Below are 51394 nucleotides of genomic sequence, written 5' to 3' on the forward strand. Positions count from 1 at the left end.
GCTAAATTTATCAAATAGCCCACTCAAATACTAATAATAATTAAATTTGGAAGGATAACAATCAAATTTACAGTGTATTACTTATAAAATTAATATCTAACTAGGTGCTTGGTTGCGGCGTTGCCGCAACTGTTTTTGAGCAACGCAGCAATTGTCATTCACTGCATCTTGATGAATTTGTTGCGGCGTTGCCACAACTGTTTTTGAGTGCGTGTTTGTGTAAAGGGGGACAATGTATTCGCTGCTTTTGTTGTGATTATTGTAGCACATATTTTTTTTGTATTGGAATTGAAATTGGGCAAAACACTATTGTATATAATATCAAATCAGACAATTTATCTCATGGTACACTCCTCCATGAGATGAGCTTAACCTTAAGACCTAACAATATTGCTAAATGAAAACAAAAAACAATGCTTTACTTTGCAAAAGAATGATAAATTTTGATCATCAATTCCATGTCATTCTCGTAGATTGTGTTCACTTCGCCTAAGCAATCGATCTCGAATCTTGGATCTGAATTTTGAGGATTGTTGAAAGCAAATCAGTAGATCCTGCATTTATAGAAGAAAATAAAGCCCACCTAGAAAAAAAATTAAATAAACATAGAAGCACACAAATAGTAGATGAAATGATGGCCAAATCATCACCGGCACAAATCATAAAATTGAGTTCCAAATAACTTTCCTAGGCCAGCACTTGCAACCCAGTATTATGTAGTGGTTTATGATTCATAGCTAGTACTGCCAGTCGAAGATTTTAACCAATGAAGCAAGATATAAAAAATAAAATAAAATTGTACATTTGTTAACGTTTCACACCAAAAAGGAAAAGGATAAATCCAAAACTAAAAATTAAAAAGCGATTGAATTGAAGAAACATGCATCTATTTCCATCTCAAGAAGAATTTCCTCCAAATGGCAGCTGTCACAGCAACTGCCTCCTGAACACAATTAAAGGATATATGGGGCCATATATAATTAATTCAACACTATAGCATAAATGAAAGACTTTTCTACCATCAACAGGAAGAGATTAAAAGCCGGTACCGGTTTTCATAATATGTATATGTTTCTTAATTGAATATCAATTGGATTTTTTTTTAATTTAGATTCAATTAGACCGTAATTAGCTGAAAAATAAAAGTTCAACATCCTAATTGCCCAATATAATTGTTAGCTTCTGGTTAGGACAGCAAGCCCTCGACTCAGTATTGGGGACCATGTTTCAGTGTGAGTGGACATTGATTGTCACTGACACCATCCAAAGATAACCATGAATGTACCAAAGATAACCATGAATGTACAGTAAAATAATGATCTAAAATATATACCATAACCAGAAGAATATAAAACAAATGAAAAACAAACCAAGCAAGCTGACTAAATGGCGGTTGTCAGAGATGTCAGGTTTAGCTCTTTCCTTAGAGAGGCCAAGTAAAGACGAAATCAAATTTGAATCATTATTGTGACCTCTTACTTCATTTGCATTTGAGGCACCGCTTGAGACAGTAAGGTTCTTTCCCATTGTAAAATCAGCAAATATCTGCACATGCAGCACACGCGCATCCTTTAATCAACTATAGGTGATTGAAGGCATATGTAGTAGGTCACATGCTTAACCAAAAACAAAATTTTAAAAATTGTCAGTCTTCTCCCAGTCAATTTTATGTGCAAGGCAATGAAGCTTACAAATATGATAACTAAGATTACTAAATGAATTATAGAAGTAAACTAAAAAAATATTTAAACACAGTAAGAAATTACTAACTTTGCTTTCAGATTGCGCTTGCCTTTTACTGTTGACATTACCATTGAGAAGTTGAGAATATATAATATCAACAAATTACCCTCTGCAATTAAAGTATAATCCTATCATCTATATCTCTGCAAAAAGGATATAGTCATCTGTAAAATCTGAAGACATTAATTACTGTATGAAAGCTATGTGTATATATGTGCAGTTTGAATGAAAAACGTACATTGATTGCAAACTTAACTGACTGATGTATAGAGACCATTGTAGAAGATGTTAAGATCAAAGATGATAGATAATAGTGAATTTTCACATAAAGGTAATTATAGATTGGCATCCGTCAGAAGACAGTGAAGATTGCTTTCATTAAAACGCATTAATTATCTGATTTATAAATAAAAAGGACTAAAAGAATCTAAAAAAACAAAATCACAACCTCAGGCGGATTGAATGATGGGCCTAACAATTACGACATCATACTCTTGTAGCACGGCAAAAGTGGACCCCACAGATCCAGCACCCACGCACCTAGATTCTGAGATATCGCTACTGGAAATTGTGAGCCTGCTGAGATATCGCTGAATAACCTAAACCCTAAATCAGATGAGGAAAACAGGCAAAGCCTCCTACATGCACAGATGGCCAATTGGAATTTAGATTTTGAATAAATAATAAAAAAATTGTTAAAAATTGGGCATCAGATTTTTTTTCCCTTTTTTTGAAACATTGATGCCTGCAGGGCATTTATATCAATTCTAAACAACTTCTGTTCCGGTTACATGATTTCACCTACCAGTAATATGATTCTAAAATCTTTGTACCAGTAATATGATTTGTCCTTCCAGTAACATCAATTCCAAAATTACCCTCATATAAAGATTGAGATATCTCATGAGATTGAAAGAAGATCCATAAGTCAGAGCAATTCCATTTTTTTCTTCTATTATCAGACTTTATTGCTCTGACAAACAAAACAGGAAAAAGAAACATATGGTTCCAATTCTTTGGTTTGCTATCATATCATGACATTGCACCTCTGCAATTTAATTTTAGAGGTTCCAATCCCAATTTTTCTGACAAGATAAGACAAACCTAAACCCAAAATTGGTGAGTAATTAATTGCAAAATCAACAAAATCTCGCATGGACTTAAAGTGAAAGAGAGAGAGTTAGGAAAAAACCGCAAACGCTAAATTAGTAAAGCAATCAATTGCCGAATTAACAAAACCTCAATACCTTCGGTTTAGGGAGAGAGCGTGAACGATGCTGTTGCACGGTGTAGGAGGATTGAATGATTGTGTCGTTCGGTGTACAGAAGAAGAAATATGCGAACAGATGAGAGAGATGTGTTGGATGTCGGGGGTGAAGGATTTTTTACATTCCGGTAGCGAAAAGAGGAGGGGAGGAAAGTTCTAGAGATGGGATGGGAAGAAAGAAAATAGGACCTTTAAGATTTTGCAATGAGAAGTGGAAGCAGATAGCGATGGAGGAAGCGGAACAGCTTTACGTCGGAAGGAAATGGGTAGTCGGGGAGTTGTTTTGGAGCGAAGGGAAATGGGTTTCCGTCTGAAGAGGAGAAATTTTACAGGGTGAAGAGCATGATGAGGGGATGGATAGGTGGCGGGGTTGAGAGAAGACAGCAAATTTGTTTTTTTTTTTTTTGAGACTCATTGAGGCTGCATATCGGTTGAGACTTGAGAGAACGCCGAACCCTTGGTAAATCAGCAGGAGCCATTGATCGCGTATCGGAGGGTGATTAAGATGGGTGTTACTGTAGAATGAACAGTAACATCCCATCCAAAATTAATATATTGATAATTTAAAAATTAAATAGACGTCCATAAAATAATAAAAGAAAATTAATATTTATTTATTATCTTTTAAATTTTCATATTTATTTTGTATTCATTAATTTACCTTCAAAGAAAATATTGTATTTTGCTTAAGTGAAAATAAAATAAAATAAAACTTAATTTATAAAATAAATAAATAAAATTACTATTGTCAACAATTATATGCACCATTGCACCGTTTACTTTAATCAAATAAAAATAATAATAATAAAATAAATTTCTGTGTATTTAATAGAATAATCAATGTGGTATTAAATAAGACAGCATTTATTGCTCAATGCCTCGATACGACATTTTGACATTCAGCATCGGCTGATTCCGCTCCATTTTTATAATCGGACAGGACATGTTTCACTGTGAAATACATTATATTTTCAAAATAAAACAGTACAACATTCATACACCAAGTCTATATAATATATTTAAGGATTTAACCTATCTTCTTATTTGTTCTGAGACGCGATTTCCCCAAATCGTTTCTACTGTCATTGCAAAAAAAATCCAAAATTGGCCCGATTGAATCACCGAAACAATGTATTTTTTCTCTAAAAAGAAGAGAATGAGTGAAAATTTGATCAATTTTTTCGATTTCGCTTCAATTTTATCAATTTTCTGTATATAACATATATACCCGAGTTAACTCGGGAAAATTCGGATCGTCTCCGGCCGATTCCGTTCCAACTCGGAATCGGCCGATTTTCCAAACCATCTTACTATACTGGAGTACTGGGATCCTTACCTCAGAGGTATAATAATATTCTGTTAATTAAGAAAACATCATAGTAGTATAACAATATTGAAGTTGTAAATAACATAAGGTGATATCATTTTAAATATTCCAACTAAGTTATGGCCTCCTTGCAAAAATACAGGTAAGGAATTTTGTGGTGATTTATAAGTAAAGCAGGATAATTCTTTACAAACCCGTCATGATATTTTATTTCTATAGAAATTTCGATCAAGGGATGAGAGAAGGGTTGTACAGTTAATGTGGGGTTGTGGAAGTCGCTTTTGAAAACCGTGTTGAGATCTTTAAAAAGCTTGTGCTCTGGTGTGTCGTATCGTCCATCACACATGTCGAGACCTCCAATAAAAGCGGTTACTTTACGGTTGTTTCCACCAGCAGGTGTGTCGACAATCACACACTTCTGATGGTGTGTGAATAGAGTACCCACTACCTGAAACTAAAAAAAAAAAAATTTTACTTCCTAAATATGAATAATAATAAACAAAATTAATACTGAGGCTTTCTTTTCACGTTAATTCTTTGTCATTGGGGATTTCTCACTGCACCGTTGCTTTATTTAAGAATTTCACTTATATGATAACATAATGTTTCACATGTAGTTTATGATATAATTTAATAATTTAATTAGCACATCTCTCATGTAAGGATATGATCTGGGGGCTCACATGTTGTTTGAAAATGCTAAGTTTTGTGCTAGCATATCTTGGTGCCAACACACAATGCACACTTGAATGCTTGAAAAATTTCCTTGTTTCTTCATCAAGCGTATGCATTATGCCATTCTACATTGTTAAAAATTGTGGAAAGAAAATAAAATAAAACCAAAATTATTCGCGTATATCTCTTCAATTTTTCAAATTATCATATATATATATATAATATACTCAACATGCGTTGAAATTGAAGTATACTTTACAGTCAATAAAATAAGGATTTGATTCCCTAAAATGTTAAGAGGAACAAAGCCAAATCTGATATTCTTACATGAAGAAAAGATTAGCTAAGTGTACCGTTTTGAGATAAAATTTATCATGCGAGGTTTTATCATCCCAAATCAGCAACACCACTCTTACTCCCTCCTGTGTCTTAAATTTCAACATCTCTCCTAGAGTCAAGTCACCTCCATTCGGCAATGGGCGTCTCGTTTCACGCACTAATTTCACCGGGTGGTAAACAGACCACCCTACCACATATATCAAATGGTGTGCTTCTAGTATGGCATGGCAAATATCCTCCCAACATTTATTTTGAGCATATATTTTGCACCCATCTAACTCTATCTTAGGCAATGTGTCATCCATCACATGAGCATCTTGGTACAAGGTTACCTACAAATCAGAATCCACAAGTTTGATCAAGTATATGCTATATAATGTAACCTTCAATCTGGGTATATATGGCCTCATAATTATACAAGTATAATAAATATATTCTCAGGTTTACATGTTTTAATTGCCATTACCTTACCGCCTTTTCTTAACGGGAAGTATGCATTGGGCACACCCGAATAGTTTGGACCAGCTCCAACGCCGTTTCCGTACAAACAATTCATGTCTACCGACTTATATTGCAATGATATGTGCAGCTCTGGGCTACTTTGACCAGATTTGACCGGTTCACCCGACTGATTCACCAGGGGAAACCAACTTTTTATTACTTCTCCTGTCATGACCTTTTCAACTGGTACTGAGGCAATACCAATCAATTGCGCACCGAACAAGTCGTTATCTTTTACCTAACAATATGTAGAGAGAAATATGATTAACTAAGGATTACAGCTGGATTTGGAGTTAGTGTCAAGCAATAAATGAAAAAACAAGGAAATTTTATCTCACTGGTACAGTACCACTACCAGACAAGGTACCAATATCCATACTGATACTGGTGGAATATATATTGAACAGTGGTCAGCTTTCTATTTTGCTTTCGGTGGTTACTTTATCTTTCTGTAGTTGATTTTTATTTATTACAGGAACAACAAAAACCGACTGATTCTAGTTAATTTAATGCATGCAAATATTTGTACCAGTGCTTTAATTCTTTACCTGAAATTCAACCGTAGCAGTGGGATGCGCCACATTAACAACAAAATGCTCCTCCCATTTCGGGTTCTCGGAGTTGGGTATAACTCGGGTCTGTGCTACAGTTGCACCTGATAAGCAAACAGATACATATGCGTCACTGGTAATAATATTGTGGACCCCACCTCGCTTCTTTCATAGGTTTCATGCAAGGGGGCTTGCATCCGGAAAAGCACCGCCTCATCCTCTCTGACATTATATCCATGTTTGGTAGGGACCGTGCTTCATGAATCCATATGTCGAGGTCACCATGCAAGACCTTAATGTAAGTAACTGTACAAATTTTTGAGCTTGTACTGGCATCTGTAAAAGTTTCGGTACTGGGACATGGGGTGTGGTTGTCTGGGGTCTTGTCAGATTCTTGGATTTCATTCATTAAATCGGTCGACATGGTGTCAGAACTTTGTTGTTAAATTGTACGGAAGATACTAATGATAGAGATTTTTAATTGCAGCTTTTTATAATTTTTTTGCTGGTTATGGGGTTAGGGACTGAAGATTGCATTAACTCTGCATAGCCAGCAATGAAGATACCTGAAAGGAAGTTCAAAATGTGTTTACTCAATAACATGGCGTAATCATCCGATCAAATACATATGACCCGTCTGGTAAAAACATGATGTATTAGAGCAATTTTCTTTTCTTTTTTCAATAAAAGAAAGAGTAAATCATAATCTTTCATTTTAAAAAGGCATACTACTTAGGCTCACTTTTAATGAAAAAAAAAATCTTAATTAGAAATTAAAGTTTTTCATTTGCTGAATTGGATGAACGAAATCAAAGGAAAACAAAACTGATAGCTGAAATCAGAATACCAGATATAACAATCAAACTGGTTTCTTCATCACTCATTAGTTTCCGAACATATATAAGATTAAACAAGAAAAAAAATTCTGGAAAATAAGACCAATAATATAGAAGAAATTGGAAGTGCAAAAGGAAAATGGGTTTAAATCAATCACCTTCATTAAAGGAGTGCTGACTTGCAGAGAAAATTGAATAATTAAGTTGGGATGATATTTTTTTTTTTCTGTTCTTACTGTTATTTTCTTGAGGTTAAAAGACCATCCCTGCATAATCTGCCAGCATGAGTCGATGAACTTTTTGTTTGCGCCTGGAGCAATAAAAAATTATAGACCCCAAAAATGGAATATTTAAAAAAATTCTATAAAGGCATTTTTTAATCTTCTCTTTTTCTATTTTTACTTATCCAAGACATCAGACCTGAATTACAGGAAAGTTTAACTGTACATAGCCAGCAATGAAGATACCTAAAAGGAAGTTAAAAATGTGTTTACTCAAGAACATGGCGTAACCATCCGATCAAATATATATTACCTGTCCGGTAAGAACATTTTAATGAAAAACAATATCTTAATTAGAAATCAAAGTTCTTCATTTGCCGAATTGGACCAGAAGTTACAAAAATATTCTGGATGAGTCTCTTAATAATTAAATGAAAACTTATTTTTTTCCAAATAAAGTATTAGGACATTTGATCAATAATATCAAAGGAAAACAAAACTGATAGCTGAAATCAGAATACCAGATATAACAATCAAACAAGAAAACTGGTTTCTTCATTGCTCATCGGACATAATATTAAGCAAGAAAAAAAATCTACAAAATAAAAGATGAAATTGGAAAGTGTAAAAAGAAAATGGGTTTAAATCAATCACCTTCAATAAAGGAGTGCTGACTTGCAGAGAAAATTGAAAAATTAAGATGGGATGATAATTTTTTTTATTTATTTTCTGTTCTTACTGTTATTTTCTTGAGGTTAAAAGACCATCCCTGCATAATCTGCCAGCATGAGTCGATGAACTTTTTGTTTGCACCTGGAGCAATAAAAATTTATAGACTCCAAAAATGGAATATTTAAAAAATTATAAAAAGGCATTTTTTAATCTTCTCTTTTTCTATTTTTACTTATCCAAGACATCAGACCTGAATTACAGGAAAGTTTAACTGTAAAAACAATGCAATTATGTTTGTAATTTATTAATGACCAGTGTAATTTAATTTGTCAGGTACATTTTTAAATTGTGTATCCTCTATATATTTTGTCTTAGTTATGAAATCGCACATTAAATATTAGGAATATTTTTCTATTTCTTATTTATCTTATTCACCTTTCAGCTCTTGCAACTATTTCTTATTTATCCTTATGTAGTAAATTTCATATTAATTCTGGTTAAATTATTTAAAAAAATCTTATTTACCACTAATTAAGATTATCAAACTACAAAAATTTCTTTTCTAAAATTACCTCTTCTTTTCATCTAGCTAGCATAGAAAGTCAAAATTACATTTCTTTCATTATTTTATTTTTTCCCACCAACTTTAAATTGATCAAATCTACTCATCCTAAGTCGCTGTCTCAGCAATTTCAGAGACTCCCTCAATCTGGAATGAGTAACAATGCTCAGATTTTACACAATAATCCAAAACTAAGACCGGAATCTTGAAATGAGCAACAATGCTCAGATTGTTTAAGGAGTGAGTTTTTTGGGACAGTTATCAGAATAAAAAAAATGAAAAAGAAAAACTCAAAATGATGAAAAAGAAAAGGAAACATAAAATAAAGCAACTGACAAATGATGATGTAAGAAATAGAGCAACAAAACATCAGTTATAACACAAACACAATACCCACTCGCTACACGGAATTATACAACTGAAAATCATGTATGTTAATGATGAAAAGTACCAAATTATTGTTCTCATTTTTTCTTCAAATTTTTGTGGGAAACACAATAAACATCGATATTGCAAAAGTTTCTTCACAATTTCTTTGAATTTAATTTCAGCACTCAGCAAAGGAGCTCTAATTAGTATACCAAACTGACATATGAGGAGGGAAATATAACTGCTACAATTCTCATGAGTGAATAGTAACCGTACAATCCCTCCTTTTCCGAATCCAACGGTCTATTTTCTGGAGAACGAATCTCAAAGCAACTTTTTTCAGAACTTTTATGTGCACACATCTCGAAACAATTCAACGGTTAGATTCGCAAAAGAAGAGATTGTAGGGTTACTATTCACTCGTGAGGTATGAAATCGCAATTGTTGAAGCTTTTGGGACCGATAATAAAATCTGAGGTAGTCACTACCTCGTTTTCAAAAAAAAAAATCTGAGGGGAAAAATTGCAAAATTACCTATAAGTTTCTTGGGCACTTAGCAATGGTAGCATGCCTGCAGCTTCTGATTGGGTATGAAATATGAAATACCCACTTTCCTAGGGTTCTTTCTGGAATAATCTAAATGTTTGGTGTTCTTTTCCAGCACAACGTCTATCCTTGAGAACAAAAGAAAAAACAATAATTTGGTGTATGTTTACAGGTAACAAGGCATGAAATAAATTGTCCTCACATGTCCAAACAGAATATCAACAAGTAATTTCCCAAAAATTACTCAATCATATTAAGTATAGAATTACTGTGGTGGGCCCACCTAATTTTGCTTTTAAGACAAAATTTTTGAGATTTCCACATCCTGATGGGCATGGGCTCACCTAACTTTTATCACCTAATGAAATAGAAATAGAAAAAGAAAAAGAAAACATGAAGAAAAGAACCAACAATAATGCGGTTTGCTGCTGGTCGCACCTAATTTTTTTCACACAAAATCAAACTCAAAGAATACGTACGAAACACCAAATAGAGTAGTACAAATGATCCACCGATCAGAGATAAGCGCACTCATGGATAAAAAATTGACAATTGACAAATGATGAAAGAAATAGAACGAAACATCAGTTGTTATACAATCACAATACCCAACCCCCTATACAGAAAATAAACATTTCATCAATGAAATCAAAGGAAAAAGAAACTGAATACTGAAATCAGAATACCAAAGATAACAATCAAACAAGAAAACTGGTTTCTTCATTGCTCATCAGTTTTACATGAACCTCGTCTTGGATATCAGGTTTCTGTTTCTTTGCAACCGGGCCAGGCATGAAACCGTCCAAATCAGGCCCCAAAAGCCCAGTTCCATCTCTTCCTTCATTGGATAAGTGAACCGTAACTTAGGGGTGTAAACGGATCGGATAGTGCATGGTAAAACCATATCGGTATCCTCTTTTATTTTTTAGATACGGATACATATTGGATATTAGATGGATACAAATCGGAATTATATATTTTTTTTATAATGATAAATAACATAATTTTTGTCATAATATATACAATATTACATGATCTAATATGGAAAACATAAAGTTCCAAAAAAATTTTAAAAATGTAAAATTTGGTCTCCAAGCAAATCTGATATGAAGAACATGTTGAGCGCTTTAGATCGATTGTTTGGACTTTGAAAACATAAAAAATGACTTATAAGCATTCTTATGTAAGAAGAGTAGCCAAGCTTTATATATATAATACATAAATTTTTCTAAATAATTGATAGATTTAATTTTTTGGTTTGAATAATATTTAGAAATATATATACATTAAAGTTTGACGTACGATACAAACTTACAATTATCATTTTAATTTAATGAATATAAATTTTAAATCCAAACTTTAAAAAAAATATTAAACAAATTTCGACATATATAATAGCTGAAATTTGAAATTCTGATACTGAAAAATGGACGAGACTTCCATATAGCGGCCACTAATTTTTCTCCGAAATTTTTATTAATATCCAAAAAAAATAAAGAATTTAAAAAACTATCCCACTTTTCGAGTTATTTCGAAATCTACCCAAACCACAATTTTTTTTGTGGTTTTGGAATTCCAAACCGCAAAAAAATTTTGTATGTTTTTTCCAAAACTCACTTTCCGCAAAAATTATTTGCAGTTTTGTCTTTTTTTTCAAAACTTTTTTTCTGCAAAAATTATTCGCGGTTTTGTCTTCTTCTTTTTTAAATAGAAAATTTATAATTTATTTATTTTATATATTGAAATATTAAAAATATTAAATATATTTCTTTGAAAATAGATGGAATATTGTGTTATTAATATATTAAATATTGTGTTATATAATATTCCATCTATTTTCGAAGAAATATATTAAATATTTTTAATATTTCAATATAAAAAATAAATAAATTATAATTTTTTCTATTAAAAAAGAAGAAGATAAAATCGCAAATAATTTTTGTGGTAAGGGACTTTAAAAAAAAAACTGCAAATTTTTTATTGCAGAAAGTAGGCCTAATACGGCAAAAAGAATTTACAGTTTGGGTAGATTTCGAAATAAAAATTTGCAGTTTTTTAAATTCTTTATTTTGTTTGGATATTAATAAAATTTTTGGAAATTTTCTTTTCTTTTTCCCAACTAGAAGATTTTACGGCAGCATTTAAAATTGAGCACTCCTAAATTCCGGATTTTCCTCTAATATTAGTTTTTTTCTAGAAGTATAATTTTATATTTAATAGAATAAAAAATCTCGGCAGTTAGAAGCAAATCATTACAATTACCACCATGATACATATCTAGAATATGTTCAAATTAACACAACTAGTCTTTAATTTGTTTTCGTAATAGCTTTTTGTCTCTTGCCTTTGAAATACATATCTAGAACACAGTACCGAAAAAAAATCATTGGAAACATAAATCTTACATTTTGAAAGCATATTCAACAAGTCCAGAATAAAAGTAAACAACAAATACATTAAAAGGAAAATAAAATGATAGCAGTACGGAAAGAAAACCTCCAAAATAAATTAAATTAAATGATCAATTTGGAGGGAACATGTTTGCAGATATCGCGGATCTCATCTGCATGCTCTTTTAATTTCCTGCAGTCTATTACCTTGAGTTCTTTGAGGTTGGACAGGTACTGAAGCCCGAGAGGCATCTCCAGCTTGTCACACGAAGTTAGTGTCACTCCCTTAAGTAGGGGCATGGCACCTGACTTTATCTCCAATTCTTCTAGATTGCCTAGCCTGATAAACTCCAACTCATGTAGCTGTTTGAAGCCTCCAGCTGAACAGCTCATCTTTTGATTCTCTTGTCCGGCCAACCAGAGCCGCCTGAGGTTGCATAGCTTCTCTAGCACTGGTAGTGGATCAACATTGAACTGGAGACTGTTGAGTATAAGCTCTGTGATGTGGATGGGAAACATGCCAACCTGAAGCGACAGCTTGTTTTTAACGGATGGGGACATATCAAGTAGAAACAGAGATTGTAAATGTTGGTAAAATGGAAATCTTTGCATGTTGACTATTTCTAGTGGCACTTGATTGCCACGTAACTGAAGAGAGGTTAGATGCTTCAGTGTCTCAAGCAACTTGGCAAATAAATCCCACGAAAACGAGCTCTTCACTTCGATATCTAAACTGCGCAGATTTGGTAGTTTAGGTAACTGTGCATTCCATGACTCTCGGCTCTTCACACCCGAGAGTGTTTGCAGAGTTTTTAAGTCGGCAGAGGATGAGGGTCCTGAAGTATGCCTCGGTAGCTCCACATGCCGAAGTGTTTTCGCATTCCATATGCATTCAGGTAACTCGCCAACCTCAGTTAGACGTCCGAAATCAAGGGTCTCCACAAATTTCAGACCGTTGATGAACGACTGAAAAAATGTTGTGTGACTGAAACTTGTCCCAACAAGCTTGCAATACCTTAAATGAGTCAGTCCATGAAAACACTCAAAGTTAATTGGGTTATCAGAACGATACCCATGCATGTCACTCAACACCTTAAGCAGCCTTTGCTGAGAGCAATTTGGCAATGGCTTGTCAAAGCACAACAAAGAACGGAGATTTGGATTTGCATGTTTCATCAATTCATCGCAACCCGAGTAATGCACTGCCACACGGCGTGCCTTGGCGACGCTCATCCAATTGTCAGGAGGTTTCGAGCAAATTGTGACAAAGTTATCTTCCTTGGCCTTTTGGATGGCAACTTCACGAAGGAGATCATGTATACGACAACTTGTGATGGAACCAACGTGAGATCTCCTTGATACTTGAACCAAGCTTCTATTGAAAAGAAATTAAAAAATTAAACGAAGTTCTTTGGGTTATAGAAGGTCTATGTAGAACTATATATATATATTTCGCAAAACACTAAATGTGCATATCGTAAACTGAAAAGAAATGTTGAGAAACAAAAAGCAGTCATTGTTACTGTTGTACGGTAAATAAAAGGTATAAAAAAAAGACAATAATTAGCTTATTAAATCTAAGATTCAAGTTTTGTAAAACGTAGGATAATATGTAAAACTAGCTACTGAGTAACAAATGAGTACTCAAATGAGTAGGGGTTTCAATGTGTATGGTACACGTCAGTTGGACACATTTTTATACCCATGCCTATTTGAAATTTGTTTACTCATAAACCTTATCCATTAAATATTAGATGTGAAATAGCTCTTACCATACCCTTATCTAATAAGTTAACAAAAATTTTTTTTTACCCATATCCATATCCGATAAGCTAAGGAAAAAGAATCTTACTCATACCAACCTTATCGAATACGATATAGGTCAAGTAAACGAATAAAAGGGTATCATCGACACCCCAATGAGTGAGCTAACCAATCATATTAAGTACATTTACCAAAATGAGCAATCATGTACTGAAACAAGCAATCCAAACAAAGAAAATAATTGCCAATATTCATGTTGTCGAGACTAATTTTTTATTTTTTTATTTTTTAACAACTTATAGTTATTATAGAGATTATTTTTAATTAGCACAAAAGGATTACCTAATTAAGGGTGCAACGAGGCCTCCCAATAAATACCATTTTATTGCAACAAATATTGATGTAACCTACACCACTATTATTTTACTCCCTGTATTTTTCAAATTAAAACTAAGATGTATAAACCTATCCTTAAATACATAACACAACATTATGTTATCTGATAAATGCAACAAAGAAACATTTTAGGCATGTTTGTTTTAAACTAAATAGTATACTTAATCTATACGAAAAATGTTAGTCAAGAGTAGTGTATTAATTTTGCCTGCCTAGGGCTGCCCCTGCCCTGCCCGCCCGTGCCCTATGCCTGGGGTACCCGTGCCCGAGCCCGGATATAGGTCGAGTAAATGGGTACACGGGTACGGGCAAAAACCGGGCTGGTCAAGATTATTTTGGCAAATACTCGACCCTACCCGGACTGACCATACCCGTACCCGACCATACCTGTACCCGCGTACCCCTGTACCCGTACCCGTGCCCTGCCCCTATACCCGACCCACTTTAATTTAAAAATTAAAATTCAAAATTCCCCCTTCCCTCCACTTTAATTTAAAAATTAAAAAAATTAAAAAAAAATCAGAAAAAAAAACAGAAAAAAAAAACAGAAAAAAAAAACAGAAAAAAAATAGAAAAAAAAATAAACCGGACCGGACCGCCCTGCCCCTCAAAGGTACAACGGGCACGGGTATAGAAAGGGCAGGGCACGATTTTTGAAAAAAATACCCGAGATACCCGACCCGAGATGCCCGTCTACCCGTGATACCCGTGCCCGACCTCTACCTGTGCCCCTACCTGGGTATACCCGGCCCGCCCTACCCCTGCCCGAGTTTAAGCCTCTAGTCAATAGTATGAATTTATTGTGAAAGACCCAATTTAATTTTAAAAGTAAGATATCTTATCACACAAAAAATATAGATAAATAAAAAATAATCAACCGTATCTAGATGAATCTGTAAAAGAATGTTGAACTATGAAAGTATACCTTTGCACTAGATCCTCTAAGAAGATCTCAGCAGTATCCTCCAATGTTCTGGATTCTTCTACTGGTATGAGCCTTTCAGCAACCCACAATTGAAATAATATTTCAACATCGATTTCATGGTCTTCAGGGAAAACCGCTAGGTACATAAAACATGACTTCAAAACAAATGGCAAATCATTGTAGCTGGTGGCTATGATCTCAGTACATTCTCTCCCATCAGTTCCCCAGTTCATAGTGTGCAACATTTTACTCCAAGCAGCATAATTGGCAAGTCTTTTTAATAAAAAACCTCCCAAAACCACCAATGCAAGGGGTAATCCACCACATTTTTTCACAAATTGTTCTCCAAGCTCATACAGATCTTCAGGGTACTCTCTACTCAAATCTCGATTAGGCAGAGCCTTTTTCAGCAAAAGCTCTAAGCTTGCTTTCTCAGTTAAATAGGGAAGTTTATATGGTTCAGCATCACCGATAATGTTTTGGATTCTAGTAGTTATGATTACTCCACTTCCAATCTCATCAGGTAGCACCCCACCAATTTGAGTCCATAGATCACTTGTCCATATATCATCTAAGACAAGAAGGTACTTCTTACCATTAAGTTTTTGGTAAAGCTTTGTCGGTAAATGTTGTTCTCCCCCTTCTAGGTCGTTTGGAAGGAGAGGCTTGACTTGCTCTATTATCTTTCTCAAAATATCCATTAGATTGAACTCCTGAGAGATAGCTACCCATATGTGAACATCAAACAGTCTCTTAACATCATTGCTGTAGAAAAAGAAGTAGATGGTCATCAGTTTTTGAGAGATTGAAATAACATATGATTAATCAATTATTGACACAATTGCTTCATATAATCATATTTACCTATTGTAGACTTTCCGAGCGAGAGTGGTTTTTCCGAGCCCACCAGGTCCCACAATTGAGATGATAGCACGCCTTTTAGTGCTTGTGGAAAGTAACTGCTTTACAATGTCGTCCCTGTGAGGATCGAAGCCGACAACATAAGGATCATCAATGTCAGGTACTATAATTGGCCTGACCGGTATCTTTGGCCGCTCACCACTCCCTTCACCCGAAAAGGTTATTTCATAGTTCTCTCTACTTTGTATGATATCCTGAATTCGTGCCAGGATCTCATTCATCTCACTACCAAGGTTGTGCAAAGCTGGGAGCCTTTTGCGCTTGCCCCACATCCTTTTAGCTGCACCAACAATTCGAGAACTTCCTCTCGGGAGCTCTTTCGAAGGGTTTTCGGGAACCTTCAAGAAATGGGCATTGTCAATAACATCTTCTATGTCGTAAGCAACATCTCTAACTTCATTGACCCAATTTTTCTGCCTCTCATTTAAGGTCTGCATCATGTCGGCATCCTTGAGAAAAGATTTAATCCGACTAAGCTCACGACTCAATGTTTCCACTTGCTTGCCGACGCCTTGTATTTGTAGAACCTCTTTAACAACATCATCCGACAAGTTCTCCAAAACAAAAGTAACTATCCCTTCGGCCATCTTTCAAGTTGCTTCGTCTATTCTTGGCCGTGCAAACTAGGTGAACAATTGTACCAATAAATTCGAGTAAGAATAGTGTTTTGACAAATAAGAGGAAAAAAAACAACCATTAAATTCTTGGCCGTGTATTACTGGTAAGATTTGGAACTGTATATACTGGTTAACTTGTAAGGCTCCAACAATATGGTACTACCTCAACATCATACTAATTAACAGACAGCTAGAGAGAGCGAATGAGCTATTAATTAGTGGGTCTTTTGCTAACAGCGACACGCGCGTTTATAAGATTTCTCAAATATAAATAATTATTCTATCTCTTGTTAGGACTAAGGATTTATAGGATGAACACACATCTTGTTCGATATGAATTTTTGTTTATCCAATAATATAATACTTCGGTTAACAAACGGTGTGATTTGATGACCAAACTGATCGATTTTATCCGAAAATAAACAACTTTTTTATTATTACAATTATGCAATTAATGGACAATATGTACGTTTATCAATATCATTTTTTCTCAAAAAAAAAAATCACACCAGAATATGGTTGTGGAATAGGAATCGGAATCAGTCACTTGACTGTTGATTCGGAATCGGATAAATCGGCCGAAATTGGCTGAATCGGATCAAAAATTCGGATTTTTTTTAGCAAAAGCTTATTTTGTAATATAAAAATAGAAAAAAATGATAAAAAAGTAATTTGTCCAAAAAATTATGTTAAGATAAAATATTACACTCAAATAGTCCACTAATATAATATAATACAAGCATTATAACTAAATTTTTTTTTTTATATTGTCAAAAGCTCTACGACCTAGCTGAATCATCTCGTTTTTCTGTGTATTGAAATAAAAATAGGATATTATTGTACTGATTCAAATAATAAAGACATTAATATGATAACAATCAAATTTGTGCTGATATTACTTAAATAAATAAAACTTATTTTATCTTAAATAAAATAATAATAAACTAATTAATATTTACAGGAGAAATACTTCTTTTTAATTTCAACTTTTATATTTTCATAACAATCGAATTTTTAGGTTAATCCCATACTCCCATCCCTTAATTTAGTCAAAAAAAAAAAACAGTCGAGTGTCAACAACTGTACACAGACACCCTTGTCTCTATTCATTATAACATTACAAATTTACAACAATTCGTTTGAATCATTTATATATAAGAGATGATATGAACATAGTCTACTGTGAAACAATTATATTGTCAAAATATAACAGTACACCTCATGTACACCATGCCTATCTAACATTTTACAATCCTTTAAAGCTTCTTCTCTTCTCTGAGTCGCATCTATTTTCCCCCAATTCTCTTCGACATCCATGGAAAAATACATTGGTTCGATTTAACTATCAAAACAGTTTAATTTGACTCTAAACGAAAGAGAAATAGAGGAAATTTGGCCGATTGTTTCGATTCATCATCAATTTTATCGTTTTGTTTACACATAACTCGCACAATCAAGTCAACTCGGCAAAAATCGACTTAGTCTCCGGCCGATTCCGATCCGACTTGATCAAGTCACCTCGGAATCAGCTGATTTTCCAAACCATTCCAGATCATGGTCTAAGTACATGACTTATAAATAATAGACCTCAATTATCTGTCATCCAAATTTACAACTAATTTTAAAACATTTTTACAATGAAGTACATGCTCTGTAAATAATAGACCACAATTAAATATACAATTACCTAGGTATGGCAATTAATAGGTCGGTCAAATTAATTAAATGACTGAAAAATTTTGTGAGTAATAAATAGGAATCATATCTATGTAAGTTTATTTCTTCAAATGCTTTGACGTTTGATATTCGCTTAACTATTCACTTAATTATTCATTAAAACACGTAAATAAATTTCAAAAAATTTCAATAATAACGTCTATAAGTGTATAATGAATGTGTTTCAATATTTTATTTAGTAAATAATAAAAATAATTATTATATTAATATTATTTCGTTATTTACTTGCTATCATTTCATTATCTGATAACTATAACGTGTGTAAAGATAAAATACCGAATAAAATAATTTGTAACAAATAACTAGGTAAGTACAAGATACGGATCAAGAAATAATACCAATACGGAAATGCTTCCACCCAATGTTATCAGAACCGGACCGGACGTCGACCCGGTAAAGCTTCGGGTCAATGGTTCACTGGTCGGACCGGTGAGTCAATCGGTTCAACCGCTGGTTTCTTAAAACATATATAACTTATTATTCTAAAGTAGTTGTGGATTATCAGGTATCAATTATATTCCTGTACCTCAATACACTGGTTGGTACTTGGTACAGTGTCTGCCTGTATAGTTCTTGAAATCAGCTTGTACATCTATATATGTACTTAATTGGTCAGGGTTGAACTATGAGGGACCAATACCAGGGTATGAAAATCATTGTTATTCTTGAGAGTATTCCGTGCTTTTGGTGTTATTTATTTATAAGAAGATATTTTTCATTTGACAGCACACTAGGGAAACCAAATTTATATTTAAATTTGTCTAGCTATTCATCCGATGAATCGATGACCGATCACTACTCAATAGACTATCACATGACAGATTTTTTTTCCATGAAGTACTTATTTTTTATTTCTCATCCAAATTTACCAAACCAACACCTTCATTGCCCTTATCTCTATCCAATCTGCTATCAAGTTCTCAAATCAGTTTGGTACTTATTTTAGAACTTATATAACTTCAAAAACAGTTGAGTTTCTGGTTTTCTTTACCAGCAAGCTTTAGTAGGGAACTAGACCAAAATGCTCTTTGGTTTGAGCATTTCATCAAACACCTTATATGCATGGATCTATTCAATAAAATTAACTCAAAAATTTCATTAAGTTACTTATATTTCTTGATCCTAGTAGCTTCTTTTGTGATTCGGATTCAAAAGAGGTCTAGAAAAACGAGATTGAGCCACAACTGGTATCGTTTCAAGGATGCACTGTACCAAACGTTGTGGTACCCATCATCACTTGTAGAAGGAGATTTCATTTACCACCGATGAATAGGGAAGAAATTGCAATCGCAGGAGAAGAGATTTGAGAAAGGAGAAAATAAACAAACGATATCGGACGAGTAGAAGGAGATTTACAAGAATCTGTTTTGAACCGGGTTTTACGCTGGTTTAAATCAGCGATTGTTTACAAAAAATCGGGCGGTTTAACCATTTACAAGCGGTTCATTCTCTGAAGCGATCTAACTAAAGAACCGAACCGGACAGGTAACCGGGTCCAGTTTATTCCGGTTGAACCATCCGGTCCGGTCCGGTTCTGATAACACTGCTTCCACCTAAATATAAGGTCTCGTGCTTTGTGTGTATTACTGGAGAAAATTCTCTCCTCTTTCAATCAATCAATCATCAAATAAAAAAGCATCGCTTGGACTTGGAGACCCAACGAAATGTTATGTAAGTTTATTCAAATTTGGTCGGTGAGCTTTTCTCTCTCCTCTTTCTTTTTTATCTAGAACTTTTTGTCTCAATTCATTCTTTATTCCAGTTGGATCAAGAGTTTGAAAGTGCATACAGAATGATATATGTTGTTTGTATTATAATATTTAATTATTTGATAAGTAAAAAATATAATTGATATTACTCACACATTGAGATAATGTTTAATAAATGAAAAGTACATTTTTGTCAGACAAAATTTAAATATTTCGAAAACAAACATTGTTAAAAAATGAGTTAATAGCATCTAATTGTCAGCAACTTCATTGATCAAACCAGTGTTGTAAAAAATGTCCGTTTAAACTGATTAATCGGCTGATTAGTCGTTGGCAGTAACCAAACCGTCATAGATTTTTTCAATTAATTGGCCAATTATTTTTTATTATGACCAATTATTTCCAATTATTTCTGATTAATCACTTGACGGTATTTTGTTCGTCCAATATTTGCATACCGTTATTTACAACACTGGATCAAAGAAACATAAGAAAACAGGAAACTAATTAAACCAAAGCAATTTGCAAGGGATTGAAGTTTCACACGGATAAACCAGAAACGATTCCCTCTCACTCTTGATGTTAATAAATTTATCAATAAAATTTAAAGTCGCAAATACTTACGAGAACAAATCGATGCCTGCTCCTGTTATTTTTCTCACGACCCCTTTGTGCTCCCCCTTCTGTGTATTCTCTCTCTGATTCAGATCTCTCTCTCTCTCTCTTGATAATTGATAGTGGGTGCCAACTACAAGTAGATTAAATTAAACATAACATTGACTCGGCATAGACTTTTGTCTTTTCTTCACATTTCTAACCCATAACAGCACTGTGGACCACTACTTTAAGATGAGCCTTTGCTGACAGTGGGAAAGCCACGTGTACACATAGCGGACAATACCTTTAAAGCTGTACTTCTAAATAAAAGTTTTTAAAAAAATATATACTTAAGTTGAAAGGTAATAAAAAATTGTTACGCTTTATTTAAAAAGAAATTAAAAATCAATTAACAGAAACGCTGCATTTTACAATTAATTTTGTAAAATAATCCTCCGTAATCAACTATATTTCAGTAAATATAAAATATCAGAAATACTTACTTTGAAAAATATTTAAATAAATCATTATCTAATTAACCACTTCTTTAAATATTTTTTTAAAAGCTTCGCAAAAGCTACCAAGTCAAGTGCAGACTGTGCATTTGCCGAATTCATCATATCACTCTATAAGTAAAAAAATATATTTATGTTTAGATCTTGACTTTATGATCAAAACTCAAACGAATATTAAAACGATCTCATGTATTTTATTTCAGATTGGATTGGTCTGGATTATGATTAAATCGTCTGGATCTAAACATTATTGTAATTCTCCACTTCTCCATTTCTTATCCAAAAACATTTCAAAAATTTACTTTTATTTTATTTATTTTCAATTTTTTTATAAAAATATACGTAAGTTTAAGATAAATATTATAGCCTCCCGAGCCATCATACCCAAGTGCGTCATTCAACTAGTTTAAAGTTATATTTATAACATTTTACAATGCTATTTGCAAGCATTTAAACCTCTATCTGCAAATATTTAAATTCTAAATCTATGTAGTTTTAACTCCTAACTACTTTTATTTTCAAGCCAAAAATAAAATATATATTTTTTTTTTACCATACTTTTTTCTTATTTTTTCTGATCATTCTTGTTCTTTTTTTTTTTCTGAAGATCCGTCTTTAATTTTATAAATCTAAAAATACAAATGTTTTCTACTATATTTTCTTTTCAAATGAGATTCATGAAAAAATACTTTTGAGTCATTTTGATTTTTTTTTAAGTAAAGCCCCATGAACACTTTAAATTTTCAAATTTAAAAACTTCATTCTATAACCATTTAAATTTCTAATGTTACAATTGAAACTACTATGTTCAAACATTTAAACCTCTAATTAATGTTGATTATATAGTATCACGCATTTAAACTTCTGTATACAACCATTAAAAGTAGTTGTGTCAAACATTTGTATAGTTTCCATGGACTTTACTTTAAAAATAAAAATAAAAACAACAACTTGAAAAAAAAAATCCAAAGTATTTTTGCATTTAAAGTTGAGAAAGATACCAAAATAAATGGAGGGTGGGCCCAACTAATTTTCCACAAGATTTCAAAGATATCAGGCTCATAATACGGAACACCAAACAGAGCAATACAAAATTATTCGATAATAATTGGCAAACAAAATAACGTTACTATTTTCAAAAAAAAATTGTACGTACATATAGGTGAAAACAATGAATATGCAAACAACATAAGTAAAACTATCGAGGACGTCCTCCTTAGGGTTCCTTTAGCTTGAATCCCTCTTAATTCAGCCAAACAACCATTCCTTGGACCGTGTGAACAGTAAGAAATTTATTGGCGAATGGATTGAGGGCGATTGGTAGGTTTCTTATATTTTTTTTTTGTAATTCGATCAATTGGTAGCTAGGTTTCTTTTTAATTATATTTTTGTTACTCAATGAGGGAGTTTATGGAATTTAGATATGAACAGAAGGAACTAAGCTAGCTAGCAGTATGTAGTTCATTTATTTTGCTCCATTAGATAACTCACTACAGCAAAGTAGACACTTTTTGCGAGAGAAAAAGCGCATTTATGACGGTTGTCTATCGCAAAAAGAAAAAGCTGAATAATAAGAGTAGTCCGTTGCAAAAAAGTCACTTTTTTATCCTTGTGAAAAAAGTTTCATTCTTGTTGTGACTACAAAAGAAAATCTGAATTATTCAAAGATGAAAAGTGTTAGTATTATATAAATAATATCTACGTCCTATTCAACATGACTTAACTTAATTTGTCGAGTCTGTGTCTGATAGCAACTCATTGCCACAATTTTCTTACATTTCTCTATTCAAAATTTTATGACAGTCGACTATGATAGCACACCGTTTCCATGCCTTTACACCGTCTGTCTGATTTAATTTGCATTGTTTTAATAAAAAAAAACTATAGCACTTCACAAAAATACGTTTATTAATTTAATCAATGATAGCACACCTCTGTGAGTTTATTTCTTCATATGCTTTGAATTTTGAACATCTGTTTATTATTATTCTTGGGTAAAATGCTTTGATGTTGTACAAGCTCAGCCTTTAAATAAGATATATATTATTTTGCTCCATTAGATAACTACATAAGAAAATCTGAATTATTGAAAAATGAAATTAAAGTGTTAGTATTATCAATAATATCTACGTCCTATTCAGCATGACTAGACTTAATTTGCCGAGTCTATCTCTAATAGAAACTCATTGCCACAATTTTCTTACGTTTCTCTAGAGGTGCTACTTTTACCCGATTACCCGGATCCGATCCGGAACCGAACCGGATCCGACCCGGAACAGACCCGGATCCGATTAATTTGGATAGGGTATGGTTTAAAAAATATAACCGATTAAATTATGGGTATGGGTACAAAATTAATAATTTAATATCCGACCCGGATCCGAACCGGAACCGATACTGTAATGGGTAGGATATGGGTATCATTTAATTATCCGACCCATAACCGGACCCGACCCAATACCCGTATAAATACCCGATAAAATATATATTAATAACTCTGCAACAAGTTTTTGTGTTAGATAATATATTTCAGCTGAGCTATAATTTGATAAAACTTAACCAAATTTATGCTACTGTTTTACACTACCCTTTAATTACATCGTTAACTAGCCCTTTAATTACGCCCTTTAATTACGCCCTTTAATTTTTGTTCTATATTATACACATGTGACACATGACACATGATTGTCAAATTTATTCTTCCATAACCAGCTTATTTTATACCTTTTTTCTTCTATTACATTCAATTCATAGATTTTTTTGAATTATAGAAAAGAAAATCATTATCTCTAATATTTTACTTTCTAAAAATTATATCTCTTCCATCCTCCTGAATTCAAAAGCTATTAACAAAAAACTAAATTCAATATTTTTTGTTACACCATGAGTACTCCAAACAACCAACAACCAACAAATAATTTAGAGTTATTATTTTTATTTTGCTATGTAGCATAATATATTTTATTATTTATAAACATGATTAATAGTATAATTTTTATTTTGCAGTAGTTTTTAATTTATATTGTAATGATTTATTATATGAGATGTTTAAGAAATTATAATTATATTTAAATGTAAATAATTTCTCAAATACTTTGGAGTTGTGACCTATATCCGCTTTGGATCCGGAACCGCCCCGTATCCGAACCGGACCCGATAATCCACAAACAAGTTACGGGTATCTATCTACCCGGAACCGAAAGACTAGACCCGAAATATCTACGGGTAGATAGGTATCCGGATCTGGACCCGACCCGATTTGAAACAAATAAATATATGGATCGAAATTTGGACCCAAACATTTTTTGGATCCGGGTCCAAATATAATAGTACCCGGACCCGACCCGACCCGACCTGATAGCACCTCTACGTTTCTCTATTCAAAATATTATGACAGACTATGATAGCAAAAATAATGGAGGGTGGGCCTGGGCCCAACTAATTATTCTCCACAAGATATCAAAGATATCAGGCTCATAATACGAAACACCAAACAGAGCAATACAAAATTATTCGATAATAATTGGCAAACAAAATAACGTTACTAGCTATTTTCAATTTTTTTTTTTTTTGTACGTACGTAGGTTAAAAAAAAGAATACGCAAACAAAATAACTAAAACCGATCGAGGACATTCAATTGTATAATGTAGATCGAATCCATCATGCCAACTTTTATAATCAAAAGCGCAGTATAATCAATACCATATGCCAGATGCTGTATAGACAGTATAGTTGGTTCCAGCATTGAATACATTCACCAAAAATACAATTAAAGTAAGATAAAATTGAAAAGGAAGGTAATTACCAGCTTCTACTTTCAACGTCTGCTCCATTAAGTAACATTAAAAAAAAAACTTAATTCAGGAACAGTTCTCTACTCCATAATTCAGTTACATTCACCAAATAATCCTCCATTTTTATTTTTTAAATGCCTTGGCGGGTGCTCTTAGATACTCTTGTAGGTCCTGCTTGGAGGTCTTGGGATGAGTGGGAATTAAATAGGATTGGGTCCTTGACCTGTTCGGCAGGTCATTTTTCAGCCAAAATTTTTTCTTCATTTTTTCCTATATTTCCCACCAAAGGCATAAATTATGGAAAAAAAAATAAATTGTTATGTCCGACTCAATTGTTTTTTTCCCAATCTTTTTTTTTTTTTTTTGTCTTTAATTACGTGGATATGGCCTATATATCACTTTTCTCTCATTCTCTGAGCAAACAAATGTTAGTGGACTAATCTATATATAAAGAGTTTTGTTCAACTTCCCTTTAAATTGTGGGACTAATACTATTCTGATCCGGACCAACCAATTTTTACTTTTTATTTTTACAAATTGTATTGGAATTATTTGTACAAATCAAATTTTTTATTTTTTATTTGGACAACGCATCCACCGCATCCACTGCGCAGGGAGTCGAGGTCAATCCCTCCAGCCAAATTATGGCATTCTACATTGTTAAACATTGTGGTAAGAAAATAAACAAAAGCAAAATTATTCTCGTATATCTCTTCAATTTTTCAAATTATCATATATATAATATACTCAACAAGCGTTGAAAACTTGAAATTGAATTATCAATTGCATATGCACCAAACATATGTACAGTCAATAAAATAAGGATTTGATTCCCTAAAATGTTAGGAGGAACAAAGCCAAATCTGATATTCTTACATGAAGAAAAGATTAGTTAGATGTACCGTTTTGAGATAAAATTTATCATGCGAGGTCTTATCGTCCCAAATCAGCAACACCACCCTTACCCCCTCTTGTGTCTTAAATTTCAACATGTCTCCTAGAGTCAAGTCACCTCCATTCGGCAATGGGCGTGTCGGTTCACGCACTAATTTCACCGGGTGGTAAACAGACCACCCTACCACATATATCAAATGGTGTGCTTCTAGTATGGCATGGCAAATATCCTCCCAACATTTATTTTGCGCATATATTTTGCCCCCATCTAACTCTATCTCAGGCAATGTGTCATCCATCACATGAGCATCTTGGTACAAGGTTACCTACAAATCAGAATCCACGAGTTTGATCAAGTATATGCTATATAATGTAACCTTCAATCTGAGTATGGCCTTATAATTATACAAGTATAATAAATATATTCTCAGGTTTACATGTTTTAATTGCCATTACCTTACCGCCTTTTCTTAACGGGAAGTACGCATTGGGCACACCTGAATAGTTTGGACCCGCTCCAACGCCGTTTCCCTACAAACAATTCGTGTCTACCGACTTATATTGCAATGATATGTGCAGCTCTGGGCTACTTTGACCAGATTTGACCGGTTCAATTACTTCTCCTGTCATGACCTTTTCAACTGGTACTGTAGCAATACCAATCAATTGCGCACCGAACAAGTCGTTATCTTTTACCTAACAATATGTAGAGAGAAATATGATTAACTAAGGATTACAGCTGGATTTGGAGTTACTGTCAAGCAATAAATGAAAAAACAAGGAAATTTTATATCACTGGTACAGTACCACTACCAGACAAGGTACCAATATCCATACTGATACTGGTGGAATATATATTGAACAGTGGTCAGCTTTTAAAGGTTACGGTGATTTCTAAACTGTTAGAAGTTTTCACTGATTTAGGTCTGTCTACATATACACACACAATCTTACACTTTAGTCCCTATAACTATTATATTCACACTTTTACCTAAATACCCTTATCTAACTATACAACATTCAACACTCTCCCTCAAGATGATGCATAGATATTGATCATGCTCATCTTGCCTATTACATTGGAGAACTCCGTGACACTCAACCCTTTTGTGAAGATATCAGCGATTTGCTACTTGGTTCGAACGAAAGGCATACATATTATGCTCTCGTCAAGTTTATCCTTGATAAAGTGTCGGTCAATCTCCACATGTTTAGTTCTATCATGTTGTACTGGGTTGTTTGCTATGTTTATAGCCGCCTTGTTGTCACAGTACAACATTATGGGTTTGTTCTCCAACAACCCCAACTCCGATAACAATCTTCGTAACCACAACCCTTCACTCACACCTTGGGCCATAGCTCTATACTCAGCCTCTGCAGTGGACCTTGCTACCACATTCTGCTTCTTTCTTCGCCAAGAAACCATATTACCCCCAACAAATGAACAGTAGCCTGAAGTTGACTTCCTATCATCAAGACACCCTGCCCAATCAGCATCTGTATATACTTCAATCCTAGTGTGCCCATTCTTACTGAATAGCACACCTTTTCCTGGACAACTCTTGAGATACCTCAGGATCTGATACACGGCCTCATGATGTGGAACTCTAAGGTCGTGCATATATTTGCTCACTACGCTCATAGCGTATGCAATGTCGGGTCGAGTATGTGCCAAGTAGATTAGTCTGCCTACTAGGCGCTGATACTGTCCTCTCTCTACTTGATCACCTATTTCTCCCTTCAGCTTATTATTAGGGTCTATTGGTGTATTGAGAGGTCGACACCCAAGCATCCCAGTGTCTCTCAGCAGATCTAGAACATACTTTTGCTGTGAGAGAACTACCCCTTTTGTTGAACGAGCAACCTCAATGCCTAAAAAGTAGCGCAATTCACTCAGGTCTTTCATCTCAAACTCTGTGGCTAAGCTGGCCTTAAGCCTCTTCATCTCAACAGGATCATTACCTGTTAATACTATATCATCCACATACACAACCAGAATGCAAATCTTCTCTCCTTTCCTTTGGATGAACACAGTGTGATCAGCACTGCTTTGCTGATAGCCTAGTTTCTTCATTGCCATAGAAAACCTGTCAAACCAGGCTCATGGTGACTGTTTCAACCCATACAAGGAGCGCTTCAGACGACACACTTTACCTTTCAGTTGTTCATTGTCAAAACCAGGTGGGATCTCCATATATACCTCTTCCTTTAGGTCACCATGAAGAAATGCATTTTTAACATCCAGCTGACACAAATCCTACCCAAAGTTTATCGCACACGAGATGAGGGTTCTAACAGTATTCATTTTAGCCACTGGAGCAAAGGTCTCCTCATAATCCACACCATATGTCTGTGTGTAGCCCTTCGCCACCAATCTGGCCTTGAATCTATCCACCTTTCCCTCTGGAGTATATTTTGTCGAGTATACCCACTTGCATCCTACAGTGTTCTTGTTGGACGGTCTAGGGACCATATCCCAGGTGTCATTCTTGACTAATGCTCTCATCTCCTCGAACATTGCCTTCTTCCACTTTGGGTCCTGCATTGCTTTCCTCCAATCACATGGAATAGAGTTAGAGTGTAAGGAGGTTACAAAGGCTTTGTAAGTCGGGAAAAGTGTCTCAAATGAGACATAGTGAGAGATAGGATGTGATGTTAAGGCATCTTCCCCTTTCTTTAGGACAGTTGACCGAGCTCCTTTGCACAATGCAATAAGAAGATCGAGATCAGAGAAAAGAGGAGTACCTGAGGGTAACTCTGAGTTACCTGAAGGTTGTGGTGTGGGCGAGCCGTCGACAGGAGCAAGTAATTGGTACTGACCTTGGACCGGAGGTTGCTCAATGTTCTCATGACGAGGTTTTCGAGTGTAAACCTTGTTGATCTGCCTATTAGGAGGTGGTAGGCTTTGGTTCATGCTTGAGTCCAGATCTGTCTCTATTGGACTCAGGCCGATCGTAGTATCATCGGCTATACTGTTGTTGTCAGATTCCTTACTCTCCCCCTCTCGACCAACTCGGTCTAAGGAATGGGTGACGACCACCTCAAGAAGATCATGAAATGGGACTGAAGATGTATTGGATTGTGCATCGGAGAGAGTAAAATAGAGTTCTGTTTCTCGGAATGTCACATCCATGCTTTCCAGCATCCTCTTTTTCATAGGGTCATAACATTTATACCCATTTTTTCCATTAGAGTACCCAACAAACACACATTTGTGGGCCTTCGCATCAAGTTTACTAATACCTGGAGTTGTGTTATGAACAAAACACACACAACCAAACTTTTTGGGAGGTACCTTAAATTAGGTGGTCCCTGTGAGCATTTCAAGTGGTGTACTGAAGTCCACCGCTCTCAAAGGCATTCTGTTGATCAAATATGTAGCAGTCTGCGCTGCTTCTCCCCAAAGGTACCTCGGAACATTCATGGCAAAGAGAAGGCACCTTGTCACTTTCAAGATGTGCCTGTTCTTCCTTTCTGCAACACCATTTTGTTCAGGTGTATTCACACATGTAGTTTGATGTATAATACCATTACCTCGCAAGAAGTCTTGCATTGCCCTGTTGGTGTATTCTGTGCCATTATCTGAGCGTAACACCTTCACTTTCTTCTCAAATTGGGTTTCCACCATCTTGTGAAAAGTCTTGAAACACTCCAAAACTCCCTCTTTACTCTTCAACAGGTACAACCAAGTCATTCGGCTATAACAATCAATAAAGGTGACAAACCACCTTGAACCAGATAAAGCAGTAATTCTCGAGGGCCCCCAAACATCAGAATGAACAATATCAAAGCAAGAAAAACTTCTATTACCAAAAGAGGGATACATTGTTCTTGTGTGCTTAGCAAACTCACACGCATCACATACTAGTTTAGTCTTGCTACACTTAGAGTACAACTTGGGATACAACCTGCTAAGCACAGTAAAAGATATATGCCCTAAACGGCTATGTAGCAAAACCATCTCCAATTCTGGAGTCTCTGCCAAACAGGATCGTGGATCCAAAACCTCCCCTCCTTGCTTGAGTCGGTACAAGCCTTCACTCCTCTTGCCAATACCAATCACTCTTCCTGTCTTCAGCTCCTGCAACACAACATGGGTAGGAGACAGAGAAACAACACAGTTAAGATCATCCACCAGTTGACTAACTGATAGGAGGTTATTGGTGAAGTTAGGAACATGAAAGACCGACGATAGCTGGAGGTCTGGAGTACATGTTACATCCCCAACTCCTGCAATCGAACAAAGTGAGCCATCGGCTGTTTGTACCTTTTCTGTCCCAGACATAGGCTTATAGGTTTTGAACATTGTAAGGTCCGGGGTCATATGCTTAGATGCCCCAGAGTCTACGATCCAGGATCGGTCAGGACTAGACTCGGCTATTAGGGCTTTTATAGTAGTGCCAACAGGTCTAACTACAGTGGTAAGAAGAGAGGAGAGAGTGTAACCGTCAGCCCCAGATGGAGCAGTAGTGGACGAGGCACTGCTAACTGGGGTAGTGGACAAGAACCGAGCTGCAAGCTGAGTCACCAGTTGAGTCACCATATCATTAGTGCCTGATCCTGGTGTACTAGTTGTTACACTTAGGGGCACCTCTAATTGCTCAAAAACTGAAATTAAATTGCAATTGAAAGTAAAGAGATGAGTTTAGAGAAATTTGACACGCGGGGTGATAACGGAGTTCGGCAAAACAAAGGCCTATGTCTCCGGGGCTTCGCAACCTTGTGAGGTGCGCCTTCCTATTATCCAATACGAAAGGATTACAACTTGTGAACCGTTGAGCCCTTACACACCAAGCGGGAAGTCAAACGGCCAACTCAAAGAGGTGAGAACAAGGTTTCGATTATCTAGGAACACAAGAGAAACACTCAATAGCTTACTCTAACCTAATCTATAGCTAGATTGGTGAAGTAGGTTGAGGTTGCTTGAGGGATTTTGAAGTTATAGGCTCTCACAACAATGGTGGATTCTAAGCTCTCAGAAAATCACTTTTGAAATAATTAGGGTCGGCTGAGGTGGTTTTGAAAGTGATCCCCTCAATCTATTTATAGTGGCAGCTCAAAAATGAGCTGTTTGATGCAAAACGTTACCAACGTTTTATAAAACGTTACCAACGTTTTATTCAAATGCGATTTAGGGTTTTAATTCTCTGACAGCTTAATAAAACGTTGCTCAACGTTTTATAAAACGTTACAACGTTTTATAAACGTTATAACGTTTTATAAACGTTCCAACGTTTCTAGTTTATACTGAACACCTGTTCTTCAGTTGTTCTGAGCCTGTTAAACGTTACAACGTTTCATAACCGTTATAACGTTTGTAAAACGTTACAACGTTTTATAAAACGTTCTAACGTTATAACTTGGTTTTCTTTTGATATTTTTGAAGCTTCTGATCATTATAAAACGTTACCAACGTTTTGTAAACGTTCATAACGTTTTATCCCACTTTGATCAACCTCACACATACTTTATCAATCTTTTGAATTTACATTTTATATTCTTGATAAAAGTCTTCGTGATTTCTTCAGTCCAAGCATATTTCATCGCAGTTCTTACTCATCTTGGACCTATATGTTCTTAAAATAGAAGAAATCGTAAAATTCAATAATTGTATGTTTTTGCAAATTAGTCAAATAGACGTAAAAGATTATTGTACGAACAACAATCTCCCCCTTTTGGCGATTTGCAAAAACATACAATGTGAGTAAGTGCATAAATCGAAAATTTTCAGAAATTAGTTAATCCAGTTTTGATTTTGCATTTCAATCCATTTGTACCAATTTCTCCCCCTTTTGGAAATCGACGAAAGGGTGAAAAATTAGCACTAATTTAAAGTGCTCCCCCTCAAATTATGCACTCCCCCTCAATTTAGTAATATAGCAACAATAATTTACAAACAAAAATAAAGTTGAGGGCATAACTTTTACATGCAAAACAATTCAATTTCAATTCACCATATCAAGTTGTATATATCCATGTGCATAGCTCATGCATATACAACATTTCAACTCATGCAATCCAAGTAATTCAATAAAACTTGTCAAGGCGCCAAGATATCCAATTTTTGCAATTTTGCAAAGTAGCCCCTTACAAGTTAGCAATTCATACACCATTTTTAAGATATCAATATCTCATACATATCTACACCAAATTTCAAATACCACAATTCAATCAAATCATGCAATTCAATCAATTTAAACTAGTTGAAATTCACCAATTTAACAATTCAAAGCATTTCAAAACAACAATTCAACTAACATAACAAAACAACAATTCAACTAACATAACCTAAATAACAATTCAACTAACATAACCTAAATCAAAGCAATTCAAACAATTCAAATTAAACATGCAATCAACAAACAATTCATGCAAATAACACACAATTTAAGTTATCAAGTTTTTAGTTTTTAAAAAAATACGATCTATTCGTCATTCATGGGGTCGTTTGGTTCTTCGGCCATTTCTTCTTGACTTTCAACTGGGATGTCTTCTTCTTCATCATCCAGATCTTCTTCCTCAACCAGACGCTCACGTGCTCGTGCCGGGCTTCCAGAGGGACCATATTGCTTGATAAAGCGATTGGAGAGGCTTGATTGTGCTTCATCAAGCGTATTGAGAGCTCGAGCATGTGCTCGCAGTTGTTGCCTTATCTTCATTTGCCCCTTTTCAAGCTTGTCGAACCTCCTATTCATGGCTTGATGATTCTGTTGAATCTCAAGATGTTGGTTGTGCATTTGTTGACAAAGCCACATCATTTGTGCTTCTTGACCTTCTGGAGGGACAAACGCACCAGCTTGTGGCACAAATTGTGGTTGAGGTGGAGGTTGAGCCGGTGCAACTTCTTCTTCCGGATCCCAGTATTGATTGGGTAGTGCCTCTTGATGGTTTATCCATTGGTTGATGGCTCTTGCATCGGGTTCATAGCGCCTCAGACCCGATTCTGAATGACCATAGACCCACCCGATTCTTGTCAGGTGTTCAACCAAATTGGTCGGGAATGATACTTCTGCATCTTCAGGTAGTTGGATACCGTTGAGACGGATGATTTTGTGAATGAGGTGGGCATAAGACAGAGAGTGGACCGAGGTTGTAAATGCACCATTAATGTGACGAAGAAAGAAGTAGGGTATATTAATCCTCTTTTCATCCATTTGAATGAGATGACGAAGAAAGTACATGGGTCCCCACTCAAGATTGGTTTTGATTGTGGCTTTGGGCATAAGGATGTTGTTGATGAAGAGAAAGAGCAATCGATGTAGAGATGGAAGGTGAGAAGCATAGATTTTAGCCCCGGATATGTAGTTGCGGTCAAACCATTTCTTATAGTCAAGTGAAGTTCCATCGGCATAAAGAGGCCAACTTCTCAAGGGGTAGGTTTCCTCCCCGTCATTCTCAACCCCAAGCCATTGTGCCACATTATCCAGAGATAGGACAATTTCTTTCCCGCCTACCCAAGAGATGATCCTGAAGGGTTCATCACTAGTTTGGATGTTTGCATAGAACGTGCGGGTAAGAAGGTCATTGTAGGGTTCATAACAAGTGACAATAGGTTCTCATCCCCAATGTTTCACATAAGCAATTATCTTATCATCCTCGGGTTGGGAGAAGGTAACCACGGCTTTGTTAAACCAGTAGCAATCGGTTATTTTCCTATTCATAAAAGAACCCACATAATTCTCATAGGCCACAATATCCCGGAATAGGTATCTATTTGACCGGTGAATGTTCCAATTTGGTTCCAGATTCCCCCCACTTCCTTGACCAACCTCCGAGTCCACACGTCTTTTCTTACTACCCTTAGGCACTGCATCTTTCTTTGGAGCCATTAGATTAGGGTTAAAGAGAAAGTTTACCGATTGAGAGGTGAAGTGCTAAACCGAGAAGAGGAGAGCCCTAGAAGTGCAGTGGTGAAGCCGGATCGTCAATCCAACGGTCGGATCGCCGGATTTGCTCCTAGGGTTTTGGCTAGGGTTTTGGATAGAGAGAGATTGAGAGAGGGAAAGGAGATTTGGAGAAGAGAATTGAGTAGAGAGAAGAGAGGAGAAGAGAAATCAAGAAGAATTTCTTGATTTGGTGAAGTAGATGGCTAGAATGGGTAGAGAGAGAGAGAGAGAGTCGGAGTAGAGGAAGAAGGAGAGGTTTGAAGGAAGAAAGAAGGAATAGAGAGGAAGGGACGGGTTTGGAGGCTTTAAAACCATTTTTCGCTATAAAACGTTACCAACGTTTATAAAACGTTACCAACGTTTGTTTAAAATACATTGTTTTTACCTAAAACGTTATAACGTTTGTCCAACGTTTTTGTGAAGCTTTCGGACTTTTTGAAGTCTCATAAAACGTTACCAACGTTTTCACTTGTAATTTTTGCACTTTTGGTCCCTTGTCAGACAAACGTTGCAACGTTTGTATAAACGTTGTGACGTTTTGAAAGCGTTGGAACGTTTGTGTAACGTTTGTCCAACGTTTTTGTGAAGCTTTCGGACTTTTTGAAGTCTAATAAAACGTTACCAACGTTTTCAAAACGTTTACAACGTTTATATTGTAATTTGTCAATATTTTGGCTAAGTATTGGAAGTGAAAACGTTTATAACATTTATAAAACGTTATGTAACATTTTTATAATGCTTTCGGACTTTTTGAAGTTTCACAAAACGTTAGGAACGTTTTCAGAAACGTTATAACGTTTTGTTTCTTTAAAACACTCCTTAAATGACCTATTTTGATTGCAAATAATAATTTTGAAATAAGTTATGAATATGATTATTCTCTAAGTTCAAGCATGCCTAATTTAAATCTCAATTCATTGTGTTGTTGTGTATTTAGGGGTTTTGTGAATATATCGGCAATTTGTTCTTTGGTGTCGATATGTATGAGTTCAATTTCACCTTTTTCTATATGATCCCTAATAAAATGATGCCTTATCTCTATGTGCTTGGTTCTAGAATGAAGGACCGGATTTTTGGATATCATAATGGCACTAGTATTGTCACACATAATTGGTACGTTGCGGAAGCGAATTTCATAATCATTTAGGGATTGAATCATCCAAAGAATTTGTGTGCAACAACTACCGGCCGCTACATACTCGGCTTTCGTTGTGGAAAGGGCAACCGAGGTTTGTTTGCGACTTGACCAAGATACAAGTGAACCACCAAGAAATTGACATGTACCACTTGTGCTTTTTCTATCCATACGGTCTCCGGCAAAATCGGCATCGGCATATCCTATCAAGTCTAAATCCGATTGTTTGCCATACCATAATCCCAAATTTAAACTACCCTTGACATATTTAAGAATTCTTTTAACGGCTTTCAAGTGCAATTTTTTGGGATTTGCTTGATACCTAGCACATAGACATACCGCAAACATTATATCAGGTCTACTAGCAGTTAAATAGAGTAGGCTACCTATCATAGCTCGGTATTGAGTGATGTCCACCGATGTGCCATTTGGATCCGAGTCAAGATTTGCATTCGTAGCCATTGGAGTTTTGCTTGTATTGCTTTCGGTCATCCCAAATTTCTTGATCAATTCCTTCGCATACTTGGTTTGGCTCACAAATGTGCCATCCATGAGTTGCTTGATTTGAAGCCCCAAGAAGAAGTTCAATTCACCCATCATGCTCATCTCAAATTCACTACTCATAAGAGAAGAAAATTCCTCGGCAAGTGCCACATTAGGTGAACCAAAAATTATGTCATCTACATAGATTTGCACCACCAAAAGTGATCCATCTCTTTTCTTAGTGAAAAGAGTTGTATCATTATTGCCTCTAATGAATTCATTGTCAATTAGAAAGGAACTTAATCTACCATACCATGCCCTAGGGGCTTGTTTGAGTCCATAGAGTGCTTTGGTGAGTCTATACACATGATTAGGAAATGTTGGATCAACAAAGCCTTGAGGTTGATTAACATACACCTCCTCATCTATGAATCCATTCAAAAATGCACTTTTAACATCCATTTGAAATAGTTTGAAATTTTTGTTTGAGGCATATGCTAAAAGCATTCTAATGGATTCAAGACGAGCTACGGGTGCAAAGGTTTCTTCAAAGTCAATACCCTCTTGTTGTTTGTACCCTTGAGCTACCAACCTAGCTTTGTTGCGAATACATTTCCATCTTCATCCTTTTTATTTCTAAAGACCCATTTGGTTCCAATAATCATTCTATCATTTGGCTTAGGTACAAGTTCCCAAACTTTGTTCCTTTCAAATTGAGCAAGTTCATCTTGCATGGCACAAATCCAATTTGGGTCTATATTTGCATCTTTAAAATTTTTAGGTTCTATATGAGATACAAATGCACAATGACCAATCATTTGATTTAATTCGGATCTTGTTTTAACTCTTTCCCTAGGATCACCAATTACATTAGAAAGAGGATGAGAAGATACTTCCCTTAGGTCTTGAGGAATTTGATACTCAATTCGTGAAGGTTGCATCTCTTCGGTTTGCATTCCTTCAACTATTGGATCCATCTCATTATTGGTTGCTTCTTCATTTATTTGATCCGTTTCGATAATGTTGGTTGCATCCATTTCGGGTTGAGTTTGCTCGGGTTGATCCTCAATTGTATCGGTTCTTGTCTCAATTTCATCTTCATCAAGAATTGGCACTTCAACACCTACAATCTCAATATCTTTCTCGACCTTTTGATTAGCATTTTCATCAAATTTAACATGCACGGATTCAATTACAATTCTTTGAGATGGAATGTAAATTCTATAGGCTTTACTTGAATTTGAATATCCTACAAACATTCCCTCAATAGATTTAGAATCAAATTTAGTTACTTTGGGAGATTCATCAAGAACAAAGCATTTTGAACCAAATACTCTAAAATGAGATATCTTAGGCTTGTACCCTTTCCATAGCTCATAAGGTGTTTTATTCAATATGGTCCTTATGTTTACGCGATTTACCACGTAGCATGCCGTATTTACCGCCTCGGCCCACAAGTGTTTGGGTAAGGAGTATTCATTTAGCATGGTTCGGGCAAGCTCAACTAAGGTTCGGTTCTTCCTCTCAACTACCCCATTTTGTTGAGGTGTGCGAGGAGCCGAATACTCATGTTTGTATCCCCTTTTAGAGCAAAGTTGATCAAATTTTGCATTTTCAAATTCCCCCCCATGGTCACTTCTAATCCTAATGATTTTTGACCCCTTTTCATTTTCAACACGTTTGCAAAATTCAATGAAGTTGCTAATTGCATCATCCTTGTGTTGTAGGAATAAAACCCAAGTAAAGCGACTATAGTCATCTACAATTACATATGCATATTTCTTTTTGGCCAAACTTGGTACACTAATTGGTCCGAATAAATCCATATGTAACAATTGCAAAGGTTGATCGGTTGAAACCATGTCTTTGGATTTAAAACTACTCTTGGTTTGTTTACCTTGAACACATGCATCACATAATCCTTCAAGTTCTAATTTATGTGTTGGTAAACCACGCACAAGGTCTAGTTTGATCAATTTCTTAATGGTATCTATTGAAACATGACCTAACCTACGATGCCATAACCATGATCCACTAGATACGGCACTTAGACAAGTTTCACCGGAATCAAAATGAGTAAAATACAAGTAATACACATTTTTCTTTCGTTTACCCGAATAGATTAGAGCATCATCCGAAGATCTAACTAAGTGACAAGCATTAGCATCAAATTTGGCATAGTATCCCGAATCACATAACTTACTTACACTAAGTAAGTTATAGTCTAATCCATCAACTAGATATACATTGGATATGGTCAAGTGTTGGTTACCAATTGAGCCTATACCAATAATAGAGCTCTTCCTTTGATTGTTTCCAAATGTAACCGTACCTCCATCATATGGTTCTAAGAATTTAAAGTTTGATTTGTCACCGGTCATATGGTGTGAGCATCCACTATCAATGATCCAAGCACTTTCCTTTTGAGATGAAATCAAACACACCTACAAAGTATATATTAGTTATTATTGAGTTAGTAACTAACATATACCTTGCTTTTAATCTCCCCCTTTGTATTTGGCAATTTTAAAACTTTTAGGGGAGATTAAGTGTGAACCTAAGATAGAATAGATTTAGGAACCCAAACAACATTATGTTTGTTGTTTACATTCCTAAATCCACATTCTAAGGAAGTGTGGCCAAATTTACAACAATAGTTGCATATTGTAGTCGATTGCTTAAGTGTAGTAGAACCTTGTTTGAGAATGGATTGGTACTTCACTTCACATACACTACTCTTATTACTATCATGTGACCTATTTGCAACTTTGAATGCAACACTTTTGATTTTGTTAGAATTAAATCTATTGTGATGTTGGGGAACATCTCTAGCTACACCATTTCTTTGAGTTTGGTTTTGTAAAGCATTTTTATTTTTAAGTTCATAAAACCATCCATCGGGTCCTTTGAAATAAGTTTTGTTTGACCCCTTTGGATTAAACATGTTCTTATCACTATTTTGAAAAGTATTTTTGTTCTTGAAATTTCTTTTATTATACTTATATCTAAATGCATAATTAGGTGACTTTTTATCTTGATTAGCATTTGAGGCATGAGAGGACTTTAATTTGGATGACTCCTTGTTCAAGGGAGTCAAACCATTTTTGGTAAAGAATTGATAATTTGAATATTGTTCACAATTAAACTTTAGTTTTTCATTTGGAATACTTGAAGTTTGAGAATGTTCCCATTTTTCTTTAGGGCTTAGCATGTGATTAGATTTAAGTGAGGATTTACCCTTCTCAAATCCAAGACCAACTCTATCATTTTTATAATAGGATTGATCATTTATCAACTTGCTCACATAGTAGGGATCTAGACTAGTGACTTTTGATAATTCACTAGGAGATCTCAATGCCCGAATTTCGGTTTCCAAAGTTTGAACTTTAACTTTTAAAATGCCTATTTCACCTAAGTGAGATACTTTTAATTTTTTATTTTCAAGTTCTAGCATGTCATTTTTTGCAATTAATTTTTGGATAATACCTTCCTTCTCAACCAAGGTTCTATTGGACTCATCAAGGAGTGATTTCAACCTAGATTCATTATCATAGTGCATTAGAATTTCACTATTGAAAGTGCTTGCATCATTGGTATCTAACCGATTCATATTCAAGTCATTATTGGTCTCATTTGTGATGATACAATTTTCAATATCAATTTCACCACTATATTCTTCACCACCTTCATTTACAAATTCAAGTTCGGTCTCATAACCATCAAGACTAAGAGTTGAATGTACCTCACTAGCAAAGTTTGTTGAGGTGTTGACTCCTTCATCTCCCTTCTTGGCATTCCTTGATTTAACAAGCTCCATGAGAAAGTTGATGGTTGTTTCATCGGTGATGTTCTTGCTAGCTATAATTGAGTCTATGTCAATCTTTGAGGAATCTTCATCTACACTTGCCATCAATGCAAGGTTGATCTCCTCTTCATTATCCGATTCCGTGTCGGATTGTTCCATCTCACTATCCGAGAACAAGGCTTGCAAAGCTTTGGCCTTCTTCTTCTTATACCCGTCATACTTTTGTCTTGGTTTTCTATCTTGTTGTGTTTCGCCATCCGTGTTCTTCAATTGTGGAAATAGCTTGAAACATGTTTGAATGGAATGCCCTTCTCTATGGCATGCGAAACACATTACCCTTTTGTTCTTCTCTTCTCGTTCCTTGTTGTATTTTCTTTCAAAATCAAGCATTCCTTGAAACATCTTGGATAAGAGAAGAGCATCCTTGGATGTTTCATGATCAATTTTGTTGATAAATTGATCATTTGAGAGACGGGTGTTTGAGGAGCTTGGAAAGTTTCAGTTTTGTGCCGGAAAAGCTACGGTTTTGGACTTTGAGCTTTGCTTCAAATTACCGGATTGTCGAAGTTTTTCTTCAAAACTCCTAAAATGAGCATAGAGGTCATCCGGTGTGAATGTGTCGTGCGTGCCTTGGATTGCCTCTAGAGCACTCACCAACCCGGACCATTTATCCCTCATGAGCATCACCCTCAATAGCTTTCCTACAAGTTTATTGTTAGAAAGTGGTTCTCCCAATTCGGTAAACTCATTTTGGATATGCATAAGTCTATTATACATATCCTCAATGCTTTCACCATCTTCAACCTTAAAGGTTTCAAATTTTGCTTCTAAACCGGTTATTTTGGTTCGTTTGATTTGGGTATTCCCTTCATACCGGTTTACAAGAGCATCCCACATTTCTTTCGCACTTGATGCACTACCAAAGAGTGAGGCTACCGATTCACTAACCAAATTGAATATGGCATTGGTTGCTAGATCATTGTCTTTCTTGGTTTGTTTGGAAACGATGGTCTCAATTTTGGCATCGGTTGAACCCTCGGTAGCTACACTTGTGTATGTTGGTGTATACCCTTGTTCAACCACATACCATACCTCAAGGATATTCAAGTAATTGATCATGGTTTTCTTCCAATGCATGAAATTTTTGGTAGTAGTACCAAAAATTAGGGGTTCTTTCACGGATCTATAAGGTGCCATTTGTCAAGTTGATCTAATCTCCAATTAAGTGTGTCTTAATTCGAGTAACGTGCTCTGATACCACTTTGTTACACTTAGGGGCACCTCTAATTGCTCAAAAACTGAAATTAAATTGCAATTGAAAGTAAAGAGATGAGTTTAGAGAAATTTGACACGCGGGGTGATAACGGAGTTCGGCAAAACAAAGGCCTATGTCTCCGGGGCTTCGCAACCTTGTGAGGTGCGCCTTCCTATTACCCAATACGAAAGGATTACAACTTGTGAACCGTTGAGCCCTTACACACCAAGCGGGAAGTCAAACGGCCAACTCAAAGAGGTGAGAACAAGGTCTCGATTATCTAGGAACACAAGAGAAACACTCAATAGCTTACTCTAACCTAATCTATAGCTAGATTGGTGAAGTAGGTTGAGGTTGCTTGAGGGATTTTGAAGTTATAGGCTCTCACAACAATGGTGGATTCTAAGCTCTCAGAAAATCACTTTTGAAATAATTAGGGTCGGCTGAGGTGGTTTTGAAAGTGATCCCCTCAATCTATTTATAGTGGCAGCTCAAAAATGAGCTGTTTGATGCAAAACGTTACCAACGTTTTATAAAACGTTACCAACGTTTTATTCAAATGCGATTTAGGGTTTTAATTCTCTGACAGCTTAGTAAAACGTTGCTCAACGTTTTATAAACGTTACAACGTTTTATAAACGTTATAACGTTTTCTAAACGTTCCAACGTTTCTAGTTTATACTGAACACCTGTTCTTCAGTTGTTCTGAGCCTGTTAAACGTTACAACGTTTCATAACCGTTATAACGTTTGTAAAACGTTACAACGTTTTATAAAACGTTCTAACGTTATAACTTGGTTTTCTTTTGATATTTTTGAAGCTTCTGATCATTATAAAACGTTACCAACGTTTTGTAAACGTTCATAACGTTTTATCCCACTTTGATCAACCTCACACATACTTTATCAATCTTTTGAATTTACATTTTATATTCTTGATAAAAGTCTTCGTGATTTCTTCAGTCCAAGCATATTTCATCGCAGTTCTTACTCTTCTTGGACCTATATGTTCTTAAAATAGAAGAAATCGTAAAATTCAATAATTGTATGTTTTTGCAAATTAGTCAAATAGACGTAAAAGATTATTGTACGAACAACACTAGTGATGTCAGCCATATGCGCCTTTTGGTATCCTCCACCATGTCCTGGTCCACGACTTCTACCTTGTCCTCTGCCATGGCCACCATCATGACCTCGACCTCTAGCTGGTCTTTCGTGTAAATCCCAGCAAGTCTCTCGAGTGTGATTCTTCCTGTGGCAATGATCACAGACTTTGTCACCCTGGGAGGATACTGTGTGTGGCAGGCTGAACATAGCCGAACCCTCCTGCACTAGCAAAGATACCATTGCCTTCCTCCTGCTTTCCTCTTAAACTGCTACTGCAAAGGCATCACGAAGAGCAAGTAGAGGATTCCTCTGCCAGAGACTCTGTCGGATCTGCTCGAACTCAGTGTTGAGGCCAGCAAGGAAGCGAAAGGTCCTTCTTTTCTCCAACCAGTTTGTGAAGGCTAGTGCATCTGCTGAACATGTCATCGCCAAAGGATCAAAGAAATCCATTTGCTCCCACATATTATTCAATTCTGAGAAATACTCAGTCACACCCATTTCTCCCTGTACCAGACTGTCTGACTTAGACTGGAGGTGATAGATCTGCCCATGATTACCCTTTTGAGAATACATCTCTGCTGCCCGATCCCACACCTGTCGAGCAGTGTTCAACATCATAAACTGATTTTGCAGTCTCACCTCCATCGAATTCACCAGCCACGACATAACTTGCCCATCGTCTGCCTCCCACTTCTGAAACTCAGGTTTTTCCTCTATCTTCTCCTCTCCCATAGCTACGGGTTTCTTTCTTGTACCGGTAACATACCCGGTTAGTCTCTGACCCTTCAAATGCATAAGCATTTTCCTTGACCACAATAGATAGTTCTCAGCCCCATTCAATCTCACTGAGATGACTTGAGACGACTTAGAGAAGCTTCTGTCTTCTGCCATATTTTTTTTTCCTTTTTTTTTTTAAAAAAAAAAAAAAAAAATTTAAACAGCACCGATTGGTTACTTAAATTAGGCGAAACCAGATAGAGAGAGAGTAAGGTCCGATAACACAGGAGAGAAATACGGAGACACACGGGTTTAGGGTTTAGATCGTCTCTGGCGCAAGATCTAGCGGAGGTGGAGCGTGACCTGGTGACGGCGGTGCGAGACCTGGTGGCAGCGACAGCAGCGTGCTCGACGGACTGGCGACGACGGGCTTGCTCTGGGCGAACGCACGACAAAGACGGACAGCGCTGGCGAGCTCACGCGGCGGAAACCCGCTCTGATACCATAAAGGTTACGGTGATTTCTAAACTGTTAGAAATTTTCATTGATTTAGGTCTGTCTACATATACACACACAATCTTACACTTTAGTTCCTATAACTATTATATTCACACTTTTACCTAAATACCCTTATCTAACTATACAACATTCAACAGCTTTCTATTTTGCTTTCGGTGGTTACTTTATCTTTCTGTACTTGATTTTTATTTATTACAGGAGCAACAAAAAACGACCAATTCTAGTTAATTTAATGCATGCAAAAATTGTACCAGTGCTTTAGTTCTTTACCTGAAATTCAACCGTAGCAGTGGGATGCGCCACATTAACAACAAAATGCTCCTCCCATTTTGGGTTCTCGGAGTTGGGTATAACTCGGGTCTGTGCTACAGTTGCACCTGATAAGCAAACAGATACATATGGGTCACTGGTAATAATATTGTGGACCCCACCTCGCTTCTTTCTAGGTTTCATGCAAGGGGGTTTGCATCCGGAAAAGCACCGCCTCATCCTCTCTGACATTATATCCATGTTTGGTAGGGACCGGGCTTCGTGAATCCATATGTCGAGGTCACCATGCAAGACCTTAATGTAAGTAACTGTACAAATTTTTGAGCTTGTACTGGCATCTGTAAAAGTTTCGGTACTGGGACATGGGGTGTGGTTGTTTGGGGTCTTGTCAGATTCTTGGATTTCATTCATTAAATCGGTCGACATGATGTCTGAACTTTGTTGTTAAATTGTACAGAAGATACTAATGATAGAGATTTTTAAGTGCAGCTTTTTATAATTTTTTTGCTGGTTATGGGGTTAGGGACTGAAGATTGCATTAACTCTGCATAGCCAGCAATGAAGATACCTAGAAGGAAGTTCAAAATGTGTTTACTCAATAACATGGCATAATCATCCGATCAAATGTATATGACCCGTCTGGTAAAAACATGATGTATTAGAGCAATTTTCTTTTTTTTTTCTCAATAAAAGAAAGAGTAAATCATAATCTTTCATTTTAAAAAGTCATGCTACTTAGGCTCACTTTTAATGAAAAAAAAAAATCTTAATTAGAAATCAAAGTTTTTCATTTGCTGAATTGCATGAACGAAATCAAAGGAAAACAAAACTGATAGCTGAAATCAGAATACCAGATATAACAATCAAACTGGTTTCTTCATCACTCATCAGTTTCTGAACATATATAAGATTAAACAAGAAAAAAAATTCTGCAAAATAAGACCAATAATAAAGAAGAAATTGGAAGTGCAAAAGGAAAATGGGTTTAAATCAATCACCTTCATTAAAGGAGTGCTGACTTGCAGAGAAAATTGAATAATTAAGTTGGGATGATAATTTTTTTTTTCTGTTCTTACTGTTATTTTCTTGAGGTTAAAAGACCATCCCTGCATAATCTGCCATCATGAGTCAATGAACTTTTTGTTTGCACCTGGAGCAATAAAAAATTATAGACCCCAAAAATGGAATATTTAAAAAAATTCTATAAAGGCATTTTTCAATCTTCTCTTTTTCTATTTTTACTTGTGCAAGACATCAGTCCTGACTTATAGAAAAGTTTTACTGTACAAACAATGCAATTATGTTTGTAATTTATTAATGACCAGTGTAAATTAATTTGTCAGGTACATGTTTCAATTGTATATCCTCTATATATTTTGTCTTAGTTATGAAATCGCACATTAAATATTAGGAATAATTTTCTATTTACTCTTAACAACTTGTGTAGTTTCTTATTTATCTTATTCACCTTTCAGCTCTTGCAACTATTTCTTATTTATCCATATGTAGTAAATTTCATATTAATTCTAGTTAAATTATTAAAAAAAAATCTTATTTACCACTAATTAAGATTATCAAACTAAAAAAAATTCTTTTATAAAATTACCACCTTTTTTCATCTAGCTAGCATAGAATGTCAAAATTACATTTCTTTCAGTATTTTATTTTTTCCCACCAACTTTGAATTGATAAAATCTACTCATCCTATGTCTAATTAGTCGCTGTCTCAGCAATTTCAGACACTCTCTCAATCTGGAATGAGAAACAATGCTCATATTGTACACAATAATCCAAAACTAAGACTGGAATCTTGAAATGAGCAACAATGCTCAGATTGTTTAAGGAGTGACTTTATTGAGACACATTTTTTCAGAATAAAAAATATGAAAAAGAACTCAAAATGATGAAAAAGAAAAGGAAACATAGAATAGAGCAACTGACAAATGACAATGCAAGAAATAGAGCAACAAAACATCAGTTATAACACAAACACAATACCCACTCGCTACACGGAATTATACAACTGAAAATTATGTAGGTTAACGATGAAAAGTACCAAATTATTGTTCTCATTTTTCTTCAAATTTTTGTGGGAAACACAATAAACATTGATATTGCAAAAGTTTTTTTCACAATTTCTTTGAATTTAATTTCAGCACTCAGCAAAGGAGCTTTAATTAGCATACCAAACAGACATATATATATAGAGATGAGTTTGACTAGTATAACATTAGTGTTATTTTAGCCTATATAACACCAACTCCAAAATTTATCGAATCGGCTTTAAATGATGAATCTAAATCGTTCAAACCGATTTTCGTTAGTTATATGTTTACATGCAAAATTTATAACTTTTTGAACTTATTTAGTATCGACTCAAGCGATCAAATGTATGAGTTTTTAAGTTCATTTTAATACATTCATTTTTCAACATTTTTACCGCTTGATTTGATACTAAATTACTCAAAAATATAAAAAATTGCATGTAAACGTATCACTCATAAAGTAAATCGGTTTGAATAGTTTGGATTAGTCATTTGAAATCTATTTTATCAATTTTGAAGTTAGCGTCATATGAAACCGATGTTATACTCTATAGAAATCACTAAAAAATATATCTACAAAATTAAGAAAAATTTCATTTCAGCTAGCTAGCATTTCCTTTTTTACATTTTTTCCCCAAAAACATTAAAATACAATGCCTAATTAAAAAACAGATTAAAGCGAGCACGCACAAACAAAAATGCATTATTTTCTTATCTTTGTATTCCGCATCTTCTCTAGTTTTTTAGTCATGTGGGAAATAAAAGATACCAAAACAAATAGAATGTAATTTTTTTTTCTTATAACATGCATGCTTGTCTAGTGCATTTTACTTAATAGTAAAAAGAAAAACAATTTTACAAAGCACCGAGACAAACTGGGACCGATAATAAAATCCGAGGTAGTCTCACTACCTGGTTTTAAAAAAAAAATCTGAGGGGAAAAATTGCAAAATTACCAATAAGTTTCTTGGGCACTCAACAATGGTAGCATGCCGGCAGCTTCTGATTTAGTATGAAATATGAAATACCCACTTTCCTAGAGTTCTTTATGGAATAATCTAAATGTTTGGTGCTCTTTTCCAGCACAACGCCTATCCTTGAGAACAAAAGAAAAAAACAATAATTTAGTGTATGTTTACAAGTAACAAGGCATGAAATAAATTGTCCTCACATGTCCAAACAAAATATCAAGAAGTAATTTCTCAAAAATTACTCAATGATATTAAGCATAGAATTACTGTGGTGGGCCCACCTAATTTTGCTTTTAAGATAAAAATTTTGAGGTTTCCACATCCTGATGGGCGTGGGCTCACCTAACTTTTATCACCTAATGAAATAGAAAATGAAAAAGAAAACATGAAGAAAAGGATCAACAATAATGTGGTTTGCTGCTGGTCGCATTTAATTTTTTTTCACACGAAATCAGGCTCAAAGAATACGTACAAAACACCAAATAGAGCAGTACAAATGATCCACCGAGCAGAGATGAGCGCACTCGTAGATAAAAAATTGACAATTGATGAAAGAAATAGAACAACGAAACATCAGTTCTTATACAATCACAAAAGCCAACCCCCTACACAGAAAATAAACATTTCATCAATGAAATCAAAGGAAAAAGAAACTGAATACTGAAATCAGAATACCAGAGATAACAATCAAACAAGAAAACTGGTTTCTTCATCGCTCATCAATTTTACATGAACCTCGTCTAGGATATCAGGTTTCTGTTTCTTTGCAACTGGGCCAAGCATGAAACCGTCCAAATCAGGCCCCAAAAGCCCAGTTCCATCTCTTACTTCATTGGATAAGTGAACCGTAACTTAGGGGTGTAAACGGATCGGATTGTGATAAAACTATATTCGTATCCTCTTTTATTTTTTGATTAGAGATATGAATTGGATATTAGACGGATAGGGATCAGAATTCTATTTTTTTATAATGATAAATAACATAATTTTTTTAATAATATATAATATTACCTGATACAATATGGAAAACATAAAGTTCCAAATTTTTTAAAAAAATGTAAAATTTGGTCTCCAAGCACATCTAATATGAAAAACATGTTGAGTGCTTCAGATTGATTATTTGGACTTTGAAAACAAAAAAATGATTTATAAGCATATACATTCATATGTTTATGTAGGTAGAGTAGCCAAGCTCTATATATATAATACATAAATTTTAATTTCTAAATAATTGATAGATTTATTTTTTTTTGTTTGAATAATATTTAAAAATATATATACATTAAAGTTTGACGTACGTTACAATTATAATTTTAATTTAATGAATATAAATTTTAAATCCAAACTTCTAAAAAAAATATTAAACAAAATTCGAGATATATAATAGCTGACATTTGAAATTCTGATACTAAAAATGAACCAGACTTCCATATTGTCACACCCCGCGGCCACGGGTCGTAACAGTCCCCTGCCGTAAGTATACAACGCCGTGTATGCTTACAAGGCAATTAACAATTCACACAACATAACAAGCAATCTAAAATAAGTTTCTAGTATATAGTCAGAGTACACAGTCTGGATAGTAAATATTACAACAAAAGTATCACATCTGGATACCAACCATGAGGCCTACCTTAAAACTATACAACAAAATCTAACTAGGGTTATCAAGTGGTAAGCTACTAAGGTCTACTACTCTCGTGCCTCTCCGGAGTCAGTTGCACCAGTACCTGTAAAGTAACCCAAAGGGTGGGGGTGAGAATAAATTCTCAGTGCGAATTTGCCACAGTTCAGACTATTGGACTTGCAATCAAACTCTATATTCAACAATGAAACCCAAACAAAAACAGTTCAAACAGATATATATATAATCATAAATAACAGAATGCCAGTGCTCGACAACAATTTATCAACCTGAAACACAGTTCACGGAATTTCCAAGATGAATTTCAAACACAACATATATTTGGCTTAACTCGATTCAATAACTCAATTCAATAGGGCTTGTAGCAATTACAGATGTTCTTTCGAGCTGAACCATTATCAAACCCACATCTGTAGGGTTACTGACACCTACAGATGGCCAACCGCTGGACCCTTTATCTGACACCCATCTGAAATCGCTTGGCTTAACAGTTTATTAAGGTCTGGTTCGAATCATATAAAGAAAATCCACTTTGGAATCATTCCAATAGTCGTAATATTCAATTGACCTTTCAAATGCATTAACACGTAGGAAAATGCCACCGAGCCATAGACGTTACACATGTCACCCACGATTTCCAATCACATCTCATAACATAATCACCCTCCCTCGTCCCAACCGGTACTGGGAACATCGATGGCCGTTCACCTAAGGCCATTTAGGATCCTGGGAATCCAAGTCAGCATACAGCCCGACTTGGCAAATTCATTGGATCCAAGTGCTTAACTTCGTAAATCCATTCACATACATTCACATATTCAATCCAATCGTGGTGACTTTCAATCAAGATCAGATCACAATAGATCAACATAACCTATAACCATACCGGCATGCAAGTCATTCAATTCAGATCAATTCGAGTTTAATTTGATTGGGCTATGCACATGCTTTACACAATTCAGTGATGCAATCAATGATATTCAACATGACAAACGAATACACAGTTTAATTCCTGAAAATAAAGTATCAAACAAGTCCAAGAATCCCGCACCTTATTATGACGAGCGTACCGCTTAATTTAAAGATCAGGCGTCTCGAATTGCCTCGCGAAATCTGGCTCGACTGAGCCTACACCTATATTATACGATTACTTGGTTTAATTCGGGTTCAGTGGTCTATACGTTTACTTTAGTTTACCAATGGTTCATACAATCCTAATTCAATTCTTATGCTTTGGTATCGGTTCTTTTCGGTTCCTTCTTTCTTACTTAAAAACCTTTAAATCTCACACAAGTTACTTCTGGGTCCTTTAAACCCTACACAATTCCACTTAGGTTACCATTCATTCACCGTTTCACTACTTTGGTTTTCGGTTCAATTCAATTTACCGTTTGGTTAACCCAAATTTGGTCAAAACCTCAATTCAGCCGTTAATTGTTCTAAAAATTCAGGGTCAGGAGGTAACCTTACTGATTATGAGTCTAATCAGTTGGGTTAAACAGATCAATTCACGATTATGCTCAATTTGGGTTTTGGGACGAAACCCTAGAAATCAAAATCCTCAAATCGGAAGGAAATCGGGAAAAAGATTGAAAACAAACAAGCGAGGAGTGTAGAGGAACTAGTCCTCGAGCAATTGGAACACAAATCTCGAGTTTAAAACGAGAATCTGAGAAATCGAGAAAATTCGAGATTTCGAAAGAAAGAAAGAGAGAAAGAAATACCAAATAGGAGAGTTCGGAGAGATCCTCGGCTGCTTACTCGGTTCCAAACTTGATTTCTCGCAACAATCGGAAGTCAGAAAGAAACGGAAACTCACACGCTCTTTTTCTTCTCTCTTGGGCAAAAATCACTTAAAAATGGTGAAAATAACGAAGTGGGAGAGAGAGAAGGTTCGATTTGAGTTTTAGGGTTAAAATTACCCTGAATGCGGATGCACCCATCCGCACTGCGGGTGGCTTGACCCGCACTCAACACTTAGTCGGTTTTCAAAAAATGAAATTTAACACAGAATTCATCCGCAGTGCGGGTGGCTTCACCCGCAGTGGGAACTTAGTAAATTTTTGACAGAATTTCAGAAAAAAGTCCGAGCGCAGTGCGGATGAATCCCACCCGCAGTGCGGGTCAACCTCATCCGCACTCAGTACTTAGCCAATTTTTCAGAAAATTCAGTTCAATGCAGGAATTCATGAGTGCGGCTGAAACCATTCGCAGTGCGGGTCACTCACCCGCACTCAGTACTTAGTCAATTTTCAGAAAATTCAGATTAACACATGATTTCATGAGTGCGGTTGCACCCATCCGCAGTGCGGGTCAATCCATCCGCACTCAGCCTATAAAATCTCAAAAATCTCGAAATTTTAACGCGGTTTCAAGTCATACTTAATTTACTTATTTAGAGGTACCTTAATTAAGGGTTAAACTTTCATTTTATTAGCAAAATTTTCGATTCTTGCTTTTAATCCTTTGAATTTAATTATTAAAATTTCGTAACGTAACACATATAGCAGCAACTAATTTTTCTCTGAAATTTTTATTAATATCCAAAAAAATAAAGGATATAAAAAACTATCCAGCTTTTCGAGTTATTTCGAAATCTATCCAAACTGCAAAAAAAATTTGCATTCTTTTTTTCCAAAACTCACTTTCCGCAAAAATTATTTGCGGTTTTGTCTTCTTCTTTTTATAAAACTCTCTTTCCGCAAAAATTATTTGTGGTTTTGTCTTTTTTTTAAACATAAAAAATTATAATTTATTTATTTTTTATATTGAAATATTAGAAATATTTAATATATTTCTTTGAAAATAGATGGAATATTATATAATTTTATTTATTAGAAAGACTGCGACAAATAACCTAGATCAATATTTTCCATGCATGATTTTTCATGGCTGTATGAAAAATTAATATATTTTTTTGTGTGTTATTGAAAAAAAAATGCTTGGATTCTGAATTATTGATCTTGGTTCAAAAGTCACTTCTAGGTAATGTAGAAAATATTGTGATCCTTCTAGTGCATTTAATTTCTAAAAAGTTGTATCTATTTTGAGAATTTTATTGAATAACAATCATTAAATAACTTAAAGTTTTTATTTTTTAAAAAATAGATACAATTTTTAAAAAAGTAAATATACTAGAAAGATCACAATACTTTCTGTATTTACCTAGAAATAACTTTTGAACAGAGATTAATAACTCAGAATCCAAGTATTTTTATTTTTTTCAATAGCACACAAAGAAATATATTAATTTTTCTTACAGCTATGAAAAATCCAACCTGAAAAATGTTGATCCAGGTTATTTGTTACAGTCTTTCTAATAAATCAAATTATATAATATTCCATCTATTTTCAAAGAAATATATTAAATATTTTCAATATTTCAATATAAAAAATAAATCAATTATAAATTTTTTTGTTAAAAAAAAGACAAAACTGCAAATAATTTTTGCGGAAAGAGAGTTTTGAAAAAAATAAAAACAAAACTGCAATTTTTTTTGCAAAAAGTAGTTCTAAAACTGCAAAAATAATTTGCGGTTTGAAATTCTAAAACCGCAAAAAAAAATTGCGGTTTGGATAAATTTCGAAATAACTCAAAAAGCTGGATAGTTTTTGAAATTCTTTATTTTGTTTGGATATTAATAAAAAATTTGGAATTTTTCTTTTATTTTTCCAACTAGAAGTTTTT

The 51394-nt window shown here is 35.0% G+C and overlaps 2 protein-coding genes and 1 long non-coding RNA gene across 3 annotated transcripts; all 3 read right to left on the reverse strand.

The window, feature by feature from the left end:
• Positions 1–288: 288 nt before the first annotated feature.
• Positions 289–3376, reverse strand: LOC144563942 (uncharacterized). The gene is made up of 4 exons (XR_013514501.1): positions 2991–3376; positions 2192–2381; positions 1771–1886; positions 289–1545 (listed from the first exon to the last, which is right to left on the reverse strand). It is a non-coding gene; the product is annotated as an uncharacterized LOC144563942 (long non-coding RNA).
• A 1073-nt stretch (positions 3377–4449) lies between these two features.
• LOC144564489 (phospholipase D delta-like) lies at positions 4450–44077 on the reverse strand. Its single transcript, XM_078314086.1, has 6 exons — positions 44044–44077; positions 43046–43613; positions 5818–6090; positions 5366–5683; positions 5021–5137; positions 4450–4785 (listed from the first exon to the last, which is right to left on the reverse strand). The coding sequence occupies exons 2-6, from the start codon at positions 43469–43471 to the stop codon at positions 4450–4452; spliced, it is 1470 nt and encodes a 489-aa protein (XP_078170212.1). The 5' UTR covers positions 43472–43613; positions 44044–44077.
• On the reverse strand, positions 11970–20852 carry LOC144564729 (putative disease resistance RPP8-like protein 2). The gene is made up of 4 exons (XM_078314327.1): positions 20693–20852; positions 15949–16628; positions 15085–15849; positions 11970–13374 (listed from the first exon to the last, which is right to left on the reverse strand). Exons 2-4 carry the CDS (start codon positions 16590–16592, stop codon positions 12123–12125), a joined length of 2661 nt encoding a protein of 886 aa, XP_078170453.1. The 5' UTR covers positions 16593–16628; positions 20693–20852; the 3' UTR covers positions 11970–12122.
• Positions 44078–51394: the final 7317 nt, after the last annotated feature.

Source organism: Carex rostrata, chromosome 13, assembly GCF_964058835.1.
Source record: "Carex rostrata chromosome 13, lpCarRost1.2, whole genome shotgun sequence".
Lineage (NCBI taxonomy): Eukaryota > Viridiplantae > Streptophyta > Magnoliopsida > Poales > Cyperaceae > Carex > Carex rostrata.

What these genes read in the sequence shown, in the direction of transcription:
- LOC144564729 (XM_078314327.1), bottom strand. Translation starts at nt 16,592, where the DNA reads ATGGCCGAAGGGATAGTTACTTTTGTTTTGGAGAACTTGTCGGATGAT. An exon ending in GCTCGGAAAGTCTACAATAG is followed by an intron (nt 15,850 to 15,948) that starts GTAAATATGATT and finishes CTTTTTCTACAG; the next exon opens with CAATGATGTTAAGAGACTGT. An exon ending in TTAGAGGATCTAGTGCAAAG is followed by an intron (nt 13,375 to 15,084) that starts GTATACTTTCAT and finishes TCTTTTCAATAG; the next exon opens with AAGCTTGGTTCAAGTATCAA.
- LOC144564489 (XM_078314086.1), bottom strand. Translation starts at nt 43,471, where the DNA reads ATGTCGACCGATTTAATGAATGAAATCCAAGAATCTGACAAGACCCCA. An exon ending in CTGCTACGGTTGAATTTCAG is followed by an intron (nt 6,091 to 43,045) that starts GTAAAGAACTAA and finishes ACATATTGTTAG; the next exon opens with GTAAAAGATAACGACTTGTT. An exon ending in TTAGCATTTTCAAACAACAT is followed by an intron (nt 4,786 to 5,020) that starts GTGAGCCCCCAG and finishes TTTTAGTTTCAG; the next exon opens with GTAGTGGGTACTCTATTCAC.